The sequence below is a fragment of the Cherax quadricarinatus genome, chromosome 39 (genome assembly GCF_038502225.1).
Source record: "Cherax quadricarinatus isolate ZL_2023a chromosome 39, ASM3850222v1, whole genome shotgun sequence".
Taxonomy (NCBI): domain Eukaryota; kingdom Metazoa; phylum Arthropoda; class Malacostraca; order Decapoda; family Parastacidae; genus Cherax; species Cherax quadricarinatus.
In genome coordinates, this window is record NC_091330.1 from 12,388,613 (window position 1) to 12,455,288 (window position 66,676).

The 66,676-nt window shown below is 38.4% G+C and overlaps 2 protein-coding genes across 5 annotated transcripts; both read right to left on the reverse strand.

The window, feature by feature from the left end:
• Window positions 1-7,707: 7,707 nt before the first annotated feature.
• On the reverse strand, window positions 7,708-55,863 carry LOC128696349 (uncharacterized). 4 transcript variants are annotated; one of them, XR_011392922.1, is made up of 14 exons: window positions 55,764-55,863; window positions 50,058-51,419; window positions 46,080-46,215; window positions 37,439-37,651; window positions 36,736-36,825; window positions 34,769-34,897; window positions 33,166-33,363; window positions 32,323-32,445; window positions 26,042-26,145; window positions 25,099-25,258; window positions 18,407-18,561; window positions 13,767-14,346; window positions 10,305-10,471; window positions 9,257-9,375 (listed from the first exon to the last, which is right to left on the reverse strand). XR_011392922.1 is itself a non-coding variant. In XM_070092379.1 (13 exons), the coding sequence occupies exons 2-13, from the start codon at window positions 51,263-51,265 to the stop codon at window positions 9,238-9,240; spliced, it is 3,234 nt and encodes a 1,077-aa protein (XP_069948480.1). In that variant the 5' UTR covers window positions 51,266-51,419; window positions 55,764-55,863; the 3' UTR covers window positions 7,708-9,237. The 4 variants fall into 4 exon arrangements, 3 of the variants coding, with proteins under 3 accessions (XP_069948480.1, XP_069948482.1, XP_069948483.1); XM_070092379.1 differs by lacking the exon at window positions 10,305-10,471 and having other exon boundaries at window positions 7,708-9,375; XM_070092381.1 differs by lacking the exons at window positions 10,305-10,471; window positions 55,764-55,863 and adding an exon at window positions 55,728-55,761 and having other exon boundaries at window positions 7,708-9,375.
• Window positions 55,864-57,315: 1,452 nt separating this feature from the next.
• Window positions 57,316-58,116, reverse strand: LOC128696351 (histone H1-delta). Its single transcript, XM_053787576.2, has one exon. It carries the CDS (start codon window positions 58,038-58,040, stop codon window positions 57,498-57,500), a length of 543 nt encoding a protein of 180 aa, XP_053643551.1. The 5' UTR covers window positions 58,041-58,116; the 3' UTR covers window positions 57,316-57,497.
• Window positions 58,117-66,676: the final 8,560 nt, after the last annotated feature.

Sequence of the window (66,676 nt, forward strand, 5' to 3'; positions counted from 1 at the left end):
TTTGACAATGGAGGAAGCTTAACTGTCCCCTGAAGCTCAGTTCTCGGGGAGAAAATTATTATTCTGATATTCTAAAGCAAGTGTTTCTAATCTTTTGTTTCTCATCGGGAAAAAATATTATTTTTACCTTAGGGCAAATACCTCTCATCGTTGTAGCGAAGAACTCTTTATTGCTGTTTCCTCTCTCGTTCCTGAGGGCAATTGTCATCAAGGATTTGTTAAGTTATACCATGAATTAAGGAAAGATTCTAGACTTCACCTTACGAAACAAAGCAAATGCGATAGTAATTATGTACTAGGTAGGTTATAGTGGAAAAATGAACATCATATTAGAAGACTGGGGAACTTATGTGCCTCTTAAAGGTACTTTTTTTTCACGCACCGGCGGTCTCCCACCTAGGTAGGGTGACCCGAAGAAAGACTCTAATTAACCATTACTCATACAATAGCTGTCTTGCCGAAAGTGTGCAGGCATCATAAAGGATACTTCTCAATAACAAATATATATTGGATAAAAGGACTCATATGCAACTAATCTTGACATTTTATAGTGGCAACGTTTCGGTCTCCAGGAGCTTTGTCAAGCTGTTAGTAATGGCTTGAAAAAGTTGCCGCAATAAAATACCACATTAGTTGCTCAATTTTCCTTTTACCTAACACAATGTTGGCAATTCTGCCATTATTACTAACTAATATATAAGTTACATTCAGGTCTTGTCACCCACAACCTTCTCAGTCTCGTTTTCGATAAAAAAAAAGAGAGGGGGGACATATTATTATTATTATTATAATCAAGGGGGAAGCGCTAAACCCGGAGGATTATACAGCGCCTGGGGGGTTGTGTGGAAGGCATTCAGGCTTAATTCGGGGAACTGGAGCACAGATCCAATTCCCTAAATCAAGAGCCCCTCACCAACATCAAGGAACCTTCCTTGAGGGGGGGGGGCATAAAGTGAAGCCTGGCCAGCTTTTCTGGATATGACCCGAGGAGAGTAAACAACAATTTACTCTGGGTGTAATATCTGGTGAAGACTCGCTACACCAATATAAGAAGCATGGCTGTCACCAGAGAAACATTGCTGTAATAACAGCTTTCCTCCAATTGCTTCTCCGCATCTTTCTTCATCTTGGCTTTTGTTGTGTGTTGAGGGGGGTGTAGCACTCTCTTGGTTCGTTCTTGATAATGAGGCAAGTCTGAATAATGGCTTTACAAGCTGCTGCCGGAGATATTATAAGTCTGAATGGAGTAAATGTAATTAAAGTGATCAACGCGCCTCATAACCAGTGGTATGAGGCGAGGAAGCAGCCGCCACAACTACCCTCACCATTACCACACAAACTGCTTCTTTCACTTGGCAGAATTATTTTATTTTCAGCACCATTTTAACCCCATACATGTTCTGAGTCAGAGATACATTACATTGCTATATTTTATGCGCTAAACCTATAAGGGGTCATACAGTCTTTGGGTAGGGATGTGATGAGAGTAAGGGATTAGTGGTTAGTGTGAGGGAAATCATCAGTTATATCCAGTACAATTCTCAGCCTATACCAGATATTGCAGTGCCTCTGTGTTCATGTTCAGTGGCTCAAGTAGCAATAGAGAGGTATGAAGTGCGTGAAACAGGCTCTCAAGAGCTTGAGTAGTAGTAATTATATAGATATGAATTCAGGGCGGGGTTTAAGATACAAAGGCTGTGCAGTGTCAAGAGAGGTAACGGAAAGAAAATACGAAGAGTGAGTCAGGAATCGCAGGTGATCTCTGAGAGTGAAAGGTAGAGATGGTGAGTTCTCAAGCAATCTGCTCCGATGCTTGACGTCTAGGGACTGTGGCACTGTAAGTACTGTGCTGTATGTGATTCTTAACATCTCTAGACATTTTCTTGTTCCATGTATGCTCTGAGTCTTAAGTAGCTGATTCATTGTGGTTTATTTATCATTATTTTATGATTTGTATGTTTAATCCAGTAGATTGCGTAGACGAGATATTATAAATAGAGGTACTATATTTGTTGGGATATATTATAAAATTGTCTAAAATGTAAGCATTAAATATACTGAACTCGTTGACGTTCCATCATCTTGAAATAATGGAAGATTTAGATGTGCTTCTAGTATGCTATAGATTGGCCGATTCTAAGACATTTTACTCTTATAATTTTTTGCTGGAACTCTTAGTTTTTTGTGAATTTTTTTGAGTCCCAACATATTTTATTCCAGTTTAGGAGCGACTGGGAACCACTCTATAAACCAAACCTAGAACTACACTACATCACATCTCACTTCCTCACTTCTTGATGGACAGGGTAAAAGCCGGCAAGTACAAATAGACACTTTTAAGAGAATCTTTATATACAACGCTTTGTCCAAGGCTGGACTTTATCAGTGTGCTTTTTGGGTACAACATTGTATTAAAGCATTCTTTGCTTCCAGTGTCTTCATTTCCTCCCTTCCCAGGGAGTTGTCTCTGATGAAGCCTGGTCACAGACCGGGCAGCTGGGGCATTGACCCCCGAAACCCTCTCCAAGTATACTCCAGATGGAGCACATGAGAGAGACTTGGCGGCATAATTTATTTTAATTATTTAATGCCTCACGATAGAACTAGAAATTATAAAAAAGTGAATGCCTTTCGGAGACTGGCAAAGGGATGCCATTTCTCTGGGTGAGACGAATTCATGTAACTAGGAATTCTTTTCTTTCAGTGCACCGGCCGTATCCCACCGAGGCAGGGTGACCCGAAAAGAAAAACAAAAGTTTCACTTTTTAACTTTAGTAATGTATACAGGAGAAGGGGTTGTATATAAATATAATTTTCCTGAAAGAAGGCTATACAGGCACGCCCCACTTTGCAGCGCTTCGCTTTACATTGTTTCGCTTTACACCATTTTGCTTTACACCGTTTCGCCAATACCGCAGTTTTTAATTATACCCATTCATCATTTATTCAGACTTCCTACAATAAATATATTCACCACTCATTATAAGCTAAGAATGAAAATACTCTAAGGTAAGTAATGTGTGTACCATATATGATTTTTTTTTTAGGCCTAGCTATATTGCTAACTTAACATGTTTACACTATCATATATTATCAGGCTTTTATATGCATTTGAAGGTGGAAAAAGGTTATGATTCACTTTACAGCGATTTTTCGCTCTACAGCAGTAGCCTGGAACTTAACCTACTGCATAAGCGGGCCATCCTGTATGCATCCACAACTTGCCCTTTTTTAATTATCATTGTTAGTTTCAATGGAATATGTTGACATCTTTTGAAGAATGTTTGAACTCTTCCAGCATGTCTAGAATATTTTACGCTATTTTTGCCCTCGGGATATGACTTGCAACACACTGCAGTTTCTCATTTTTGTATTGCAATATTTCCACGAGGTGACTAACAGCTACATACCTTTTTTGTTTATTATTGTGCCAAATATATCAATTTTATTTTTGGCTTAAATGAACTTACGATAGCTTGTTCTAAATCTTACCAGTGTTGTTAGGTCTTGATATTATATTCATAGGGTAGTGCTAAATTAGTAAAGGTCAAACAGCATCTGAGGAAAGATAGGTCATCAGATTTGATCCAAGAAAGGGAAGGATAACTAATTCCTTGGATCAAGATCCCCTCACCAGTATTAAAGCAACCCTTTGAAGTATCTTTGTCAGATTTGTAATGTATAATAGCAGTGAGGGGTGAATAATATCAAACCAAGTGTTAAACCCAGAAGGGTCATACAGTTTGTAGGTGTGAAGTTAATGAGGATTATTATTATAACTATTATTACATTAATTAGGGGAGAACTGAACCTAGAAGAGCATTATAGTGCCTGGGGAAATGGGAGACAGTCAGGTTCAGTCTGGGGGTAGGGACAAGTTCATTCTAAGGGAGGGGGGAGGCAGATTCAGTCTAAGGGTGGGGGGACAGGTTCATTTCCTTGCATGATGAGCCCCCTCGCCAACTTCGAGAAACCTCCCTAGTGGAAAAACTTAATGGAAATGATAGTTTTGGGGATCATGCAGCAAAGGTGCAATTTTAGTACATGTTAGTGGATGCCTCTAATAAGTTTGTACTTTGAGTTTCAAGTTGGGTTCCAGCTTCTGGTCCTGCAACTTATCAAACTTTGAGGTAGAGTTCAACTCTCAGGCCTGCTCGGCTACTCATCTCCCAAGCTGCTTTAGAGGCTTGACACTGCTGTTTAGTGGGTAGAGCTCTAGTTTCTGGGCTTGACACAAATGCTTACAGGGTTGAGGTCTGGTTGCTTGTCTTACAATTAACTGTTTGAAAAAGGTTCAGTTTCTGGTCCTGTTGAAAGCTTTGAGTTGTAGTTACTCAACTACCTAGTTACATTTGAGAGAGTTGAACTTTTGCTTGTGGTCCTATTGAAGGCATTAGGTTCCAGCTGCTCATGTAGCTGCCTGTGGCTTAGGTTTAAACTCCAGGTTCTGAGCCTGGAACATTTTTCTGTAATGAACTTTGCAGCTACTGGTTATTATTTTCATCATTATTTTAATATTCACTTCTGCTATTTAGCACTGATATTTATGAAATCTGCATTTATGCTTGCACTCATTTTTTAAGACCAGTTGTCTCCCACCAAGGTAAGGTGACCAGAACAAAAAATACATTCACTCATTCACTATTTTGCCAGAAGTGTGCTGACATCACAGCTCATATGGCTCTCCAAACTGCATCATCCTCACCCTTCTTTCAAAGTGTAGGCACTGTACTTCCCACCACCACCAGAATTCAAGTCTAGCTAATTGGTTTATTCCTGAATCCCTTTATAAATATTACCTTGCTCTTACACTAAGAGCATTTTTTTTCCAACAAGTCGACCGTTTCCCACCAAGGCAAGGTGGCCCAAAAAGAGAGAAAATCCCCAAATAGAAAACACTTTAATCATCATTCAACACTTTCACCTCACTCATACATAATCACTGTTTTTGCAGAGGTGCCCAGAATACAGTAGTTTAGAAGCATATAAAGATACACATATCCCTCCAAACTGCCAATATCCCAAAACCCCTCCTTTAAAGTGCAGGCATTGTACTTCCTATTTCCAGCACAGAAGTCCAGCTATATAAAAACCAGTTTCCCTGAATCCCTTCACTAAATATTACTCTGCTCACACTCCAACAGCTCATCAGGTCCCATATACCATTCGTCTCCATTCATTCCTATCTGCCACGCTCACGCACGCTTGCTGGAAGTCCAAGCCCCCTCCCTCCAATCTTTTCGAGGATGACCCCTACCCCACCTTCCTTCCACTACAGATTTCTACGCTCCCCATGTCATTCTACTTTGATCCATTCTCTCTAAATGACTCGACCACCTCAACAACCCCTCTTCAGCCCTCTGACTAATACTTTTATTAACTCCACACCTCCTAATTTCCACACTCCGAATTCTCTGCATAATATTTACACCACACATTGCCCTTAGACAGGACATCTCCAATCCCTCCTCACTGCAGCACTGACAACCCAAGCTTCACACCCATATAAGAGTGTTGGCACCACTATACTTTCATACATTCCTTTCTTTGCCTCCATAGATAACGTTTTTTGTCTCCACATAGGTAGGGGGTGTGTGGACCAGGTGTTTACAGTGAAACATATAAGTGAACAGTATTTAGATAAGGCTAAAGAGGTCTTTGTGGCATTTATGGATTTGGAAAAGGCGTATGACAGGGTGGATAGGGGGGCAATGTGGCAGATGTTGCAGGTGTATGGTGTAGGAGGTAGGTTACTGAAAGCAGTGAAGAGTTTTTACGAGGATAGTGAGGCTCAAGTTAGAGTATGTAGGAAAGAGGGAAATTATTTCCCAGTAAAAGTAGGCCTTAGACAAGGATGTGTGATGTCACCGTGGTTGTTTAATATATTTATAGATGGGGTTGTAAGAGAAGTAAGTGTGAGGGTCTTGGCAAGAGGCGTGGAGTTAAAAGATAAAGAATCACACAAAGTGGGAGTTGTCACAGTTGCTCTTTGCTGATGACACTGTGCTCTTGGGAGATTCTGAAGAGAAGTTGCAGAGATTGGTGGATGAATTTGGTAGGGTGTGCAAAAGAAGAAAATTAAAAGTGAATACAGGAAAGAGTAAGGTTATGAGGATAACAAAAAGATTAGGTGATGAAAGATATTGGCAGTTTGGAGGGATATGTTGTGTATCTTTATACGTATATGCTTCTAAACTGTTGTATTCTGAGCACCTCTGCAAAAACAGTGATAATGTGTGAGTGTGGTGAAAGTGTTAAAAGATGAAAGTATTTTCTTTTTGGGGATTTTCTTTCTTTTTTGGGTCACCCTGCCTCGGTGGGAGACGGCCGACTTGTTGAAAAAAAAAAATGAAAGATTGGATACCAGATTGGAGGGAGAGAGTATGGAGGAGGTGAATGTATTCAGATATTTGGGAGTGGACGTGTCAGCGGATGGGTCTATGAAAGATGAGGTGAATCATAGAATTGATGAGGGGAAAAGGGTGAGTGATGCACTTAGGAGTCTGTGGAGACAAAGAACTTTGCCCTTGGAGGCAAAGAGGGGAATGTATGAGAGTATAGTTTTACCAACGCTCTTATATGGGTGTGAAGCATGGGTGATGAATGTTGCAGCAAGGAGAAGGCTGGAGGCAGTGGAGATGTCATGTCTGAGGGCAATGTGTGATGTGAATATAATGCAGAGAATTCGTAGTTTGGAAGTTAGGAGGAGGTGCGGGATTACCAAAACTGTTGCCCAGAGGGCTGAGGAAGGGTTGTTGAGGTGGTTCGGACATGTAGAGAGGATGGAGCGAAACAGTGACTTCAAGAATGTATCAGTCTGTAGTGGAAGGAAGGCGGGGTAGGGGTCGGCTTAGGAAAGGTTGGAGGGAGGGGGTAAAGGAGGTTTTGTGTGCGAGGGGCTTGGACTTCCAGCAGGCATGCGTGAGCGTGTTTGATAGTGAATGGAGACAAATGGTTTTTAATACTTGACGTGCTGTTGGAGTGTGAGCAAAGTAACATTTATGAAGGGGTTCAGGGAAACCGGCAGGCCGGACTTGAGTCCTGGAGATGGGAAGTACAGTGCCTGCACTCTGAAGGAGGGGTGTTAATGTTGCAGTTTAAAAACTGTAGTGTAAAGCACCCTTCTGGCAAGACAGTGATGGAGTGAATGATGGTGAAAGTTTTTCTTTTTCGGGCCACCCTGCCTTGGTGGGAATCGGCCAGTGTGATAATAATAAAAAAAAATATACCTCAACGCACCACTCACTTTTTTTCCTTCATCAATTCTATGGTTAACCTCACGTCAACTCGTCAACTCCCAAATATCTGAAAACATTCACTTCTTCCATACTACTCCTCTCCAATTTGATATCCAATTTTTCTTTATCTAAATCATTTGATACCCTCATCACCTTACTCTTGTATTTTCACCTTCAACTTTCTACCTTTACACACACTCCCAAACTCGTCCACTAACCTTTGCAACTTTTCTTTAGAATCTCCCATAAGCACAGTATCATCAGCAAAAAGTAACTGTGTTAACTCCCATTTTGTATTTGATTCCCCATAATTTAATCCCACCCCTCTCCCCAACACCCTAGCATTTACTTCTTTACAACCCCATATGTTATTAAAATTACTTTTCTTCACTCCGATGTAACATGCAAGCACCTAAGAGCGATTAGTCTTTCATCTACTTCTTATTCAAAGGTTACAATAAAATATTAGTATTAATTGATAGAATTTTATTTAAAAAGTGTAAAAAAGAATATACAAAATACCTTATACAAATACAGTATACCTTAAAATCTAAATACAAGCTATATCATATTTTTTATGTATAAAAAATAGCTGAAAATCTCGGGATATTATAAAATCTAACGAATTTGTGATGTTAAAAACATTTCCTATTTTTAGAGGATGCAATTCAAGTACTCATTCTTGTGGAGTTAACTATATTTACCGGTGTTCAAGATGTGAAAGAACATATATCACTTTACTGCATAGCCCAAGCATCAAATGACCCTCCAAAATACCAATACAACTATTCTAATTAGGATTTACATTTTAGATCCATAAGTGTACTGCCAAGAATGCTTCTTTATTAATAAAATTTCACCAATTTTTCACAATTTTCTGTCCAGATCCAGCCGCTCATCCCCATTAAAGAAAAGTGATAATAAACAATAGCATATATACAATTACAAACAAAATGGGGCATAGCCATATTTCAGAGCCTAACCTGATAAGTAACAAAGGCAAAACTGGTATCAAACATAGAATGATAAAAAGTACATTTGATAAAGGAAACAGAAAATTAACTTGTAATATGCTTGAAACACAATTACAAAGAAATTCTCCCTAACCGTTAAGAAATTGACAACTATTAGATGCAAAATCCGAAGTAGAAAATTACAACTGCAACATGACTAGAAAGACAAATCTACAATCAGGTTATACAATGTGCTAGATTATATGTATGTAGATTAATGCCAACATCATGGTGAAAAATCATATGCTCAACTATTTCTGAAAACAATTAAAGAATAACTCGCAGAATGGTCAGGATTCAACCCCATGCAAGGTTTACTACTGTCTTGCAAAGGGTTACAAATATGTTGTTACAATTTCATGAGTTGATTAAAAGATAAAATTGATGCTTAAAAGCATAAAGTAACTGCAGTGAATACTTATCTACATATCAGTAAAATTATATGATAAATAAATATGTAATTTGAAAGGCAGACAAAAATCTTTTTCTATTTTTCACTTTCATGACGAGAAAAAGAGAAAGCAAAACTTAAAAAATATGACATTATTCCACTGAAAAATATGAAGGCAAATATCATTGGATAGCAAACATTCTTACATACAATCATCTCTCATAAACCTCCTCTATATAGTGCAATTTTTTTGTAAATGCAACTGGAAAAATGTACATCCAATACTGAATAGTTCATGGAGAGGCTGTCAATTTTTTATGGACTTTTTCAATCACATGAAAAACTGTACTAAATAGAAGAGCTTTATAAGAGCTGACTATTATAATATAAAATTTACAAGACCAATAGCTTCAGTGTAAAATTTAATTTGCAATCTCAATATTAACATTCGAAGTAAACAACTGTAGTAAATTCTAATCTTAAAAAAATACGAAAACACATCACAATGAAGAATGACAAATCTGAAGTGGCTAATATTATAAACAACCAGAACTTACTTTATAAATTTCATAGCAACGAGAAATAACAAGCTTCGTTAAGACTGGGAAACATATCGGGAAAGCAGCATAGACACTTCATTCAGCTTGTTTAAGGTAATGTTTGCTGGGTCTTGATCAAAGGAAGTGTCATGAGTGGGAGCTTCACTGCCTGATGCTTTAACAGTAGTTTTTCCCTGAAATTAAATATCCCAAAACAGTTTAAACCTCACTGTCTCCATGGAGATCTAAGAAATCTTTTTCTCATTATAGACAAAACATATTAGCCATTTCATTATTTACTAAAGTTGGATATTCATTTTTTTAGATTGGATATCTACAGTTAAACTTAGGAATCATATTACTGTCATCTGTAGGCACCTTTGTTCTGTAATAATTGGCCATGGTTCTACCCTTGGAGAACATAAATCAGAAGGAAAACAAATTATATGTATGGGACACAAGGGCAATTAGGGTAAAGGTCACACATGATTACAAAGAGAAATTATGATTGTGTAACAGATGGTTCTGACAAAAATGGCTATACACCAATATTAAAAATGGTACTTTTGAGAGAAGAGTCAGCTGAGTGAACATAGAACATTAAGAGACTGAAAATCAAGATGTGCTTTCAGGTACCTAGAATAATTAAGGTATGATTACAATGACTGGGTAAGCCACACATGAGATGACCATAGGAGTCCATTATGATTGTGGCATAGTTGAGAGACAAGCATGTATGATTAAAGTAAGACTTTTGGGGCCTACAGTCAATGTTCAAGTTGACATTCAAGTACTATGGTCAGTGTCTAGAGCAATTTTTTTAGCATATGAGTATCAGTGGTTACTTTGCAAGTGCTAGGCAGATGTAAATTTTAGTTTTGATAAATAAACACATTTATTTTATTTGTAGTAGGTTGGTAGACAGCAACCACCCAGGGAAGTACGTACTACCGTCCTGCCAGATGACTGTGAAACAGAAACCTGTAACTGTTTTGCATGATGGTAGGATTGCTGGTGTCTTTTTCTGTCTCATAAACATGCTAGATAACAGGGATATCTTGCTACTCCAACTTACACTTTGGTCACACTTCACAGACATGCACATGCATATATATATACATACATCTAGGTTTTTCTCCTTTTTCTACATAGCTCTTGTTCTTCTTTATTTCTTCTATTGTCCATGGGGAAGTGGAAAAGAATCTTTCCTCCGTAAGCCGTACGTGTCGTATGAGGCGACTAAAATGCCGGGAGCAATGGGCTAGTAACCCCTTCTCCTGTAGACATTTACTAAAAAAGAGAAGAAGAAAAACTTTATAAAACTGGGATGCTTGAATGTGCGTGGATGTAGTGCAGATGACAACAAACAGATGATTGCTGATGTTATGAATGAAAAGAAGTTGGATGTCCTGGCCCTAAGCGAAACAAAGCTGAAGGGGGTAGGGAAGTTTCGGTGGGGGGAAATAAATGGGATTAAATCTGGAGTATCTGAGAGAGTCAGAGCAAAGGAAGGGGTAGCAGTAATGTTGAATGATCAGTTATGGAAGGAGAAAAGAGAATATGAATGTGTAAATGCAAGAATTATGTGGATTAAAGTAAAGGTTGGATGCGAGAAGTGGGTCATAATAAGCGTGTATGCACCTGGAGAAGAGATGAATGCAGAGGAGAGAGAGAGATTTTGGGAGATGTTAAGTGAATGTATAGGAGCCTTTGAACCAAGTGAGAGTAATTGTGGTAGGGGACCTGAATGCTAAAGTAGGAGAAACTTTTAGAGAGGGTGTGGTAGGTAAGTTTGGGGTGTCAGGTGTAAATGATAATGGGAGCCCTTTGATTGAACTTTGTATAGAAAGGGGTTTAGTTATAGGTAATACATATTTTAAGAAAAAGAGGATAAATAAGTATACAAGATATGATGTAGGGCAAAATGACAGTAGTTTGTTGGATTATGTATTGGTAGATAAAAGACTGTTGAGTAGACTTCAGGATGTACATGTTTATAGAGGGGCCACAGATATATCAGATCACTTTCTAGTTGTAGCTACACTGAGAGTAAAAGGTAGATGGGATACAAGGAGAATAGAAGCATCAGGGAAGAGAGAGGTGAAGGTTTATAAACTAAAAGAGGAGGCGTTAGGGAAAGATATAAACAGCTATTGGAGGATAGATGGGCTAATGAGAGCATAGGCAATAGGGTCGAAGAGGTATGGGGTAGGTTTAAAAATGAAGTGTTAGAGTGTTCAGCAGAAGTTTGTGGTTACAGGAAAGTGGGTGCGGGAGGGAAGAGGAGCGATTGGTGGAATGATGATGTAAAGAGAGTAGTAAGAGAGAAAAAGTTAGCATATGAGAAGTTTTTACAAAGTAGAAGTGATGCAAGGAGGGAAGAGTATATGGAGAAAAAGAGAGAGGTTAAGAGAGTGGTGAAGCAATGTAAAAAGAGAGCAAATGAGAGAGTGGGTGAGATGTTATCAACAAATTTTGTTGAAAATAAGAAAAAGTTTTGGAGTGAGATTAACAAGTTAAGGAAGCCTAGAGAACAAATGGATTTGTCAGTTAAAAATAGGAGAGTTAGAGGTATTGGGAAGATGGAGGGAATATTTTGAGGAATTGTCAAATGTTGATGAAGATAGGGAAGCTGTGATTTCGTGTATAGGGCAAGGAGGAATAACATCTTGTAAGAGTGAGGAAGAGCCAGTTGTGAGTGTGGGGGAAGTTCGTGAGGCAGTAGGTAAAATGAAAGGGGGTAAGGCAGCCGGGATTGATGGGATAAAGATAGAAATGTTAAAAGCAGGTGGGGATATAGTTTTGGAGTGGTTGGTGCAATTATTTAATAAATGTATGGAAGAGGGTAAGGTACCTAGGGATTGGCAGAGAGCATGCATAGTTCCTTTGTATAAAGGCAAAGGGGACAAAAGAGAGTGCAAAAATTATAGGGGGATAAGTCTGTTGAGTATACCTGGTAAAGTGTATGGTAGAGTTATTATTGAAAGAATTAAAAGTAAGACTGAGAATAGGATAGCAGATAAACAAGGAGGCTTTAGGAAAGGTAGGGGGTGTGTGGACAAGGTGTTTACAGTGAAACATATAAGTGAACAGTATTTAGATAAGGCTAAAGAGGTCTTTGTGGCATTTATGGATTTGGAAAAGGTGTATGACAGGGTGGATAGGGGGCAATGTGGCAGATGTTGCAGGTGTATGGTGTAGGAGGTAGGTTACTGAAAGCAGTGAAGAGTTTTTACGAGGATAGTGAGGCTCAAGTTAGAGTAAATAGGAAAGAGGGAAATTATTTCCCAGTAAAAGTAGGCCTTAGACAGGGATGTGTGATGTCACCGTGGTTGTTTAATATATTTATAGATGGGGTTGTAAGAGAAGTAAATGCGAGGGTCTTGACAAGAGGCGTGGAGTTAAAAGATAAGGAATCACACATAAAGTGGGAGTTGTCACAGTTGCTCTTTGCTGATGACACTGTGCTCTTGGGAGATTCTGAAGAGAAGTTGCAGAGATTGGTGGATGAATTTGGTAGGGTGTGCAAAAGAAGAAAATTAAAAGTGAATACAGGAAAGAGTAAGGTTATGAGGATAACAAAAAGATTAGGTGATGAAAGATTGGATATCAGATTGGAGGGAGAGAGTATGGAGGAGGTGAATGTATTCAGATATTTGGGAGTGGACGTGTCAGCGGATGGGTCTATGAAGGATGAGGTGAATCATAGAATTGATGAGGGGAAAAGGGTGAGTGGTGCACTTAGGAGTCTGTGGAGACAAAGAACTTTGTCCTTGGAGGCAAAGAGGGGAATGTATGAGAGTATAGTTTTACCAACACTCTTATATAGGTGTGAAGCATGGGTGATGAATGTTGCAGCGAGGAGAAGGCTGGAGGCAGTGGAGATGTCATGTCTGAGGGCAATGTGTGGTGTGAATATAATGCAGAGAATTCGTAGTTTGGAAGTTAGGAGGAGGTGCGGGATTACCAAAACTGTTGTCCAGAGGGCTGAGGAAGGGTTGTTGAGGTGGTTCAGACATGTAGAAAGAATGGAGCGAAACAGAATGACTTCAAGAGTGTATCAGTCTGTAGTGGAAGGAAGGCGGGGTAGGGGTCAGCCTAGGAAAGGTTGGAGGGAGGGGGTAAAGGAGGTTTTGTGTGCGAGGGGCTTGGACTTCCAGCAGGCGTGCGTGAGCGTGTTTGATAAGAGTGAATGGAGACGAATGGTTTTTAATACTTGACGTGCTGTTGGAGTGTGAGCAAAGTAACATTTATGAAGGGGTTCAGGGAAACCGGCAGGCCGGACTTGAGTCCTGGAGATGGGAAGTACAGTGCCTGCACTCTGAAGGAGGGGTGTTAATGTTGCAGTTTAAAAACTGTAGTGTAAAGCACCCTTCTGGCAAGACAGTGATGGAGTGAATGATGGTGAAAGTTTTTCTTTTTCGGGCCACCCTGCCTTGGTGGGAATCGGCCAGTGTGATAATAATAATAATAAAAACAAAGACAAATAGTACAGTAGTTCTCTACATCAATTATTATTCACGAAAAGCACCAAATTTTACCCATATTTACTATTTCAAAAATTTGAACATAATGTAATAATTACCATTTTTAAGTCTTTAAGCATTTTTTCCATCTCCTGGTCTTGCAGTTCTCCATCTGTAAAATCACTAGCTTGGATAATTTCTGAAGCTTTAAAGATTTTCTTTGTGTATAATGGATGAATGGGCCTGTTTGAAATGTCTTGATGGCTTGTATTCCCATGTCTAGCTCTTGTTTCATCAGGTATAACCTTCCCTCTCGGGTTACTATTTTCAGCTGAAAACTGTTTCTTCTGACGTGTCTGACTCAATCCAACCATAGCCATTTCAGTGGGAAGATTATTTACTAGCTTAGATTTAGTTTGAAGATCTGGAAGCGATCTATATTCCCTGTCTGAATCGTTAATTAAAAAATTAATGTTACAATTACTTGGCCCAAGTAGCCCAGCTATATTTCCATTTCTTGGATTCCAAAGTTTGCCATTATTGCCAGTATCCAAGCTTGAGTTAGCAGTGAGAGTATGCAGAGACCCTCCATGTATGTGTCTTACTGTCTGTCTGCCCTCCTGAAACACACTTGCATCAGAATCACTGGAGGATGAGCTTCTGAGGCCAAGACGAGGCACATCTCTGGCACTCTTGCCACTGTAAAGAGAGGATGTGAATTATTCAAAATGACACGGCATCAATTCTTAACTTAAGCTCACCTCATTAAGATTGTGACGAAACATTTTTGAATAGAACTACAGATAACGTATCGTGCCCTATGCCTAAATAATGAAGTTTCATGTCTTCACAAAAAGTTTAAAAGAGGAATATGATAGGGTGGATAGAGGTTCAGTGTGGTCAATGTATAGAATAGATGGTAGATAGGTTACTAAAAGCAGTAAGGAGTTTTATAAAGAAAGTGAGCCTTAAGTTAGGGCATGTAGGGAAGAAGGGAATTATTTTCCAGTAAAGGTATCAGTAGTCCCTAGGTAGTAGGTTGGTAGACAGCAACTGCCCAGGGAGGTACTACCGTTCTGCCAAGCGAGTGTGAAACAAAAGCCTGTAATTGTTTTACATGATGGTAGGATTGCTGGTGTCTTTTGTCTGTCTCATAAACATGCAAGATTTCAGGTACGTTTTGCTACTTCTACTTACACTTAGGTCACACTACACATACATATACAAGCATATATATATATACACACCCCTCTGGGTTTTCTGCTATTTTCTTTCTAGTTCTTGTTCTTGTTTATTTCCTCTTATGTCCATGGGGAAGTGGAACAGAATTCTTCCTCCATAAGCCATGCATGTCGTAAGAGGCGACAGAAATGCCAGGAGCAAGGGGCTGGTAACCCCTTCTCCTGTATGTATTACTAAATTTGAAAGGAGAAACTTTCATTTTTCCTTTTGGGCCACCCCACCTCGGTGGGATACGGCCGGTGTGTTGAAAGAAGAATCAGTAGCCCTTAAGAGATGTCTGTATACAGTGGAACCTCGGCACTCGAACTTAAATGATTCCAGAAGGCTGTTTGAGTGCCTATCTGTTCGAGTACAGAATTAATTTTTTCCCAGCCAATTTTCTTTTTGGTTGGCTGTTATCACTAACCCTCTTAGGCCCCATGGTGATTTATTTATACAATATAAAAAAAAAAATACAAAGAAACACAAAATAGTTTACAGCAAAGTTCTGGCAGGTCGTGTTTCTTTGGTAGAGTGTAGAGAAAACAGTCGACTACTGAGCGATTTGTTTAACGAACTAAGCGTTCAAATACAGAGCTGTTCAATACCGAGGTTCCACTACTCATAGATGGGATCACAAAAAATGAATATGTACTATTGTTAGGTAAGACACATATGCAACAGTTAGGTATCTTTATTTCGAAACGTTTCGCCTACACAGTAGGCTTCTTCAGTCGAGTACAGAAAAGTTGATAGAAGCAGAAGATACTTGAAGACGATGTAATCAGTCCATCACCCTTAAAGTTAAGGGTGATGGACTGATTACATCGTCTTCAAGTATCTTCTGCTTCTATCAACTTTTCTGTACTCGACTGAAGAAGCCTACTGTGTAGGCGAAACGTTTCGAAATAAAGATACCTAACTGTTGCATATGTGTCTTACCTAACAATCTGTCGGTATTTTATACCATTTTAATGTTCATGTACTATTGTGTTGGAGAGAAATGCGAGATTGGAGTCTGATATGAAGTGGGAATTGTCACAATTACTTTTTTTTCAATGACAGCACTTTTGGGAGATTCAGAAGAGAGATAAGAATAAGATGCTTATTTCAGCATGATACATGTTTATACAAAGGAGTATAACAATTGGGTGTACATGCCGAAAGCCCCTTTACATGCAGAGCATTTCAGGCAAACTTAAGACTAACTTAAGATTAATAAGGCAATGACAGTATGAATAATTTTGTACATGTGGTCACTTAGGTGAGTGTAATTTAAAATTTAAGAGTTTACAGTGAATACAAGAGAACTGAATATTCTATTAGTTCTTGCTATATACTTGAAAATGCTAGTTGACTAAGTGGTTGTGGAGATCTCTGGCAGAATTCCATATTTTGGGCCCTTTAATTAACATTATTTATATTAGTATAGACTGTGAAAGTCAGTGCAGTAGTCTGAAAGAGTGAGGAAAAGAAGGAAATTAAAAGTAAGCCATAAAAAGAGCAAGGTGATGAGATTAACAAAAACTTTAGACAATAAAATATTGAATATCAGATTGGAGGGAGTATGGAGAAAGTGAGCATATTTAGATTTAGATATTTGGAAGCAGATATATCAGCAGACGGGTCTATGAAAGACAAAGTGAACCACAGAACATATGGGGGAAAAATAGTAGGTGTTGTGTAGAGGTGACGGTTGAAATTTACCTATAGAGGCAAAAAGGGCAATGTACCAGAGTATAGTGGTACCAACACTTTTTTGTGAGTGAGACACGTTTTTTTAAATGTTGCACTGAAGAAGCTGGAGGCAGTGGAGATGAGAGGGAGTTTACAAATCCAGGGTGGAAGGAAGGAGGGGTAGGGAATGTCCCAGGAAGGGGTAAAACAGGTTTTAACCCTTTCACTGTCGGTCCCGTAATATTACAGCTTGCAAGCCAGTGTTGGTCCCATAATATTACGCCAAAATTCTAGTGGCTTCAGATCTTGCAGGAGAAAGCTGTAGTCCTACATACGAGAGAATGGGTCTGAGTAGTCAGTATGCACAGTATAAAAAAATCCTGCAGCACCCAGTGCATAATGGAAAAAAAAAACTTTGTGTTTTTGGTTTAAAACACTGACTTTGCAGTGTATTTTTGTATGGTATTTATGGTTGTATTCTCATTTTCTTGGTCTCATTTGATAGAATGGAAGATATATTACAGAAATGGAGATATCAAATGGGTTACTGACTAAAAGTGTACCTTGAAATTGAGCTGAAAGTAGTGGAAATGTTCGATTTTTGCAGATGTTCAAGAGTAAACAAATCACATCACGTGTCTACACGTTAACTGATAGGTCTAATATCCTTTCACAAATGCACTGATTTTATTTATACCATTTTTACATAATGCAGTAGTCTGCATAACAGTAAATCTATTGTTTATGTGAATAAAAACTTCAAAATGGAAAGCAAGTGTAATATAAGAGGGGCCTGAAGACATGACTAAAGAACAGAGAAAACATTATTTTAGTCCTAGGAATGTATTGTTAATTCTGGACCCTATTTTGGAATTGGCTTTACTCGAATTGTGTATGAAATTGTCCAAATTACAATTTCTGATCACTTTATTGGGTACTTGAAATCAGTAAATGGGCGATTTCTTGTACTCAATAGACAGGACAAATGGAGTTCTAGCAAAATAGCTGAATTTCATCGACTGGAACAATGGAATTGGCCAAAAATAGGGCTCAAAGTGGGTGAAATCACCGATGCTTACACATCGTCGACACCGCTAACTTTATAAGAGAGTAATTCTGTAAGTTTTCCATCAAATTTTGTACTTTTGGTGTCATTACCATCGGGAAAAGATTCTCTATCATTTCATAAGATTTTTTTTCTTTTTTAATTCTTCCACACTGAGAGCAAGTTTGTGAGCAGGGAGTCTCAACAGTGAAAGGAATGAGTGGTAGAGGTATGTGAGAGGAAATTAAGAGTGAAATGAATGGAGACAAGGTTTGACATGCTGTTGGAGTGTGAAGAAAACATTAATCAAAAGATTCAGGGAAAAACCAGTTATTCAGACTTGGGTCTTGGGGGATGTGGTAAGTACAGTGCCTGTACTCTTAAGGAGGGGTGGGGATGTTGCTGTCTGGAGGGTAAAGAGAAAAAATTATATTTATCAAGAGATGAACTTTAGTGGAACATATCCTTAATTCTATTGTTCTCCAATGATCAAAAATTCCTACTCGATCCCAAATTATGAAGCAATTCAAGTGTATTATTCTTATCCATGAAGAAAGGTTAAACCTACCAGGGTCATACAGCACCTGGGGAATGGAAGGTAATCAGGTTTGATCCAAGGGAATGGTAGTTCCAACTCCTTGAATCTAAAGTGTTTCACCCTTTTCCCTTAGAGGGTACAAGTATACAGATATTCAAATAATCCAAATGCTACAACATTCCTTTATCAGAATAGCAGGATTGCAAACAAAGGTTTAATCTGCAAATAATGTCCACTTACCAGCAACATTCCTACTTCATAAGAACCAGTATACATACCTTGCAGGGCGACTGCTACTCTTAGAGGCAGACTTCCCACGTGAACTTGCACCTGAGGCAGGTCGACTTGATACCTTACATCTTAAGTTATTGCTCTGTTCTTCAAGATATTTAGTTTTTAGTCTGTTTGAGAGATCGTGTGTGCTGATGGCATCCTGAAACAATTGTCATGAGGTGATAGAGACAAGTCCAAAAAGTTTGTAGTTCTGGGTATACACAAGTTGTTTAATTAAGTTTATGCTCTCTACATTTTTTGTCAACAAGTGCCTTAAAATCATGTAATTCTCATATAGTGCAATTTTTTTATATATATATATATTTTAACACATGCCACAAGTAAGTTTTTTCTGAAACTTGATCTTTACTATTACTAAAAGTTGTTATTATTATTAACACATGCCGATTCCCACCAAGGCAGGATGGCCCGAAAAAGAAAAACTTTCATCATCATTCACTCTATCACTGTATTGCCAGAAGGGTGCTTTACACTACAGTTATAAAACTGCAACATTAACACCCCTCCTTCAGAGTGCAGACACTGTATTTCCCATCTCCAGGACTCAGGGTTTCCCTGAATCCCTTCATAAATGTTACTTTGCTCACACTCCAACAGCACGTCAAGTCTTAAAAACCATTTGTCTCAATTCACTATCAAATACACTCGCGCATGCTTGCTGGAAGTCCAAGCCCCTCGCACACAAAACCTCCTTTACCCCCTCCCTCCAACCCTTCCTAGGCCGACCCCTACCCCGCCTTTCCTCCACTACAGATTTATACACACTCGAAGTCATTCTGTTTTGTTCCATTCTCTCTACATGTCCGAACCACCTCAACCCCTCCTCAGCCCTCTGGATAATAGTTTTGGTAATCCCATACCTTCTCCTAATTTCCAAACTATGAATTCTCTGCATTATATTCACACCACACATAGCCCTCAGACATGACATCTTCACTGCCTCCAGTCTCCTCCTCATTGCAACATTTATCACCCATGCTTCACACCTATACAAGAGTGTTGGTACAACTATACTCTCACACATTCCCTTCTTTGCTTCCACAGACAAAGTTCTTTGTCTCCACAGACTCCGAAGTGCACCACTCACCCTTTTTCCCTCATCAATTCAATGGTTCACCTCATCCTTCATAGACCCATCTGCTGACATGTCCACTCCCAAATATCGGAATACATTCACCTCCTCCATACTCTCTCCCTCCAATCTGATACCCAATCTTTTGCCACCTAATCTTTTTATCCTCATCACCTTACTCTTTCCTATATTCACATTTAATTTTCTTCTTTTACATACCCTACCAAATTCATCCACCTACCTCTGCAACTTCTCTTCAGAATCTTCCAAAAAGCACAGTGTCATCAGCAAAGAGCAACTCTAGACAACTCCCACTTTGTGTTTGATTCTTTATCTTTTAACTCCACGCTTCTTGCCAAGACCCTCGCATTCACTTCTCTTACCCCATCTATAAATATACTGAATAACCATGGTGACATCACCCATCCTTGTCTAAGGCCTACTTTTACTGGGAAATAATCCCACTCTCCTACATACTCTAACCTGAGCCTCACTATCCTCATAAAAACTCTTCACTGCTTTCAGTAACCTACCTCCTATACCATACACCTGCAACATCTGCCATATTGCCCCCCTATCCACCTTTCCTGTAGGCAGCCACATTTTGATGGTGGAAGGGTTAAAATGTGTTAATGCCAAGAGCCATGGTGACTGGAGTTTCCAATGATAAGGAGCCATAGCTGCAAAGATTTAGAGCTGCCCCAAGCACTTGCTGTGTGCACACACAATATATTCCATTTCCCCTCACTTTAAAGCTGAGCCTTCCCTATGGATCTATGGCCAATTTGCAAGCAATATGCTTCTTTGGCAGGAGGTTAAAAATAAAATTGGGAGGTTTATTGATGACCTAAATGAATAAGTCTGAAGGCCACTTTTTTTTTTTCTAGGGTCAAGCAGGCCTTAGAGGGTGTTTACCTTTCAGTCCTGTGCCAGCCACTAGACCTTTTAACCCTTCAACTGTCCAAACGTAGATCTACATTTTCGTGCATAGCACTCCAACCTTGATTTTCTCCATAAGAAAGCACATAAAATAACGTAGATCTAAGTTTGGAGTGCTACGCAAGCGAAAGTAGATCTACATTTGGACAGTTTAACCCTTAAACGGTCCAAGCGTATATATACGTTCACCTGCGCAGCGCCCCAAATATTTTGAGAGAAAAAAAAAATTCTTTTTATAGGAAAAAGGAGCATGTGGTACCCAGGCATCCCCAATTTTTTTCATATGGTCCACAGTGAGTGCACACACCCATTCTCTCATGTCTAGACTCCTCAGGCCTATCGTGCCAATGTTGAATGAATGACAAATGAAACGTATATATACGTTTGGGGTGCTACGTGAGAGAACGTATGTATACATTTGGACCGTTTAAGGTTAAGGGTTAATGACTATTACAAGTGCAAGGCATAAACCAATCTATCATTGCAATGACTCTCAATAATGAAGTGCATATCTTAGAACACTAAAGACTGCACCCTTACATTTGGTTATTTCCAAGAAGCAAACAGGCAATAATGAAAAGTGCACATAAAATAATCCAAAATTTTTATTCTTTTATTTTACTTAAGTATTTTTGCATACTGAACTACAATGAGTCAACAGCTGAGAAATACATGTCCTTTCACTCTCTCTAAACCTTTTACTTCTACATGATTTGTAATAAAGTTGGTAGAATTACCGACAATATGTAATGTAAAAGGACACAAGTGCAACTAATGTGACATTTATTGTGGCAACGTTTCGCTCTCCAGGAGCTTTATCAAGCCATTACAAACAATACATGGACACAGAGGGTATATAAAGGCTCAGAGTGAGGTGCAATACTAGTGAGGTAACATTTCGATGTTCACTAGTGGTAGTAGTAGTAGTGGTGACAAAAGTAATACAATATGATAGAGCAATTAATTCGTACATGAGTAAAAGGATACAAAAGCTATTATTTGGGTAACATAAAAATAGGTTGGACAAATATAGACTGGAAAGATGCAGTTTGTTTCAGTGTTCACTCTCTGTAATGTGCTTTGTGTAGTATAACAGGAGAGACTATGTGATGGCAGGGTTTACTGTTTTCAGGAGGATTCTTGCTAAGACTTCGGAGATGGTGAAGCTGCCGTTGTTTTGTTTAACTGTATTCGAAACAGCGATCAGTGCTGATTCAAGGCACTTGCGTCTGCGGAAATTAGTTTCTTTGATCACTAATTGGGCGTCTCTGAATTTCATGAGATGATTGGTGGAATTTCGGTGTTGTACACAGGCGTTGTTCAAGTTATCGTTCCTACATGCGTAAATGTGTTCATTGAGGCGGGTGTCGAGGTTTCTTGCTGTTTCACCTACGTAAATCTTGTCACAGCCTCCACAGGGTATAGTGTAAACTCCTGCATTGACTGGTTCGTGGTGCTTGGATTTTGTCCTGGTTAGATCCTTAATGACAAGCTACCTTTCCTCGACGTCCTCATTCACAAAGTAGACAACAACCTAAGATTTCAAGTTTATCGGAAACCCACCAATAAAAATGATCTCACACACTTCTATTCCAGTCAAGATACCAAGACCAAAAGAGGCATCATCATCGGGTTTTTCCTAAGAGCATACCGAATTTGTAGTCCTAAGTTTCTTGACGAGGAATGTACATACATTCACCAAACATTCACTGAGTTACATTTTCCTTCTTTTTTCATCAAAGACTGCAAGAAAAGAGCTCTTCAGATCATTAATTCTCCATGCATCAACACCACTCCCAACAAAGTTATAATTCTTCCCAACAGCCAGGTTGCACTGAACGTCTCAAAAGTACTTTCACAAGCTAACACCAGAGTCGCCATCGCTTCTAGCACTTCAATAAAGGATCTAACCAGGACAAAATCCAGGCACCACGAACCAGTCAATGCAGGAGTTTACACTATACCCTGTGGAGGGTGTGACAAGATTTACGTAGGTGAAACAGCAAGAAACCTCGACACCCACCTCAATGAACACATTTACGCATGTAGGAACGATAACTTGAACAACGCCTGTGTACAACACCGAAATTCCACCAATCATCTCATGAAATTCAGAGACGCCCAATTAGTGATCAAAGAAACTAATTTCCACAGACGCAAGTGCCTTGAATCAGCACTGATCGCTGTTTCGAATACAGTTAAACAAAACAACGGCAGCTTCACCATCTCCGAAGTCTTAGCAAGAATCCTCCTGAAAACAGTAAACCCTGCCATCACATAGTCTCTCCTGTTATACTACACAAAGCACATTACAGAGAGTGAACACTGAAACAAACTGCATCTTTCCAGTCTATATTTGTCCAACCTATTTTTATGTTACCCAAGTAATAGCTTTTGTATCCTTTTACTCATGTACGAATTAATTGCTCTATCATATTGTATTACTTTTGTCACTACCACTACTACTACTACTACTACCACTAGTGAACATCGAAATGTTACCTCACTAGTATTGCACCTCACTCTGAGCCTTTATATACCCTCTGTGTCCATGTATTGTTTGTAATGGCTTGATAAAGCTCCTGGAGAGCGAAACGTTGCCACAATAAATGTCACATTAGTTGCACTTGTGTCCTTTTACTCTACATGATTTACAGTGGTATTACAATGGTAGACTAATGACAGTATGTAAATAAGACTAAATGTGGATTGTCATTTTACTGTGGAAATGCGTCATCCACCACACACACTTTATCAATTCACACAAGGAACAAGACATGGGCATGTATGCAGGTTGTAGAGAGGCTCTAAGGTGAAAGGAGTAGGTCATATAGTCACATGTGCACAGCTAACCAAGCAGATAAGGTTAGATAATAGAACAAGCCTTGTGAAAACTCTGAAGACTATAAATGATAATTAACTACATGACCTCATTTTTTCACCTCAGAATCTTTCTACAACCCATATAAATACCTACATCTTGCCCTCTTTTTTTTTTTTTTTTTTTTTTTTTCAACAAGTCGGCTGTCTCCCACCTCACTCATACATAATCACTGTCTTTGCAGAGGCGCTCAGATACGACAGTTTAGAAGTCCCTCCCAACTGTCAATATCCCAAACCCCTCCTTTAAAGTGCAGGCATTGTACCTCCCATTTCCAGGACTTGAGTCCAGCTAACCGGTTTCCCTAAATCCCTTCACTAAATATTACCCTGCTCACACTCCAACAGCTCATCAGGTCCCAAAAACCATTCTTCTCCATTCACTCCTATCTAACATGCTCATGCACGCTTGCTGGAAGTCCAAGCCCCTCACCCACAAAACCTCCTTTACCCCCCTCCCTCCAACCTTTTCGAGGATGACCCCTACCCCTCCTTCCTTCCCCTACAGATTTATACACTCTCCAAGTCATTCTACTTTGATCCATTCTCTCTAAATGACCAAACCACCTCAACAACCCCTCTTCAGCCCTCTGACTAATACTTTTAGTAACTCCACACCTTCTCCTAATTTCCACACTCTGAATTCTCTGCATAATATTTACACCACACATTGCCCTGAAGGAGGGGTGTTAATGTTGCAGTTTTAAAAACTGTAGTGTAAAGCACCCTTCTGGCAAGGCAGTGATGGAGTGAATGATGGTGAAAGTTTTTCTTTTTCGGGCCACCCAGCCTTGGTGGGAATTGGCCAGTGTGACAATAATAATAAAAAAAACATTGCCCTTAGACAGGACATCTCCACTGCCTCCAGCCGCCTCCTTGCTGCAGCACTGACAACCCAAGCTTCACATCCATATAAGCGTTGGTACCACAATACATGTGCTTTCATACTTTCCCTTCTTTTCCTCCATTGATAATGTTTTTTGTTTCCACAGATACCTCAATGCACCACTCACCTTTTTTCCTTCATCAATTTTATGGTTAACCTCATCCTTCATAAACCCCGGTGGACGAAACATCTTAATGAAATGCCATAACCAGCATTGTCTTATATGCATAAGAGTTAGTGACTCTCCTTTGTAAACTTCCTAAACCTCAGTTTCACACTGACCATATCTAGCCATCTTTTCCATGGCTGCTGCTCCACTATACACCTACCACATTTTTCTCAACTGCACTGAACATGTCACATGCAATGTTTTGATTTCCTTAACCCAAATATAGATTTTTAACATACTGCACCATTCTTTTTCCCAAGAGACGGGTGACCCAAAGAAGGAATCACACTTGTCATCACTCATTTCCTAGCAGTTTTTTCCAGAAATACACCAACATCACAATTCACATGATCCATTGAACTGCAGCATCCAAATCCATCCTTCCAAGTAAAAATCCTTTATTTTTCCACCTCCAGAACTAGTCTAGAAAACATGTTTCCTCTAAATACCCAAAGTAATTTATTTAACTTCTGTTATATTATACCTTATTGTATGTCTACTTTCACATGCAGTATATTAAATACTGTCTGACTCCAGAGGGTTATTTAAACTGTGATGTTTGCACACTTAGGGCAAGACAGCAATTTAACGAGAGTTTCCTTTTCTTTGGGGGGGGCACCCCCCTACCTTCAAGATAATTTTATTCCTTACCAATCAACAAACTACATAAATACTAAATTCTGAGTATAAAATAGGCAAGATGCAGATTTTAGTATCAAACTTATCATACCTCAGGTTGCACCCCCAGGATGGAGGATACAGCTGTGACAATACTCTGATGCTGAGCTTTAAGTCTCCCATTTTCTTCTTCAAGTATCTTTAACTGTTGCTGTAGCTCCACCATTTTCATCGTATGAGAGGAATTTAACTCCCTAACTTTCTTTTCATATCTGTAATAAATGTACTACTTATAAACTTAAATTTAATGTGTTTACTATCATTACATAATATTAAACTTCCCTTATGGCCTTTCTTACACAGTCCAAACTATCCTTCCATATCATCCCTCTTTCATTTAAGAACATAAGAACATAAGAAAGGAGGAACACTACAGGAGGCCTGCTGGCCCATACTAGGCAGGTCCTTTACAATTCATCCCACTAACAAAACATTTGCCCAACCCAATTTTCAATGCCACCCAAGAAATAAGCTCTGATGTGAAAGTCCCACTCAAATCCAACCCCTTCCACTCATGTACTTATCCAACCTAGATTTGAAACTACCCAAAGTCCCAGCCTCAATAACCCAACTAGGTAGACTGTTCCACTCATCAACTACCCTATTTCCAAACCAATACTTTCCTATGTCCTTTCTAAATCTAAACTTATCTAATTTAAATCCATTACTGCGGGTTCTCTCTTGGAGAGACATCCTCAAGACCCTATTAATATCCCCTTTATTAATACCTATCTTCCACTTATACACTTCGATCAGGTCTCCCCTCATTCTTCGTCTAACAAGTGAATGTAACTTAAGAGTCTTCAATGACCTAACTAAACAATCTCTTAAGTATCTACCCTTAAACAAATGATACAAGGAATCAGCTTAACAAAAAAATCTATATAAAAATGTATGGATACATTACTACATTTTTTAATATCATCAAAGCAAAGCTGATTCATTTCACCATTAAACCACAAGGGCAAAGAAGATACCTGTATATTACATCTCACCCTTTTTGCAGGCCTAGGCAAACACGATTGTGGCTACTCCGCTGAACATCTAGCTGCTCTTCAAGATTCTTTTTCATGTTCATCTCCAGCTTGTTTAACTGATCCTGTAATATACAGCATTATGTGATGAATATATAGTACCAATTGCTGACCTTGATCTTCCAGGCCACTATCCAGGGGTCCCAGCCAACCCACCCCATGTCGTCCTCCTTAGCTAGAGCTGGGGCCTCCCGTCATGGCTCCTAGGCTATCCACCCACCACCATCCCTCACTAATAACTCTCCTTTTCTTCCCCAGTGAGCCAACAGCTCATGTTCTAACACAATATAAATGATAAAGCTACAGTTCTTGATCACTCTTTTCCCTCCAAAATGTGAAACCTTCATTCATGTATGAAATGAATATTTACAAAGCATAAATGCATTTGGTAAAAAAAGCTGAGTGAGAAAAATGTGGAATTGGCAAAATTCAAGAACACATCCCTAGCTATTACAGGAGGGCCCCGCTTTACAGCTCTTCTCTTATGGCACTTCACTAATGTGGACATTTCAGATTACGTATACCCAAAAATTCATTTATACAGCTCCTGATTCGCTATTACGATGTCCATGCACCATCTGTTCACTCTATTTACATTCTACGTGAGCTCCAGGTCTTTTCCAGTTATGTCTGGAAACTTTCCAGTGTTTTAAAGTTATTGCATATTTTATATATACAGCCTCCCCTCACTTTGCAACGTACTCATTTACCAACGACTCAGACTTACAATGGGCTTTCTGACCAGTATACATGTACATACCTAAATAATGTATATTAGAGCTGATTTCTCCTATTCTGTTTATTACAATATACAGTAGTACTTGGAAAGTGTATAAATCTGTAGGGGAAGGAAGGCGGGGTAGGGGTCGTCCTAGAGAAGGTTGGAGGGAGGGGGTAAAGGTGGTTTTGTGGGCGAGGGGCTTGGACTTCAAGCAAGCATGTGTGAGCATGTTAGATAGGAGTGAACGGAGACAAATGGTTTTTGGGACCTGACAAGCTGTTGGAGTATTATTAGGGTAATATTTAGTGATGGGATTCAGGGAAACCAGTTATTTTTATATGGCCGGACTTGAGTAATGGAAATGGGAAGTACAATGCCTTCACTTTAAAGGATGGGTTTGGGATATTGGCAGTTTGGAGGGGTATGTTATATATCTTTATATGTGCTTCTAAACTGTTGTATCTGGGTGCCTCTGCAAAGACAGTGATTATGTGAGTGAGGTGAAAGTGATGAATGATGATGAAAGTTTGTTTTTATTTTTGGGGATTTTCTTTCTTTTTGGGTCACCCTGCCTCGGTGGGAGATGGCCGACTTGTTGGAAAAAAAAAAGTACATTATTGTATAAACATTTAAAAATATACTAAAAATGTTAAAAATAGTGCAAAGGTGACATTAAAACAATATCAAAAATGGATGACACAAACCCACTACCATTACAGCATGTTCCTTGCTTAGTGATGAATTCATTTACCAGTGTGGTCTTAGGAACGGAACTCCGTCATTAAGTGAGGAGAGGCTGTACTCTTTTTCGTGTTACAATGACGTCTAAGGGTAGTTGTCATAAAAAGTGTAGTAGTAAGGCTCTTACTTTAAGTGCAAAGTTAGAGATTATTAAACTCAGTGAGCAAGGTATATCTAGGGCTGAGATACTACTGTGTGCTGGTGTGCAGGTACATTAAAATCACTATTTAGCATTGTTGCAACGAATAGATATGTTAGTTAAAAATAGGAGAGGAGAGTTATTAAATGGAGAGTTAAAGGTATCAGGAAGATGGAGGGAATATTTTGAGAAATTGTTAAATGTTGATGAAGATAGGGAAGCTGTGATTTCGTGTATAGGGCAAGGAGGGATAACATCTTATAGGAGTGAGGAAGAACCAGTTGTGAGTGTGGAGGAAGTGCATGGGGCAGTGAGTAGAATGAAAGGGGGTAAAGCAGCCGAGATTGATGGGATAGAGATAGAAACGTTTAACCCTTTGACTGTTTTGGTCATATATATACGTCTTACGAGCCACCGTTTTTGACATATGTATACTCATAAATTCTAGCGACTTCAAATCAAGCAGGAGAAAGCTGGTAGGCCCACATGCGAGAGAATAAGTCTGTGTGCACCATATAAAAAAAATCCTGCAGCACGCATTGCATAACGAGGAAAAAAAAAAAACTCCGACCATTTTTTTTTAATTAAAATGCCGACTTTGTGGTCTATTTTTGTATAGTATTTATTGTTGTATTCTCGTTTTCTTGGTCTCATTTGATAGAATGGAAAACATATTATAGAAATAGAGGTGATTTTGATTGGTTTTACTATGAAAAGAACCTTGAAATGGAGCTCAAAGTAGGGGAAATGTTTGACTTTTGCCGTTGTTCAAAAGTAAACAAATGATGTCATTTTCCAATAAATGTCCAAGTAGCCATTCTAATATGCAGTCATAAATGGGTTGACATTATTTATACAATTATTACAATATTGCAGCAGTCTGCATAACAGTAAATCTTCTATTTTTTGTTTGAATAAAAATTCAAAATAGAAAGCAAGAGTAATATCAGAGGGGCCTGGAGACATGACTGATGAACAAAGAAAATGTCATTTTAGAGCCAGGAATGTCTGCATTGTTCATTCTGGACCCTATTTTGAAATTGTCATATTTTTAAATTTTCGTGAAATTGACCAAATTGCAAATTTCTGACCACATTATTGGGTAGTTGAAATCGGTAAATGGGCAGTTTATTGTACTCAGTCAATAGAAAAAAATGGAGTTCTAAAGAAATAGCTATGAGTTTGGTCGACTGGAACAATGGAATTAGCGAAAATTAGGGCTCAAAGTGGGCGAAATCGCCGATTCATAAATATCGCTGAGGTCGCTAACTTTGCGAGAGTGTAATTCTGTCAGTTTTCCATCAAATTTCGTTCTTTTGGTGTCATTACCATCGGGAAAAGATTCTCTGTCATTTCATAAATTTTTTTTTTTGGGGGGGGGGGGGGGAGATTTTGCAACACCAGGAGACACCTCAGGATTTGGGGTTGTGACAATCAAGGGGTTAAGGTAGGTGGGGATATAGTTTTGGAGTGGTTAGTGTTTTTATTTAATAAATGTATGGAAGAGGGTAAGGTACCTAGGGACTGGCAGAGAGCATGCATAGTTCCTTTGTATAAAGGCAAAGGAGAGAAAAGAGTATAAAAATTATAGGGGAATAAGTCTGTTGAAAGAGGGGAAGGTTCCTTGTAAAAATTATAGAGGAATAAGTTTACTGAGTATACCAGGAAAAGTGTACGGTAGGGTTATTATTGAAAGAATTAGAGGTAAGACAGAATGTAGGATTGCGGATGAGCAAAGAGGTTTTAGAGTGGGTAGATGTGTAGATCAAGTGTTTACATTGAAGCATATATGTGAACATTATTTAGATAAAGGTAGGGAAATTTTTATTGCATTTGTGGATTTAGAAAAGGCATATGATAGAGTGAATAGGGGAGCAATGTGGCAGATGTTGCAAGTATATGGAATAGGTGGTAAGTTACTAAATGTTGTAAAGAGTTTTTATGAGGATAGTGAGGCTCAGGTTAGGGTGTGTAGAAGAGAGGGAGACTACTTCCCAGTAAAAGTAAGTCTTAGACAGGGATGTGTAATGTCACAATGGTTGTTTAATATATTCATAGATGGGGTTGTAAAAGAAGTAAATGCTAGGGTGTTCGGGTGAGGGGTGGGATTAAATTATGGGGACTCAAATACAAAATGGGAATTGACACAGTTACTTTTTGCTGATGATACTGTGCTTATGGGAGATTCTAAAGAAAAATTACAAAGGTTAGTGGATGAGTTTGGGAGTGTGTGTAAAGGTAGAAAGTTGAAAGTGGGCATAGAAGAGAGTAAGGTGATGAGGGTATCAAATGATTTAGATAAAGAAAAATTGGATATCAAATTGGGGAGGAGGAGTATGGAAGTGAATGTTTTCAGATATTTGGGAGTTGACATGTCAGCGGATGGATTTATGAAGGATGAGGTTAATCATAGAATTGATGAAGGAAAAAAGGCGAGTGGTGCATTGAGGTATATGTGGAGACATAAAACATTATCTATGGAGGCAAAGAAGGAAATGTATGAAAGTACAGTGGTACCAACACTCTTACATGGGTGTGAAGCTTGGGTTGTAAATGCTGCAGCAAGGAGGCGGTTGGAGGCAGTGGAGATGTCCTGTCTAAGGGCAATGTGTGGTGTAAATATTATGCAGAAAATTCGGAGTGTGGAAATTAGGAGAAGGTGTGGAGTTAATAAAAGTATATTAGTCAGAGGGCTGTAGAGGGGTTGTTGAGGTGGTTTGGTCATTTAGAGAATGGATCAAAGTAGAATGACATAGAGAGCGTATAAATCTGAAGGGAAGGAAGGCGGGGTAGGGGTCGTCCTCAAAAAGGTTGGAGGGAGGGGGTAAAGGTGGTTTTGTGGGTAAGGGGCTTGGACTTCCAGCAAGCGTGCATGAGCGTGTTAGATAGGAGTGAATGGAGACCAATGGTATTTGGGACCTGACGAGCTGTTGGAGTGTGAGCAGGGTAATATTTAGTGAAAGGATTCAGGGAAACCGGTTATTTTTATATAGCCGGACTTGAGTCCTGGAAATGGGAAGTACAATGCCTGCACTGTAAAGGAGGGGGTTTGGGATATGGGCAGTTTGGAGGGCTATGTTGTGTATCTTTATATGTATATGCTTCTAAGCTGTTGTATTCTGAGCACCTCTGCAAAAACAAGGATTATGTGTGAGTAAGGTGAAAGTGCTGGATGATGATGAAAGTATTTTCTTTCTTGGGATTTTCTTTCTTTTTGGGTCACCCTGCTTCGGTGAGAGATGGCCAACTTGTTAATAAAAAATTCATAGTAAAACAAATTAACATAATTGTGAGGTGTGGTAGCCGGGCAGGTGTAAAGGAGTGTACGACAATAATTACTATAACACATTTTCTCTAATATCACCACCAGAGAAACTGTGTACAGTATTACTAGCGGGTAACTGTAGAAAAACATTCTTATGTCTTCACTTATAAATAGCATCATTCACTCTCAAAAAGGTGTGTTGCATAAGAATGGGAGTGTTGTTGTGTATTCTACAGCACCAACATGAAGACAACTTGTACACAGTGTAAAATGAATATGTATCAACCAGCAAGTAGACAGGTATTAATACTACACACTTGTCTGACCATCCACTCTCGGTTTGTTTACACTTCGTGAGCTCCAAGTCTCTCTCGTTTACTCGTTTTCTCTCATTTACGATGGTGTATGGGTAGCTGTGATAAAAAGAGGAGTTGTAAGCCTCTTACGTTAAATGCCAAGTTAGAAATGATTAAACTCAGTGAGTAAAGTATGTTGATGGCAATAAGCATCATAATAATAATAATTGCTCTGGGGGGCTTTAACTGTCATATGTTACATTTTTATAGGCATTTTCATTACTCCATTTATTACATTTTTCAAAATTATATAAGAAAAACTTTACATATATAACAAAATGTATACACAGTAAGACAAATTTACATAATTGTGAGGTGTGGTTGCCAGCAGGCTACCACACATGACTTACTACAATAAATACTACTCGCCTCTCAACCTACAATAAGACTACAAATATTTTAAGGTAAGTAATGAGTGTATTTTACTTTATTTTTTTTATGCCTAGTTCTTTTGCTAACTTAATATATGATAGTGTAAACATGTTAACAGGGATTTATATGCATTTAAAAGTGAAAAAAAGGGTGATCTGCCTTACAGCAGTAGCCTGGAACTTAAACTGCCATACAAGCAGGGCCCTCCTCTGTCTTATAACAGGTTCGCTTATGTGATTTCACTGTGTTCCTGGCCAATGGCAAATATCTATTGCATACCATATTAACTGAGGGACACCTGTACAGTACCACAGAAATAGGAGCTATTAATAAACACAGGAAAATAAAGTATATACTGCAAGCAAGTAGAAGTTTGAGAGATTTACCTGCCATCTTACATGTTCATGAGACAAAACAAAAATCATTTTCTCAGTTTATAAATTACTGCATTAAATCATGGGTAGGATACTGATTAGTTGCAGAATTCTTCAGCATTACTGTCCAATGAATTTAGGTGTTTATCTAATTTTCTTGCCTGGTTTTCCAACTGCTCCTTTAACTTTGAATGTAGATCAATGGAGGTATATTATCATTTCTTCTCATAAGAAAACAAAAATTGACATTAGCAACAATGAAAAGTAGAACTACCTGGAGATTCTGGGACTTCTTCCCCATCAAGTCCTCTAGCTGGGCCTGGTAGTGATGGTGAAGTTCATTCCTGGTGGCTGTCACCTGGGATGACAGATCCTTCACTTGTTCCTCTAAAGATGCCTGTAAATTTTGCACAAAATTAAATTATTTATTGGTCCATATGGAAACTGAATCAAGGGTATTCAAACTTGATTTAGTGTTTTCATAGGAATAAGTCAAATAACCAGCATTTAAGAAAAAACAGTTTATCTAAATCTGCCATACACATAAATCATTTTATTTACCATCAAGTGTGTTAATTCAAAGCAAGATTGATGAGTTTTGGAGCATTTGGTGTTTGGAAAAAGGACTGAACATTTATGCAGTGTGACAGTCATTAACCAAAAAAAAAAAAAGATAGGAATATGATTTTTCTATCACACAACACACATAACACCAACCTGAAAAAATGCTGTATCTTTTTTTAATCTGTACATATATAAACCATTTTTTTTTTTTTTTTCAACAAGTCGGCCGTCTCCCACCGTTATATAATTACTACTGTCATTTCCTTCATGGCCCCTGTACTTGCAACTTTCATGGTCATTTTCCAATTCCTTCAAAAGCATCCATGTGAAACTTATTTCAAATGTACTACATATATTTAATTATAATATTTGTATTAATTTCCTTCTTAAGCATCTTGAACCACTTCCATTTTTTAATGCATTTTGCAAAGGTAATTATAAAACAATTTTATCCAACATAATTAAAACAAAACAATGTCCTTGAGGTCATACACATTAATAACCTTTTATAATACAGTATATAACTAAGTAAAAGGGAAGTGATAACACTAACATTCTCCTTCAAGGTTTTTTCTCTCATTTCTTCTTCCTCTACCATTTTCTGTAAGAGCATCCTCTTCTGCTCTCGTAACATTCGAAGATCATCCTCCAAGTGAGCATTTGTTCTTACAAGTTTGTCATAGGCATCCTCTAATTCAATTGTCTTATTCTTGACGATCATTAGCTCGTCCTGTATTTTTGGAAGTTTCACCTGTTGCATAATAGTTAGTTAGCAACTCGCATAATAAGTACTAAATATCCTAATCTTAGGTTATTATACAGTAATTATAATCATAACTAAGCACTTAACCCACAAGGGTTCTTATACCTTAGGTTAATTATTTTGAAAGCAAATAAAAGAATGTGTAAATATAAAATGACACTTCACAAAGAATTTTTTCTTCAGAGAGCTCTTTACTTTAACTTGACGGCCATCTCCTGCCAAGGTAGGATTACCTAGAGAAAAAGAAAATACATTCACCAAAATTCTCAATTGCTGTCTTTCCAGAGGTATGATGACATGAAAATCAGACAGTAACATCCCCACCCCTCCTTCAGAGTGCAGGTATTGCCCTTCCCGTTTCTAGGACTCAAGTCCAGCTAACCGATTTCCCTAAATCCCTTTATAAAAGGTACCGTGCTCACCACTCCAACAGCACATCCATTAAAAATCACTTGTCTACATTCATTCCTATCTAACATGCTCATACAAGCCTGCTGGATGCTCAAGCCCCTAAAACTCAATCTCTTTTACTCTCTTCCTCCAACCATACTTGGGATAACCACTAATAAGCCTTACATCCAATTCTTCTCCCTCCTCTCTAAATACTCAAATTATCTCAACGATTCCTCCTCAGGCCTCTAAATTATACCATTGGTTACCCCACTCTGTTATCTAATTTCTATGCTCCAACTTCTATGCATAATATTCACATTATACATCTACACTGCCTCTAGCCTCCTTCCAGTGGCAACATTTTAAACTCGAGCCTTACACCCACGTAAAAGTGTTCGTATCACTATACTCTAGCAAATTTCTATTTTTCACTTCCATAGATAAACTTTTTTTTTTTTCCACAGATGCCTTGCCACACTGCCTATCTTTTTCCTTTTGTCTATTCTAAGATTCACTTCATCTTTCACAGACCCAAATGCCAACATGTTCACTCTCAAAACCCTGAATACATTCACTTCCTCCAAACTCCTTCACTTCAATCTGATATCTAATCTCTAACTGCCTGTACAATTTGTTACTCTCATTACTCTTCACTCCTCTAGATTCAGTTTTACTTTCCTTCTTTTGCATAACCCCCTAAATTCATAAACCAACCTTTGCAACTTCTCTTCAGAATCTTTCTAAAGAACTGTCACCAGCAAAAAACATCAACGATAACTCTCACTTTGCATCAGGTTCATTATCTTTTAATCCTACACTTCTTCCCAACATACTAGCATTAATTTTTTTACAACTCCATACATATATTGAACAGCCATGGGGACATTACACATCTCAAAGGACTATGTTTACTAAGAAATAGCTCCCAATTCTCCTACATAACCTAACTATAATAATAATGTCATTCACTAGACAGTAAGTTACAAAGTAAAAGTTGTACCTCTTCAAGTTCATGCAAGCATTTTTGTTTCTCTTGGAAGCAATGATTTAAACGAGAATTTTCTTCTGCTATTTCTGCAGTTTTTGTCCTGCTTGCAGTAAGCTCATCTTGAGTATCTTCCAACGTAATCTAACATAAAATAAAATAAGTAAATTATTAAATAAAAATTTTATTTGTACATATTAGTTTTTGAATCATATGAAGCTATTTTCATGAAGTATATATGTATGTGTAATATGGAAATATGAAAAAATTAAAGGAAATACGTATATTAAAAGAAAGCATGGGAGAATGTTACCTTGTTGATAAATTATACATAGATGAAGAGAACATTTTAAATCTAACAAGAATTTAAATCTAATCAGTGGACAATATAACAAATATTTAGTATCCAGTGTTAAGGTGCTAGTAATAGACACTGAAAGCTATGAGAAATTCAGTTGGTCATATAGAGGGGGATAAAACACTAGTTAATGATGGGGCCCAGTACTTGGACCTATTATGTGCCACTGTAATCTTCTTTAACTGTTATACACCCCTCAAATAAGGTTCCTTGATGTTGGTGAGGGGCTCTTGATTTAGGAAATTGGATCTGTGCTCCAGTTCCCCGAATTAAGCCTGAATGCCTTCCACATCCCCCCCAGGTGCTGTATAATCCTCCGGGTTTAGCGCTTCCCCTTGATTATAATAATAATAATAACTGTTATACAGGATGATTACAGGATACATAATACTATCAAATAACGAATATAGCATTAGCTGTTGTTTTATAGCTAGTGTTAGTGTCACATGGTTGTGCAAAGTTATTCATTATAACTTACTAACCCAAGATAGGCTTACCTACTCCACCACAAAAGAATGTACTGTAGCCTAAGCTTCATGAAGAGAGTTGGTGTTTCTATTCAAATGTATGGACAAAATATGCTGTGCTGGGATGGCCATATGAAATCTAGAGAATATGTTTTGTGTTAGCATAAATAGAATCATGAAAGAGTTACTAATGAAAGACATGGAAGGCAATATGTTTGTGATTAGTTAGATTGAAGTGTGCTATACTAATATGGTAATGTGGAATGCAGTACAGTGGTACCTCGGAGTACAAACTTAATTCATTCCAGAAGGCTGTTTGAGTGCCGATACCGAATGAATTTGTTCCCATAAGGAATAATGTAAATTAGATTAGTCCATTTCAGACCCCCAAAAATACACTTACAAAAGCACTTACAAAAATACACTTACATAATTGTTCTATTTGGTAGCTGTTCAAAACTTGAGGTACCACTGTATATACATTATTATATTCATGGGGAAGCACAGAACATGGGTAATGGGAGGTAGTAATCTGATTTGATCCAATGAACGGAAGAGAAGCTTCAATTTCTTAGATTAAAAGCTTTCATTGGCACGAAGGCACTCCTTTTGAAGGGGATCATGTGTAACAAATGGGTAATGGAAAAGTGGCAAAAGTAAATACAAATAAGTGTGATAAATAAGACATACGTGCAACAGTTAGGTATCTTCGAAACATTTTGCCTACACAGTAGGCTTCTTCAGTCGAGTACAGAAGAGTTAGCAGAAGCAGTAGAGATGTGAAGACGTAGTTTTGAGGTGGTCAGTCCCTCAGCCTGAATAAAAGTTTTGCTCCATAGTCTGGAACAGTGTAGGCAAAATGTTTCAGATCAAGATACCTAACTGTTGTATGTGTGTCTTACTTATCAACTTGTCAGTATTTTATACTATTTTCATATTTACAAATAAGTGTAAGTATGAAGGTAGGAGGAGACATTCACAAGGAAAACCTAATGTCAGTCTAAACTGCTTCAGTAGAACACTCCACAAAATCAACAACAGGCAAACCACAAGTAATACAGAGACTATATCACATGTACTTGAATAGTTTGTCATCCATACTGTCAGTGACAACATGTAGTAGCTCACTCATAAGAATTTAATATACTATACTGTACCTTCATCTTCTCGAAATCCATCACTGACTGTCTGAGTTTTTCAATATCATCCTCCATAGAGGCAACTTTATTTTTTAGCGATTCTCTCTCCTGAAAAGCAGTTTTTAGTTAATGCAAAAGCTAATAACTAGTCAGGTAATATTTGTGGCTTAGCGCTTCTTTTTGATTATAATAATAATAATAGTCAGGTAATATCCGTTAACCGAGAGGTTTGGCCTTTTCAAGAAAGATTTGTAAAGAAATTAGAAAATTACAAATGTTCAGAAAGTATTTCTCATAACATAACATTAACAAAATCTGAGACTATTATCGTACAACTGGTTCATTTAAAAATGTAACAGATATAGTGCATATTTAAACATAAAATGAAATGACTTCACCATTTCTAGTGCTACATGTTTTATTGTTTCAAACATGTACAATGTAGGTTACTTTATGTAGCAAATCAGAGAGACTATACGTATTTCGCTAATGCAACAGTATACATGTATTTATTAACACTGAAGAAAGTTATCTTATAAGCCTTTCAATATGTTTGCAGAAGCAATATTACAGTGAAACTGTGACTATAAATAGTCTGCTCCCAAAACAACTATTCTCATAAAGCAAAAAAATTTAATTTTTCCAGATAGTAGCACAAATTTTATACATAATTCCCGAGCAATGCTTACCTACATAATATGTAGTTGTACAAAGTACCTACCTGCTTCAAATGATTGCACTGAGTAGTAAGTTTTAGCATCTGTGTTTGCACTGCTTCCTGAGCTTCTATCCACTCTTTCTGAATGACACCTAGTTGGTTATCAGCCTCAAGGAGTCGGGTTTCCCTCTTTTCATACATACTTTGCCGAATGTAGACTTCATCGCTCATTTTTTTCAGTAATGCCTTTATTGTCATGACTTCTTCCTCAAGGTGCTGAAAGACAAATGACAAAGGAGTACCACAATATAAATTATGTAATTTTATGAAGATTGAATATACATGTCAAATATATCTGTTGCAATGTGCCTGTCTAGCTTCCAACCAGCATAAATACACATGTACCTCATGTCTTCATTATATTTCAACTCCTCCATAAATTTTATAGCTAAAATCATGCTTTGCAGAACTGTGGGCTTTTCCAAGTATGACACAATGTGTCTTAACTAATCTCTGTTACACAAATGTATCTGCCTGGTATTCTAAATACAGTACTGACTTAATAAAAAAAAATACATCAGCTACTGCCCACCAAGGAAGGTGACCCAGTGGAAACACATTCAGCATCACTCATTCAATAGCTATCTTCACAAATAACCCGCACATAGGAGACAAACTTATGACAATGTTATGGTCAGACTTGGACGATTAACTAGTTATACACAAGCATGAGGGGAAGGGAGCCAGAAAATATATGACAGGGTGATGCCAGTAGTAGTATAACAGGAGGAGGGAATAGTATTATAAAAGTACTAGTGGTGGTGGTAGTAGTAGTAGAAAAAGTAGTGCAACAGTGATAGAGGTGGCAATGAGAAGATGGTAGTGGTAGTGAAAAAAAGGGTCAGAGGGCAGAGATTTAACAGAGAGATAAGGGATGGAACCCATCTAGGTAGAAGACAGGAAAAGCAATGAAAATATAGGAAAGGAGAAGAGGTAATGAGAGATCCGTGTAATTATTTAATGGTCTAAGTTGGACTGAAACGTCATCATAAGTTTCAGTCTCCTTGTGTGGGATATTTGCGTACTGTTCCAGTCACAGTATTGTGGTTTTTCTTCAATAGCTATCTTTCCAGAAGTGCAAACACATCACGGTTTAAATAATACATTAGCTGCGCATGTTTAATGTTTTCCAAGCCCCAATTTTCACCAATACTGTGCATTTCTGTAAACACTGCTAGTTTTGCTGGGACTGTATACAGTCAGATCATAAAATTTGCAGGGGGTTCCTAATTTTTAATCTGATTATACGTACAATTTTTTACTGATGAACAACCCACAAATTAATGTTATTTGCAATTTTTCTTTTACTGTGTCCATTTTTTGGGTACTTGCCACACAATCTCTAAGTTGAAAACTAATACAGGATTTCATTCAAAATGTACTCAATGACTTTTCTACATTTAAATCTTTCTTCCTTCTTGTCATTCTTTCTTATGAATGTCAATAGTACTTGAAAGATAAGCAATTAGCCAACAAAGGCATATGTTCACAGCCATGTCTACATGTCTTTGATTTACATCAAAGTTAACCATACTAGAGCAATATTTTTAACCCCTTGACTGTAGCAACCCCAAATCCTGAGGTGTCTCCTGGTGTCGCAAAATTTAAAAAAAAAAAAAAAAAAAAAAAAGTTCTTTTTTTCTTATGAAATGATAATCTTTTCCCGATTGTAATGACACCAAAAAAACGAAATTTGATGGAAAACTGACGGAATTATGCTCTCATGAAGTTCGCGACCGCAGCGATATTTACGAATCGGTGATTTCGCCCACTTTGAGCCCTATTTTCGGCTAATTCCATTGTTCCAGTCAACAAAACTCATGGCTATTTCTTTAGAACTCCATTTTTTCTATCGATTGAGTACAAGAAACTGCCCATTAACCGATTTCAACTACCCAATAACGTGGTCAGAAATTTGCAATTTGGCCAATTTCATGAAAATTAAAAAATATGAAAATTTCAAAATAGGGTCCAGAATGAACAATGCAGACATTCCTTGCTCTAAAATAACATTTTCTTTGTTCATCAGTCATGTCTCCAGGCCCCTCTGATATTACCCTTGCTTTATATTTTGAATTTTTATTCAAACAAAAAATAGAAGATTTACTGTTATGCAGAGTACTGCAATATTGTAATAATTGTATAAATAATGTCATCCCATTCATGACTGCATATCAGAATGGCTACTTGGACACTTATTGGAAAATGACATCATTTGTTTACTTTTGAACATTGGCAAAAATCAAACATTTCCTCTACTTTGAGCTCCATTTCAAGGTTCTTTTCTTAGCAAAACCAATCAAAATCACCTCTATTTCTGTAATATGTTTTCCATTCTATCAAATAAGACCAAGAAAACGAGAATACAACCATAAATACTATACGAAAATTGACCACAAAGTCGGCATTTTAATTAAAAAAAACGGTCGGAGTTTTTTTTTTTCTCATTATGCACCGCGTGCTGCAGGATTTTTTTTATATGGTGCACACTGACCACACAGACCCATTCTCTCACATGTGGGCCTACCAGCTTTCTCCTGCTTGATTTGAAGCTGCTAGAATTTACGAGTATAAATACGTCACAAAACGGTGGCTCGTAAGATGTATATATACGACCAAAACAGTCAAAGGGTTAAGAGGCAATACAAAATAAGCCCTAATCTAAAATTAATTTCATATGGACTCTAGATTCACAAGGTCTCAAGGAACATTACCTCCCATAAGAGCTTGACAGGGTATGCCAGTTCTTGGTAAAGATAGCATCTTATTCAAAGTGAATAACTGAATGTGGCAGTGTATAATACAACAAAAATAATGAAGCATTAAGTTATTACTAGGGCTGTGGAATTGGAGTCAGAAGCAACTCTTGGGTTACTGGAGTCGGAGTTAGTTGGTAAAATGTACCGACTCCGACTCCTAACAAATTTAAATTGTATAGAATATAAATAATATAAGGTAAAATATACTATTTCACAAAAAATAATTTGATTAACTAATTTTTTTTCAGGATATGTATTATTTTTAGTTCATTTAATGTAATGTTTCATGTTATATTCACATAAATTTTATATTCAAACAATATTGAGTTTATTTCTTTTAAAATGGTCATTTGTTAAATTGTTTTAGGTGTTAATTGCTTTTTATATTTTTTTGCAGTTTTAACTTTGAATTCTTTTTAGCACAGTAGACCATCATTTAACATGGTACTCACATTCCTGAAAATGCCGTGTTACACAAAACCGTGTTAGATAAACTGAAGAACTTATGGAAAAAAAAGGGTTACATTCCTGGGAGCCCCCAAAAAGCCAAACAACTTTTTTTTAGACCTCCAGATCTTACAAAACTAAAAGGAATATGTAATTGTAGCTCATTGTCGTGATGCATTATGTTGTGTTTACTGCTTAAGACAATAAATGCAATAGAAATAATAGTATTTCTTACCTTAAATTGTGGGTGCTGGTGTTTGTCAATGATTGTAAAGAGAGTGGGGAGTTATGCTGTGGCCCTACAGGGCTGAGGTGGATGGTAGAGGTTCTGGTACTGAAGTCGATGGTTGTACTGGAGTGTGCATAAATTCTGTAATGGATTTCTGTTCTGTTTTACCCTGCAGTACATTATACAACTGACAGTAAGGCATCAGCTGCTCTCTTCAGTGAAAAAGTCTGACTTTAAGTCATTCAGTAAGTCAGTCAAGTCAGTAAGTTATTCAGTCAAGTCAGTAAATCAGATTTAACAAATGGCAATGAAAATAAGAAAATATGTATGTAAATAAACACAGCGAGCTTCCCTAGTACAGTGGACCCTCGACCAACGTTGGCATCGTCTAACGTTAAATCCGACTAGCGATACATTTTAACGCAAAAATTTTGCCTCGACTAGCGCTAAAAAACCCGACCAATGCTATTCGTTCCGTTCGAGACGCGTCCACTTTGGCCTGAGCGCGCCTCACTTGTCCCGTGGGTGCCAGTGTTTACAAGCCAGCTAGCCACCATGGTCCCATCCAAACATACAATCGGAACATTTCATATTATCACAGCATTTGTAGTGATTGCACCTGCAAAATAAGTCACCATGGGCCCCAAGAAAGCTTCTAGTGCCAACCCTGACACAGCTACTGCAAGCCGTGTTGGCAACCTGTACACTGACAATGTTGTGAAACACTTTAGGAAAGTCATAAAGGAACGAGAGGTACAGGCCTCTATGGGCAGATATATTGTGCGACAGAGGTCAAGTGACTCTCAAGCTGCTCCTAGTGGCATTAAAAGAAGAAGGGAAGTAACCCCAGAAAAGGACTTGACACCTCAAGTCCTAATGGAAGGGGATTCCCCCTTCTAAACACTAAGACCATCAATACTTTCCCCTCCTCCCATCCCATCAATCATCACCAGATCTTCAATAAAGGTAAGTGTCATGTAACTGTGCATGTCTTCTTCAGTTTGTATGTATTAAAATTAATATTTCATGTGGTAAAAATTTTTTTTTTCATACTTTGGGGTGTCCTGCACGGATTAATTTGATTTCCATTATTTCTTATGGGGAAAATTAACTTGATTAACGATAATTCTGACTAATGATGAGCTCTCAGGAATGGATTAATAGCGTTAGTCGAGGGTCCACTGTATTGTCATCCTACACGCGTATGAACCAAACTGAAGGCTGGGAGGGTGGTGGTGTGGGTGGCTGTGGGTGGTGGGGGATGATGGTAGGTCTCCCTCAGCCATCGACATACACCCACACCACCCTCCCAGCCTTCACTTCAGTTCATATGCGTGTAGGACAAAATACTCAGGAAGCTTGCTGTGTTTATATAAATATTTTCTTATTTTCATTGCCATTTGTTAAATCTGCCAAGCAATCATGGTACCTAGTAAGCATACAAGTGTTCCCACAAGTGACAACAAAAGGTTTAAGCATTCAAGTCTAGGAATTACCAAGAAACTCGAGATATTAGACAAGTTTAAGAGTGGCCTTAATGAAGCATCAGTTCTTACAATTAAAAAGAACGTACAATTAAAAAGAACTAGCTGACTTGACTGGCTGACTGACTTACTGACTGACCAACTTACTGACTGACTTGACTCAGTGGTAGTATAACCCACAGACCATCCCACCCAGAGGGCAACCGTGCACTCAAAGTTTTTTCCTCTCCCACAACCATGTTAAACTAATTTGACGAAGTGTTAAACAAAAATATGCCGCAATTCTTCAATTGTGCCATAACCAAAACATGCAAGACAAAACCGTGTTAAACGACGGTCTACTGTAATATCAAAGGATGTACAGTGGAACCTCGGTTTTCGTACGCCCCAGTTTTCGTTGGATTCGGTTTTCAACGCCTTTTTCCGTTGAAATTTTGTCCCAGTTTTCGTACATTACCTCGGTTTTCATAGAGCTGACAATAGTCTGTACCAAATACGTCTGCCTGCCCACCCACATCACTCGGCTACTCAAGCGTCGAGTGACCGAGTCTGCCTTTGTTTATTGTTGAGTGAGCATCACCCCGCGCATTCAGCTGAAATATTTTGTAATAAGCCACTGTTTTTTGTGCTTGTTTATTGAATGTGACTGCTAAGTAAGCCACCATGGGGCTAAAGAAAGTTCCGAGTGCCAGTCCTTTGATAAAGCAGGCGAGAAACACGATAGAATTCAAAAAAGAAGTCATAGATAAGTACGAAAGTGGCGTATGGGTGGCTAATCTTGCCAGGATGTACAGGAAATCTGCATCATTGATCAGTTCCATCCTGGCGAAGAAAAAAGAAATCAAGGAAGCTGATGTTGCTAAAGGAGTAAATGTGTTAACAAAACAGAGATCGCAAACAATAAAAGAAATTGAGAAGTTGGAAATAAATGGAATAAAATGGAAATATAAACACTCGGTAGATCATCAGATGCAGCATTCTCCACCTGACCCAGCATTCTGAACCTGACTATAAATACTTGCATACCTTCCACCTAGGTAGATCTGTTTGTGACTTGAAAAAGTCCACTGTGTGGGCGAAACGTTGTCAATAAAGGATCACATTATACTGCATATGTGTTTATATTTCCATGTTGAGAAGTTGTTGGTGTGGATCAACAAAAAACAGTTAGCGAGAGATAGTGTTTTGGAGTTGATAATTTGCAAAAAAGCAAGGCAATTGCATGCGGATCTTGTAAAGAAAATATGCCAACAAGAGTCTTCAATAACAGTAAAAGTGATGTTAAATGTTCATTTATCCATTTCATTAGTCATTTATATTTATTTCTCATTGTTTTCTGTAGGTAAAACTAGTGTTATTCTCTATAAAATGTATTTTTTGTTAGTATTTTTGGGTGTCTGGATTGGATTAATTGGATTTACATTACAGTGGACCCTTGGTTTTCACGAGTATCAGTTTTCATGAATCTTGGTTATCAGCAACATTTTTCATCAAAATATAGCCTTGATTTTCGTGATTTCACTTGGATTTCAGTGGTCATACAAAATGTGTCCCAGTGGCCCCGTGCACATAGCCTCCCATAGACACATTCTGAAGCAGTGTGGCATTGTTTCTCAGCGAGTGAACATTACCCTGCAAGGCAATACGAAACATTTCATAATAATACATTGTTCTTTGCACTTGTTTATTGTGTGTGGCTGCTAAATAAGCCACCATGGGCCCAAAGAAAGCTGCTAGTGCCAGCTCTTTGGTAAAGAGGGCGAGAAACACGATAGAATTCAGGAAAGAACACACAAGCCAGGGTACTTCCCCACACACACACACACCAGCCAGGGTACTTCCCCACACACACCAGCCAGGGTACTTCCCCACACACACACCAGCCAGGGTACTTCCCCACACACACACCAGCCAGGGTACTTCCCCACACACACACACCAGCCAGGGTACTTCCCCACACACACACACCAGCCAGGGTACTTCCCCACACACACACACCAGCCAGGGTACTTCCCCACACACACACACCAGCCAGGGTACTTCCCCACACACACACACCAGCCAGGGTACTTCCCCACACACACCTGACAACCCTATGCCTGTTGTAGAATCTATTGTAGCTTTGGGGAAGTCCATAGGGTTGGATGTGAGTGACCAGGATGTGGAAGAGTTGGTGGACGGCCACAGTGAAGAGCGAACCACTGAAGAGCTGCAAGACTTTCATCTGGAAAAGCAACAGACCACAGCTGAGGAAATTGCTTCAGAGGAGGAGGAAGAGAGAGGGAAGAAGGTGCCTTCTTCAGTGATTAAGGACATTTGTGCAAAGTGGAATGAGTTGCAAAGTTTTGTGGAGAAATGTCACCCTAAGAAAGCTGTTGCAAGTCTTGTCTGCAACATGTTCAGTGACAATGCCTTGTCCCATTTTAGGCAAATCTTAGAGACGCCAGAAACAGAGCTACCTGGAAAAAATTTTTGTGCGACAGGGGTCCAGCGACTCTCAAGCTGGTCCTAGTGCCAGTAAAAAACAAAGAAGGGAAGTAACGCCCGATAAGGACCTGGTACCTTAAGTCTTTATGGAAGGGGATTTCCCTTCCAAACAATAATCAGTCCTCCCACTCCCCTCCTCCCCACCTTCCATACACCAACAAGAGTCTTCAATAAAGGTAAGTGTGATGTTATTGTTTTATATTGATTTGTTATTCTTTTCTGTATGTAAATCTATATTTAATCTCTAAAAATTTTTTTTTTAATACTTTTGGGTGTCTAGAAGAGATTAATTGGATTTACATTATTACTTATGGGGAAAATGTTTTTTTTCGGCAGACTCTCTGGAACGGATTAATCACGAAAACCAAGGGTCCACTGCATTTCTTATAGGAAATATTGCTTGAGTTTTCATACAATTCGGTTTTCGTCAGACTTTCTGGGACGAATTAATCACGAAAACCGAGGTTCCACTGTACTTCAGATTTTTGACCTAGTAGAGAAAGATATTTCTGATTCAGATTTTCTTCTATTGTTTCTTTCTTTTACATCCTATTACCTTACACTTGATAGTCTTTTTATAAAAAATATAACCTGTTTACAGTTTTCAAGTTTTGTCCTTTGTTTAACTATAAGGTTACTGAATGTTTGTAATTTCTTTAATAAAGTAAAATAGCCAGAATAGCATAGCTATAGCTTTTAGACCCAAGCTTTAACAGGTCACTGAGCTTAGGGTTCTAAAAAATAGCCTGATTCATGTTGGCTGTGATGAAATGCCTTGTATGTTGCATGCTTGCAATTGATATAGGAAATATATAATTAGTATACTTATAATTTATGGGGGCTGGTGACCCCTTCTCCTGTATAAATTACTAAATTTAGAAAGAGAAACTTTCGTTTTTCTTTTTGGGCTGCCCTGTCTTGGTGGGATATGGCTGGTTTGTTGAAAGAAAGAATTTATAATTTATTCCCTATATCAATATATATCAATATCAATATATCAATATATCAATATATCACCCTGCCTCGGTGGGAGACGACCGACTTGTTGAAAAAAAAAAAAAAAAATCAATATATAATTAAAGGAGTCAGAGTTGCCATAAATAAAGGAGCCAGAGTTGAAGGTTTTATGTGCCAATTCCACAGCCCTGGTTATTACTATTTCAAGACTTGCAGTAAAGTGTTTTGATATAATTATTGGTAAGATTACTCTAAGTACAGCGAGTACAAAACTTGCACACCTTCTTCTCTATTTGATGAACCTGGAGCATATTTAAGAGCTGATGAATAAAAGCAAGTGAGCTCCTGCTGTCTGTTGGTGGACTGGCACCTACTTCCTCCCAGCCCATAAGTCTCCACCTCAAACCTGAAAGCTGCCTACAATCAAATGAATTAGAATTAGTACACTCATGTAACCATCCCTGTAACTCATCCTCCTAAGAAAACCTGTTATAGATTAATTTAAAACAAATGAAAAATCAATATCGTCGCTACATCCCAAAATTGGTTTTCTGATACAAGTCAAAAAACATCTTATCCACATTGACCCGACCACTGTTAATTTAATATAACATTCCGAGCCTCTGGCATGCTAGCAGACCTGAGTAGAAATGCAAACTGCTTTCAGGCTCTAGTTGCTTTTTTGCTGCTGACAGCCAAATATAAACATATTAATATAGTAAACAGCTTTGAAGTGCATGGTTTAACATAAAATATAAAGGTGCATTATTTGAAGTTTTTATAGTGACATGTGAGATTTATTTAAGGGAGAAAGGTATGTTGTTATATTGTGGCACTCACACTTAATGTACCCTCTTATGTAAGCTACTGTACTATCATAACTTTTATGCAGTATAGTGTCAAAATATTATAAAATAACACATTTTTTATTAGGTACAGTGTGCCTAAAAAGTGTTTCTTACCAGGAAGAGTGATTTTTAATGCAGTGCCTCTTGGTGCAACACTGTTTTTCCAAGAAAAACTTCTCTAAAGTAATGAAGGTACTGTACTGTATATGCAAAAAAAAGGTCCATATTACATTTTTTTTTTTCATCAGCTATCAGCCACTAAGGCAGGGTGAACCCAAAGAAAGGAAACACATTGATTATCATTCACTCAATCACTGTTTTGCCAGAAGCAAGCTGACACCACAGTTCGGGTAACCCTCCGAACTGCAACTTCCTCACCCCTTCTTCAGAATGCAGGCACTCCCTTTCCACCTCCAGGATTCAAGTTTGGCTAACTGGTTGCCCTGAGTTCCTTCATAAATGTTACCTACAGTATTACTGTATACTATTATTTTCATGGGGGAAGAGCTAAAACTGTACAGGTCATACAGCACCAAGGGAATGATAGATAATCAGGATTGACAGGAAAGGAAGGGCAGCTTCAATTTCTTGAGTCAAGATAGTCTACATTATAGAATATGGAGTTATAGCAATATTTCAGCAACATATATATTCCCCAGTGCATGATAAGTGCTTGGTATACAGTAATGTATTTCAATATGACAACAGTCACAAATGCAGTTAGAAAAGTTTAATATAATATTACTCTATCCAAGGGCAAGTGCTAACCCTATCTAGGTTATATTGTGCTTAAGGAATGGAGGTACAGTAATCAGGTTTGATCCAAGGAAGGGAAGCTTAATTTCAGCTCCTTGAATCAAGAGCCCTTCACCAACTTCAAGGAAGCCCCCAGTGAAGAAAGTTAAATATAGTGTAACCCTGAGTTTCGGCCGCCCTGAGTATCGGCCACTTCAAGTTTCAACTGCTTTTTTCGGCTAAATTTTGTCCCGAGTTTCGGCCTGTGCCTTGTGTTTTGGCCAGCGTACCAGACCTGTCTGCCTGCCCGTGCCTGCCCGCACAGGTGTCATGAGCCAGTCTAGCTTTGTTTCTCCTTGAGTAACCATTACCCTGCGAGCTCATCCAAACATCTCACAATGAATTCATTGTGTTTAGTGCTTGTTTATTGATTGTGACTGTGAAATAAGCCACCATGGGCCCAAAGAAACTTCCTAGTTGCACCCCTTTGATAAAGAAAGTGAGAAACACCATGGAAGTGAAGAAGGTGATATGAAGTACAAAAATACGAATGGCATACGTGAGGTGAGCTTGCCAGAATGTACAGCAAAAACAAATCAACAATCACTTCTATCCTGGCAAAGAGAAAAGAACTCAAGGAAGCTGATGTTGCAAAAGGTGTTGACATCTTAACCAAAAATAGATCTCAAACAGTCGAAGAGGTTGAGAAGTTGTTGGTGGTGTGGATCAACAATAAACAGATAGCGGGTGATAGTGTTTCGGAGTTGATCATTTGTGAAAAGGCAAGGCAGTTGCATGCCGATCTTGTAAAGAAAATGCCTGGAACCAGTGGTGATGTTAGTGAATTTAAGGCCAGCAGAGGCTGGTTTGACAGATTTAAGAAGCATAGTGGCATACACAGTGTGGTAAGGCATGGCGAGGCTGCCAGTTCTGACAAACGTGCTGCTGAAAACTTCATGAGTGAATTTAAGGGGTACGTAGAGACTGAAAAATTCAAACCTCAACAAATGTTCAATTGTGACAAAACAGGCCTCTTTTGGAAAAAAAAAGGCCAAAGAGGACTTACATTACTCTGGAGGAAAAGGCACTGCCAGGACACAAGCCTATGAAAGACAGGCTAACTCTTTTGTTCTGCGCTAACGCTAGTGGGGATTTTAAAGTGAAGCCTTTACTCGTGTATCACTCAGAAAATCCCAGTGTGCTCAAAAAATGTCACCAAAAGTAAATTGTGCGTGTTGTGGAAAGCTATTCATAAGGTATGGGTCAGGAGGCAAATTTTCAAAGAGTGGGTATTTGAAGTGTTTGGCCCCAGTGTGAAAATATACCTCCTGGAAAATAATTTGCCACTCAAGTGCCTCCTGGTAATGGACAGTGCTCCTGCTCATCCTCCAAACTTGGTAGACCTCTTGTCTAGGGACTTCAGTTTTATAACAGTGAAGTTCTTGCCTCCTAACACCACTCCTCTCTTCTAGCCCATGGACCAGCAGGTCATTTCTAACTTTAAAAAACTCTACACAGAAGCAGTGTTTGAAAAGTGCTTTGAAGTGACCTCGGACATTGAATTGACCCTAAGAGAGTTCTGGACGAATCACTTCAGTATCTACAACTGCATAAGCCTTATAGATAAAGCTTGGGAGGGAATGACTTCCAGGACTTTGAACTCTGCTTGGAGACAATTGTGGCCACAATGTGTCCTCCAGAGGGATTTTGAAGGGTTTGAGGCTGACCCTGACCCTGCCGACCCTCTGCCTGTTGTGAGAGGTATTGTGGCATTGGGCAAGTCCATGAGGTTAGTGGTTAGGATGGGGAAGAGTTGGTGGACAACCACAGGGAAGAGCTAACCACTGAAGAGCTGCAAGAGCTTCAGTTCGAACAGCAACAAACTGCAGCTGAGGAACTTGCTTCAGAGGAGGAGGAAGAGGGAGTGAAGGAGGTGCCTTCTTCAGAGATTAAAGAGATTTGTGCAATGTGGACTAGGGTGCAAGCTTTTGTAGAGAAATACTACCCTGACCAAGCTGAAACAAGTCATATCTGCAACATGTTCAGTGACAAAACCTTGTCCCATTTTTGGGAAATCTTAGAGATGCCAGAAACAGAGCACTCTTGACAGTTATTTTGTGTGACAGGGGTCCAGTGACTCTCAAGCTGGTCCAAGTGGCATTAAAAGACAACGAAGGGAAGTAACCCCAGATAAGGACTTGTTACCTAAGTCTTTATGGAAGGGGATTCCCCTTCCAGACAATAAGTCCTCCCTCTCTCCTCCTCCCTATCTTCCAGATGCCAGCAAGACTCTTCAATAAAGGTACGTAAATGTGATTTTAAATGTTTATTTAAATGTTTATGTATTGTATTACTCAATTAGTACTATGTATGTTTTAATTACTATACGTATGTTAAACTATAGTTATTCTTTAAAAAAATTATTTTTTGTGAATATTTTTGTGGGTCTGGAATGGATTAATTGTATTTATATTATTTCTTATGGGAAATACTGTATTGCTTCGACTTTAGGCCATTTCGAGTTTAGGCCTAGCTGCTGGAGCGGATTACGGCCGAAACTCGGGGTTCCACTGTACTGTAATGAGTAACAGGAATCATAAGAAAATATTATGGCTGTAATCCAAAGACTTCTAAAATTAAAAAATAATATTCAACAAAAACACCAAGTTTACTTACTTCAAAATTTTATGAGCCTGTGTATCGCACATTGAAGTCTCTTTGACTCTTACTTCTGGCTGACTTGATGTAGGTTTGTCATTCTTGACCACTTTACTGGGATTCACCTCTTCTACCCATAGGTGTTGAAAATTGACATGCTTTTCCGGATTCTTATCACAAACAGATTCTTCTACAAAGTCAGCAATCTTTGTGAATGAATTGGAGCTAAATAAATGTCCATCATAACTTGTTTCTTCTGATATTACTTCCAGGTTATTATGATTATTTTGAATACGAGTGTTTGCTCGAGGTCTCACAGGATCTTGTGGTTCATAGCTCGAGCCATTATTTGGTAAATATATTTGACTATTTATCATACTCAAAGCAGGAATATCAATTAATGAAGAGCTTTTGTATGTTTGCATATGAAATGGATCACATGTTAAAGGTACTGATGAACTATCAGATACAGACTCAGTAACATTTTGTGCCAAAATACCTTTATTTGAACTGTTTGATGATTTCCACCCTAGGCTAGGTCCTGGGTCTCTGTTGGGTGGCACAAAAATTGTTGGATTTGTATGAGAACTCAAGACGTTAGATGTGATAACAGAATTGTTACCAATTTCATCATCTAAAGACTTGAGTAGATCATTTAGCAAGTGTCTGTCACTCAGAAGATTACAATTTTTCTGCAGTGCAGACTTAACATCGTCAAGGGACAGAGTATTCATAGTCAAGGGTTCTTCTTCATTCTCAGCAACAGGCACAGTAGAATAAGAGGCCATAGGAGCCAACTTCAAAGAGGCATTATTAACTTTCAGAATAGCTGAATCAGCAGTGCTGACTGGAAGTTTGTCAGTTTGCATATAGTTACCATTCCTCTTTTCAGCATCTGATCTTTCATTATCAAAATTTCCAAGAGATTCATTTGATCTAGGCAGAACAGTCAGGATGCTTGGTTGTAAACTAGCACCGGCTGTTACTGCAGGTGTATCTCCATGTGCAGGACAATGCAACTCGTTCTTCATTTTACTTTGATTATTCGAACCAAGGACAGTTTCTTCATTTTCTGTCTCAGAATCTGTGATGTCTGTAGTTATACTTAAATCTGCTAACTTGTTTCCTGATGGAAGAGACATTATTCCACTGCTCTGTGATAAATCCAAATGATGGCCGGTAACTGATGATATATCGTCGTCATCACGAGTTTCATCACCGTTCATTTTACAAATGCAATATTTTGTGACTTTCAACAGAATTCAACTATGTCAATTTACAATATTAAAAGAATGGCAGAATAAATCATATGACAATTCAGGAACAAATACAATTCACATCTTGTTAGATGTGATCACTCTTTTTTTTCTTCACCAGTGCCTGAAAATATTACAATAAAATTTAGAAGCAAGCAGATAGGTGGGAGGAGGGTATAATTACATTTTTGTAGTTACAATAGTTTTGACTGGTGTCATGTTCATTACTTATACACATTAACTAAACTCCTGTGGTTGCAGTATACACCACTACTACTTTTAATTACTCTCCAGGAACCTACATCCCTTATTTAAATAAATCAATAATCCTTTCTATATCTTCATTTTGTCTTAATTTGTAATTGTGGCTGCTTGTTCTCCCTACTGATGGTTAAAAAAATCTTTATCTGGCCTTTCATATCCTTTTTGAAAAAAGTATGCAGTTATGTCTCTTCAATTCTCCTATTTTCTGCAAGGAAACGTTTCAAAGTTATTGGTATTTCTTTGTTAATCGTATTCTAAAAAATTGTGATATATTTAGGGGCCATTAAATTTTTATATTTTATCTGTTTCCTTAGGTGCAGATACTGTACTACTGTATAATATAACCATGTCCAGTATTATACTATTTTTTTTTTTTCAATATTTCCTCATACATGTATTTGAAAGCTGCAGATATTAAAATTTGCCACCAATGTCTAGGATTCTCTAACAATTGAATTTATTTGATCTGGCAATAATTATTGATAATTACCCAAAAAACCTTTCTCACATGTTTTTACAAATCTATCAGTTAACAGTCTTCATGAGGTCTATTCTTACATTCATCTATTCCATTAAATGGCACATCTTTCTTTCAACATACCAGCCATATCCCACCGAGGTGGGGTGGCCCAAAAGAAAAAACTGAAGTTTCTCCTTTTAAATTTAGTAATATATACAGGAGAAGGGGTTACTAGCCCCTTGCTCCCGGCATTTTAGTCGTCTCTTACGACACACATGGCTTACAGAGGAAGAATTCTGTTCCACTTCCCCATGGAGATAAGAGGAAATAAACAGGAACAAGAATTAAAAAGAAAATAGAAGAAAACCCAGAGGGGTGTGTATATATATGCTTGTACACGTATGTGTAGTGTGACCTAAATGTAAGTAGAAGTAGCAAGACGTACCTATAATTTTGCATATTTATGAGACAGACAAAAGACACCAGAAATCCTGCCATCATGTAAAACAATTACAGGCTTTCGTTTTAAACTCACTTGGCAGGATGGTAGTGCCTCCCTGGGCGGTTGCTGTCTACCAACCTACTACCTACATGTCAACATTAAATTTCCCTCCCCTGATGCTGTATCATCTTAATGCAGTGGTGGGGGTTTGAGTGATTTGTGTCTAAGGGTAGGGACATTTTCTTCGGAAGGGGTACTACTCTCCTGAGTCCTTACCTGATTAAAAACCCAGTGTCTCTTTCAGCATAAATTGTGAGAATCTTACCCCTTTTGTTTTAATTTATGAAGAGGGCCAGTGACAGAAGGAATTGTTGATAGCAACTGACAAAAAATAATGAATAAGGATTGAAGAATGTGGTAAATATTTTTGACCAGTTTCATTTTCTTTGTGATTGCAATTTATGTACTCTGAAAGTGAATAGGTCATGACAGTGTTTTGTTAATTATAATTTAAATTTGGTCCCTTGGTATCCTTGGTCCCTTGTTCTTCCTCTTATACATCAATGATCTACCTACTTTTTCACAACACCTTAAGCCTATTCTCTTTGCTGACAATACAACATATGTCATGTCCCACCCTAATCTTGCCTCACTTAGCACTATTGTTAACGAAGAACTAGAAAAAATATTGACCTGGATGATGCTAATAAACTTACACTTAATACTGACAAGACCTTCTACATTCTGTTTGGCAACAGAACAGGTGCTGCCCAGCTGAACATAACAATTGACAACACTCCTATTGCTAAGCATAATGAGGGCAAATTCCTGGGCCTGCACCTTGACAGCAACTTGAAATTCAACACCCATATCCAACAAATAACAAAAAAAGTACCCAAAACAGTTGGGATCCTCTCCAAAATATGTTACTATGTACCACAATCAACCCTGTTCACACTATACTGTTCACTCATCTAGCCCTACCTCAACTATACTATTTGTGCATGGGGATCAACAGCAGCAACTTACCTAAAGCCGATAATAACCCAACAGAAAGCCGCATTGAGAATTATCAGGCAATCCAATGCAAGACAGCACACACCCCCACTCTTCAAAGACCTAAACCTACTCACTGTACAGAACATTCACACCTACTACTGTGCAATCTACATTTACAGCACATAAACTCTAATTTTAACCCAGAACTAAACAATTTCTCGACAGTTGCAGCAGGACTCATAGACACAACACCAGACACAAAAATCTCTGAGACATTCCCGGCTAAATGTATACAAAAATTTGATGTGCATAAAAGGGCCTAGAATCTGGAACTCCCTGCCTGAAAACTCTAGAACTGCAGACTCAACCACCATTTTCAAAATTACCGTTGAAAAACATCTCATTTCCATAATACATCCCATCATCAGCTAACCAAATGAAAACCACCCAATTCTCTTTTTTGTATCATGAACACATCCAAAACAATATAGACTTATTGTTATCTGTAATTCCCCCATAATTTCCACCTACACCCACCCAAAGGGCTGTAAACATCCAATTCCTAATATGCTATTGCCTATTAAATTATGTTAGTCTTATTAAATCTTAAGTTAATATTAAGTTGGTCTAAGATACTCCTCCAGTATGGCTTCAATAGAAACAGTGTATCATGCCAAGACAAATTGATTCCCATTACTAAATCTGCTATTTGTACTAATATTAAATGATTTGACTACTTAACTATTTTAAACTTACTTATGTATGTACCTAACTGATAATGTTCCTTATTAAGTACCTAATAATATGTTCAAATGTACTGCTCAAATATGACCTATCTCAACATAGCATAAGAACTAGTATTAGTCTGCCCGAAGTGCCTAGGCATGATAGTAGCCATCTTTGTAATTTAAATCTTATAACATGTCAACCACACATTGCAAACTTTACAAGGAAATAAATATTTTTATTTGTGTTAAGATTAGATTTGTTTGGATTTTTAACCTAGAGGGTTAGCCACTCAGGATAACCCAGTAAAGGCATAGAGGACTGTGTGTCTTATTTCCATTGGGGTCTTTCAATCCTGTCCCCTAGGATGCGAGCCACATCAGTTGACTAACACCCAGGTATCTACTTACTGCTAGGTGAACAAGCACAGCAGGTGTAAGGAAACACACCCAACACTTCCACCCATGTGGGAATTGAACCATGGACACTCAATGTGTGAGGAGTGCTCTATAACCAAGTATTTCCAGTGCTTTGTAAATAAAAAAAAGCTCTGTCATCCATGTATCCTTCCATCTGCTCAATTTATCCAACACAAGACACAAAACTCTCTTTGACATCCCTTGTGTCCACCTCACTATGCAAAATGCAATGCATATAAAGGGCCCAAAGATCTAGAACTCAATGCCCAAACCAGCAAAAGGTCCCCTATCTGCCAATCTATTTAGAGCTATAATTAAAAAATCACCTCATCTCCCAAAATGAAATTATATCAACACTATGCTATACCAAACAAAACCAACTCATCCAACTACTTATGTTTCTTCACCATCTCTTACAGTACTTTTTCCTAGCCTGAAATCATAGAACCAGTTAAACTACTCAAGAAATCCCAATTAAAATCATTAAACCAGTTTTAGGTATTAATACAAACCTAAAATTGTACTATTGTAAATTGTACTAATTGTAATTATATTTTTAATAGTCTATCAGCATTAGGATTAGTCTGCCCGAAATGCTCATGCATGCTAGTGACTTTCTTTGTGCTTAAAGATAAAAAGATAAAAGATAAAGATTTTATTTCTTTAGTGGCATTGACGGCACACACGTTCAAGGCACATAAAAGTACAATATTTAGATTTTAATAAGTTTAATTAGGCACAGGTACACACACATACAATTATCATACATAGTGTAAATTACCTAGGATAACCCCCCAAAAAGTGAAGACAAAATGACTTATTTCCCATCGAGGTCCTTGTGATATCTTATTTACTAGAACACCCCAGTAAAATAATATAACTTAATCCCACTAAGGTTCGAACCACAAGCCAATGTGAAGTTAAAGGACTTGAGTGAAATACAACTACAGTGAATCTTGACAGTTATTTTTAACGAATATTAAGAGGATTATCATCATGACAGTTGAGCACAAAATTTTAATTCACTCCCAGACTCTCCCAACTCGCCACCATTTATCCACTATTCAGCCATATAAACTGCATTCTAGTTTTTAAAAACAAAATCAACAATTATTCAGGTACTAAGAGGTTGATATCCACAAGTAAAGAGTATATTACCACTCCAGAGGGATGGGGGGGAGGGGGAAGGTTGTATTTAAAGGCTATGACAATGTGAGCCGTGTTGGGCTTTGCCTCCCTTAGTTCAGGCTACACAGACTCTAACTTGGCCGTATAAAAAAATATGTTTATATATACATGGGGGATTATAGAAAAACAAGAGCTTATGATTTTGTTAATTAAAGGTAAAAACCACGCCCACTTGGTTAATAACAATAAAAAAAAGTCTGGCTCAGTACGACCGTTAAGCCGGCTTTCCCTAGAAGCTGTACATTATTATATTCTAAAACTTGCATAATTACAAGCGCCAAATCCGTATGGGTCATACAGCAGGTATGAAATGAGAGGTAGTCATGTTTGATCCAGGGGATTGGAAGGGTAGCTCCAATTCCTTCGATCAGGAACCCTTCACCAGCATCAGGGCCAACGTATAACATCCGCAGGGCAGAAATAAAAGAAACTGTAAATTATTATAGAATGAAAATAAAATAATGCAAAACATCCCCGGTTTTTTTAACATGCATAGAAAACATGCTTATAAGTTCCGTTTATGAATGTTAAAGTTTGTGTGGCGCCCCATAAACGGTTACTTCTTTGTCTACTGCAAAGAATGCAGTTATTTAATAGCATGTTTGTAGATAAATCTAGGTGCTGTGACCCCTGCGGGTTTAGAGCTGCTTTATGAATATAATTCGTAGGCAAATATATGATGCTTATTTGCGTTAAGCTTATGGTGCATATTTATATAAGCTTAAAATTATAATCATAATTAAAATATTTATTTTTAATGTTTTCTTTTAGTACTAGTAACATTTTTAAGTCGAGTACTCTTATAATAATATCCACATAAATATAGGATTAGACAACCCAAATGTAAACAAACTGGCGGCGGACATTTTAAACTGTTTCATTACTCATAAGGAATCACTAAACCAGTATGGGCTATTCAGCACCTAGGAAATGGAGATAACTAGCCTTGATCCATGGTAAGGTAGATTCCCTGGATCAGGAGCCCTTCAGTATCAAGGCACCCCCTTGAAGTAACTGCTAACACCATGCTTGACTCCGGTATAACTACGAAAAAGTCAGGACATTCAAATGGAGTAACTAAACCCATAAGAATTGTGCTGAATCTGGGAAACAGGCAGTTTGATCCAAGGTACCTTAGGTCGCGAGCTCGTCACCATGGAATTATTATAATCAAGGGGGAAGCGCTAAACCCGGAGGATTATACAGCGCCTGGGGGGGGATGTGGAAGGCATTCAGGCTTAATAATTCGGGGAACAGGAGCAGATCCAATTCCCTAAATCAAGAGCCCCTCACCAACGTCACCATGGAAGCATTTTTTAGTTTTTATTCTTCAGCAAATAAAGGCAAATTAATTTTTAATTAAAATCAAAGCGCTAAACCCACAAGGGCCATACAGCAATACACATTTTATAAAGTTCCTTTTCATTCGTAAGCATAGTAAAATATCTGGAATCGCTACTCAAAATCAGGGTATCGAGCACATGGGAAAATAGCAAATACAGGCATAAGTAATACACAAAAATGCTACAAAAAAACATTTAATAAGAAACATTATATACAAGAGATCTCCTACCCTTAACAAGGGTTTTTCAGGTACAAACTTAAATGTCACTTTAACCTTAGATATACTATACATTTACTCCAACGGAGTATTAATGATAAAATTCACCTTAAGATGACCTTAAATCTGAACACTTTAGGACACTACTTCTTCGTAGTCTTCTTAGCAACCTTCTTTGCTACGGGCTTCTTTGCTGTCTTCTTTGGAGTAGGCTTCTTAGTGGCCTTCTTAGCTGCTGGCTTCTTTGGTGTGGTGACTTTAGCGGCGGACTTCTTAGCGACCTTCTTAGCTGCAGGCTTCTTAGGGGTGGTGGCCTTCTTGGGTGCAGGCTTCTTGGCAACAGTTTTCTTAGCTGCGGGCTTCTTGGGAGTGGCACTGTCCTCAGGCTTATTGATTCTGAAGGAGCCAGAGGCACCAGCACCTTTGACTTGCTTGAGGGCGCCAGATGACACTCCACGCTTGAGGGCGTGCTTCAACTGGGTAGCAACAGCCTTCTCCTCGATTTTGTAGTTGGCAACAATGTACTTTAAAATAGCCTGGCGGGAAGATCCATTGCGCTCCTTCAGAGAGGCGATGGCGGCAGCAATCATAGCAGAGTACTTAGGGTGAGCAACAGCTTTCTTCGCCACTTTCTTGGAGGTTTTCTTAGCTGCAGCAGGGGTTGTAGTTGCTGCGGTGTCAGCCATGGTTCTAGAGTGCAGGAATAAGCTTTACAGGAGACGTGTATGAGGCCCTGCTTGTGCTGGAGAAGTGATGCTGCGCGGACTTTAAAATAAAATAAGTAACTAGTTTGCGGACGCAAAAGTAGCAGCCGGATCTCGCGCCCGTTTTCGGTGAGTTTCAGGAGTCCCGCAAAGACATCTGTGTTTGTTAAAATTACATTCTTAATACATTTGTCACCCTTATTGTCATTAAACCTTGTTCTAGACTTGCTCTTATGTAGGAGACTGATTTTTCTTTATGTTTATGTTGTAAAAACAGTCGTGCGATCATGTCTGCTAGAGTTATATGCCTATTTCTCACGGCAGTACCAGCGAAATACACCACATATCATTACTAAAAATTAAATAGCATACTTAATTAAGCCTTACAACATGCTTTTTCATTTTTAGATGAAAGACTAATAATTCTTCTTAAAGATGGTATAGTTTCTCAAAGTGTTAAGTAAAGTATTGTGTACCATTAAATTATAAAAGTTGACGGAACTAACACAAACTCCTGGCTCCTCGCCATGTCGAAATTACCTCGAGAATACAGTAATATTTTGCTATATTTCTCATCAAGACGAATATATAGATTTATTATGATTGAGCACAAGTATAGTATAAGAATATCTATTCTTATGACAAGTGGAAAAAAGTTATATATGCAGGAAAAGACTCTTTTTTTCAACAAATAAGTCTTGTCCCTATAGTTGCTTGGTCGGAGTTAGAGCTGCCTACCTCTGTTCTGAAAGCCACTGCAGGTGTAGAATTGTTCCTAAATAAAGCCTCTTATTTATAATATTAAAGAACAAACGAGTACTTGATATAGATAAATGTCTCGTATGAGTCCCCAAATGAACTTCAAACATATTATTATTTAGGAAGAGTACAACAGCAAAGCTTTACTCCTCCCAATTCTAAGCTCTGATGAGGGGTGGCACAGGTTGGGGATTGTTCATAACCATTTCTTCGCCTTTTCTTTACATAATCATAAGCTTCCTCCACTTATTTTTATTAGAAATTTTTAATATATATATATATATATATATATATATATATATATATATATATATATATATATATATATATATATATATATATATATATATATATATATATATATTACTGATAATTAGGAGCAATATATTGAAGAGGGCGCAATTGCAATTCCAGTTCCTGCTTAGAATAATAAAATTAATTCTTTCGATCCATGCGCATTAAAAGCATATAATAGTGTTAAAAAAATCATAATGTAAGCTGTAGATCTCGAAAGTAACTCAGTAACTCAGTGAAAAATCACACTATTTGGCTTTCTTAGTAAGTTTATTCAGGTATACACAAATACAGTTACACAGATTATCATACATAGCAGCACATGTGTAAAGTACTTAGGATAACCCCAAAAAAAGTTAAGAGTGACTTATTTCCATTGGAACGGTTATCGCAGCCTCCTCTGTAATAACTGCACGAATCATGTGCTTCGTGCAATTAAGAACATAAGAAAGAAGGAACACTGTAGCAGGCCTACTTGCCCATGCGAAGCAGGTCCAAGTCGCCCACCGGCCCAAGCCTGGTAGGGCAGGTCACATCTTCAGGAAGGAGCATGGCATCAGACCCATCAGCACAAGCTAGTCAGAACCAACTCGCACCCGCGCACACCCACTTATGTATTTATCTAACCTATTTTTAAAAGTACACAACGTCTTAGCTTCTATGATGGTACTCGGGAGTTTGTTCCACTCATCCACAACTCTGTTACCAAACCAGTGCTTTCCTATATCCTTCCTGAATCTGAATTTTCCCAACTTGAAACTATTGCTGCATTCTGTTAAAGCACTTTGCTTAACAATGACAGTACTGGTTTGGTATCAGAATTGTGGATGAGTGGAACAAACTCCCAAGTAGCCTCATTAAAGCAAAAACGTTGTGTAGTTTTAGAAATAGGTTAGACAAATACACGAGTGGGTGTGAGTTAGACATGACTGGCTTGGGCCAGTGGGTCTGATGCAGTGCTCCTTATATATATATATATATATATATATATATATATATATATATATATATATATATATATATATATTTTTTTTTTCCAACAAGTCGGCCGTCTCCCACCGAGGCAGGGTGACCCCAAAAAAGAAAGAAAATACCCAAAAAGAAAATACTTTCATCATCATTCAACACTTTCACCACACTCGCACATTATCACTGTTTTTGCAGAGGGGGGCCCGAGACTGTTCAACTGCCTCCCAGCACACATAAGGGGGATTACCAACAGACCCCTGGCAGTCTTCAAGCTGGCACTGGACAAGCACCTAAAGTCAGTTCCTGATCAGCCGGGCTGTGGCTCGTACGTTGGTTTGCGTGCAGCCAGCAGCAACAGCCTGGTTGATCAGGCGCTGATCCACCAGGAGGCCTGGTCACAGACCGGGCCGCGGGGGCATTGACCCCCGAAACTCTCTCCAGGTAAACTCCAGGTGCTCAGAATACAACAGTCTAGAAGCATACACACATAAAGATACACAACATATCCCTCCAAACTGCCAATATCCCAAACCCCTCCTTTAAAGTGCAGGCATTGTACTTCCCATTTCCAGGACTCAAGTCCGACTATATGAAAATAACCGGTTTCCCTGAATCCCTTCACTAAATATTACCCTGCTCACACTCCAACAGATCGTCAGGTCCCAAGTACCATTCGTCTCCATTCACTCCTATCTAACACGCTCATGCACGCTTGCTGGAAGTCCAAGCCCCTTACCCACAAAACCTCCTTTACCCCCTCTCTCCAACTCTTTCGAGGAAGACCCCTACCCCGCCTTCCTTCCCCTATAGATTTATATGCTTTCCATGTCATTCTACTTTGATCCATTCTCTCTAAATGACCAAACCACCTCAACAACCCCTCTTCTGCCCTCTGACTAATACTTTTATTAACTCCACACCTTCTCCTAATTTCCACACTCCGAATTTTCTGCATAATATTTACACCACACATTGCCCTTAAACAGGACATCTCCACTGCCTCCAACCGTCTCCTCGCTGCTGCATTTACCACCCAAGCTTCACACCCATATAAGAGTGTTGGTACTACTATACTTTCATACATTCCCTTCTTTGCCTCCATAGATAACGTTTTTTGACTCCACATATACCTCAACGCACCACTCACCTTTTTTCCCTCATCAATTCTATGATTAACCTCATCCTTCATAAATCCATCCGCTGACACGTCAACTCCCAAGTATCTGAAAACATTCACTTCTTCCATACTCCTCCTCCCCAATTTGATATCCAATTTTTCTTTATCTAAATCATTTGACACCCTCATCACCTTACTCTTTTCTATGTTCACTTTCAACTTTCTACCTTTACACACATTCCCAAACTCATCCACTAACCTTTGCAATTTTTCTTTAGAATCTCCCATAAGCACAGTATCATCAGCAAAAAGTAACTGTGTCAATTCCCATTTTGAATTTGATTCCCCATAATTTAATCCCACCCCTCTCCCAAACACCCTAGCATTTACTTCCTTTACAACCCCATCTATAAATATATTAAACAACCATGGTGACATTACACATCCCTGTCTAAGACCTACTTTTACCGGGAAGTAGTCTCCCTCTCTTCTACACACCCTAACCTGAGCCTCACTATCCTCATAAAAACTCTTTACAGCATTTAATAACTTACCACCTATTCCATATACTTGCAACATCTGCCACATTGCTCCTCTATCCACTCTATCATATGCCTTTTCTAAATTCATAAATGCAATAAAAACTTCCCTATCTTTATCTAAATACTGTTCACATATATGCTTCAATGTAAACACCTGATCTACACATCCCCTACCCACTCTAAAACCTCCTTGCTCATCCGCAATCCTACATTCTGTCTTACCTCTAATTCTTTCAATTATAACCCTACCATACACTTTTCCTGGTATACTCAGTAAGCTTATTCCTCTATAATTTTTACAGTCTCTTTTGTCCCCTTTCCCTTTATATAAAGGGACTATACATGCTCTCTGCCAATCCCTAGGTACCTTCCCCTCTTTCATACATTTATTAAACAAAAGTACCAACCACTCCAACACTATATCCCCCCCTGCTTTTAACATTTCTGTCATGATCCCATCAGTTCCAGCTGCTTTACCCCCTTTCATTTTACGTAATGCCTCACGTACCTCCCCCACACTTACATTCTGCTCTTCTTCACTCCTAAAAGATGGTATACCTCCCTGACCAGTGCATGAAATTACTGCCTCTGTTTCTTCCTTAACATTTAAAAGTTCCTCAAAATATTCTCGCCATCTACCCAATACCTCCCTCTCCCCATCTACTAACTCCCCTACTCTGTTTTTAACTGACAAATCCATATTTTCCCTAGGCTTTCTTAACTTGTTTAACTCACTCCAAAATTTTTTCTTATTTTCATTAAAATTTCTTGACAGTGCCTCTCCCACTCTATCATCTGCTCTCCTTTTGTACTCTCTCACCACTCTCTTTACCTTTCTTTTACTCTCCATATACTCTGCTCTTCTTATAACACTTCTGCTTTGTAAAAACCTCTCATAAGCTACCTTTTTCTCTTTTATCACACCCTTTACTTCATCATTCCACCAATCACTCCTCTTTCCTCCTGCCCCCACCCTCCTATAACCACAAACTTCTGCCCCACATTCTAATACTGCATTTTTAAAACTATTCCAACCCTCTTCAACCCCCCCACTACTCATCTTTGCACTAGCCCACCTTTCTGCCAATAGTCGCTTATATCTCACCCGAACTTCCTCCTCCCTTAGTTTATACACTTTCACCTCCCTCTTACTTGTTGTTGCCACCTTCCTCTTTTCCCATCTACCTCTTACTCTAACTGTAGCTACAACTAAATAATGATCCGATATATCAGTTGCCCCTCTATAAACATGTACATCCTGGAGCCTACCCATCAACCTTTTATCCACCAATACATAATTAAACTACTTTCGTTACGTGCTACATCATACCTTGTATATTTATTTATCCTCTTTTTCATAAAATATGTATTACTTATTACCAAATTTCTTTCTACACATAGCTCAATTAAAGGCTCCCCATTTACATTTACCCCTGGCACCCCAAATTTACCTACTACTCCTTCCATAACATTTTTACCCACTTTAGCATTGAAATCCCCAACCACCATTACTCTCACACTTGATTCAAAACTCCCCACGCATTCACTCAACATTTCCCAAAAGCTCTCTCTCTCCTCTACACTTCTCTCTTCTCCAGGTGCATACACGCTTATTATAACCCACTTTTCACATCCAATCTTTATTTTACTCCACATAATCCTTGAATTAATACATTTATAGTCCCTCTTTTCCTGCCATAGCTTATCCTTCAACATTATTGCTACTCCTTCTTTAGCTCTAACTCTATTTGAAACCTCTGACCTAATCCCATTTATTCCTCTCCACTGAAACTCTCCCACCCCCTTCAGCTTTGTTTCACTTAAAGCCAGGACATCCAGCTTCTTCTCATTCATAACATCCACAATCATCTCTTTCTTATCATCTGCACAACATCCACGCACATTCAGACTTCCCACTTTGACAATTTTCTTCTTCTTATTCTTTTTAGTAATCTTTACAGGAAAAGGGGTTACTAGCCCATTGTTCCCGGCATTTTAGTTGACTCTTACAACACGCATGGCTTACGGAGGAAAGATTCTTATTCCACTTCCCCATGGATATAAAAGGAAAATTAATAAGACCAAGAACTATTAAGATAAAATCAAAGAAAACTCAGATGAGTGTGTATAAATAAATGTGTACATGTATGTGTAGTGTGACCTAAGTGTAAGTAGAAGTAGCAAGACATGCCTGTAATCTTGCATATTTATGAGACAGACAAAAGACATCAGCAATCTTACCATCATGTAAAACAATCACAGGCTTCGTGTGTGTGGATTAAAGTAAAGGTTGGATGCGAAAAGTGGGTCATAAAATGCATATATGCACCTGGAGAAGAGAGGAATGTAGAGGAGAGAGAGAGATTTTGGGAGATGTTAAGTGAATGTATAGGAGCCTTTGAACCAAGTGAGAGAGTAATTGTGGTAGGAGACCTGAATGCTAAAGTAGGAGAAACTTTTAGAGAGGGTGTGGTAGGTAAGTTTGGGGTGCCAGGTGTAAATGATAATGGGAGCACTTTGATTGAACTTTGTATAGAAAGGGGTTTAGTTATAGGTAATACATGTTTTAAGAAAAAGAGGATAAATAAGTATACAAGATATGATGTAGGGCGAAATGACAGTAGTTTGTTGGATTATGTATTGGTAGATAAAAGACTGTTGAGTAGACTTCAGGATGTACATGTTTATAGAGGGGCCACAGATATATCAGATCACTTTCTAGTTGTAGCTACACTGAGAGTAAAAGGTAGATGGGATACAAGGAGAATAGAAGCATCAGGGAAGAGAGAGGTGAAGGTTTATAAACTAAAAGAGGAGGCAGTTAGTGTAAGATATAAACAGCTATTGGAGGATAGATGGGCTAATGAGAGCATAGGTAATGGGGTCGAAGAGGTATGGGGTAGGTTTAAAAATGTAGTGTTAGAGTGTTCAGCAGAAGTTTGTGGTTACAGGAAAGTGGGTGCGGGAGGGAAGAGGAGCGATTGGTGGAATGATAAGATAAGATAAGATTTTCGTTCGGATTTTTAACCCTGGAGGGTTAGCCACCCAGGATAACCCAAGAAAGTCAGTGCGTCATCGAGGACTGTCTAACTTATTTCCATTGGGGTCCTTAATCTTGTCCCCCAGGATGCGACCCACACCAGTCGACTAACACCCAGGTACCTATTTGCTGCTAGGTGAACAAGACAACAGGTGTAAGGAAACGTGTCGAAATGTTTCCACCCGCCGGGAATCGAACTCGGGCCCTCCGTGTGTGAAGCGGGAGCTTTTAGCCACCAGGCTATGAGAAGTTTTTACAAAGTAGAAGTGATGCAAGGAGGGAAGAGTATATGGAGAAAAAGAGAGAGGTTAAGAGAGTGGTGAAGCAATGTAAAAAGAGAGCAAATGAGAGAGTGGGTGAGATGTTATCAACAAATTTTGTTGAAAATAAGAAAAAGTTTTGGAGTGAGATTAACAAGTTAAGGAAGCCTAGAGAACAAATGGATTTGTCAGTTAAAAATAGGAGAGGAGAGTTATTAAATGGAGAGTTAGAGGTATTGGGAAGATGGAGGGAATATTTTGAGGAATTGTTAAATGTTGATGAAGATAGGGAAGCTGTGATTTCGTGTATAGGGCAAGGAGGAATAACATCTTGTAGGAGTGAGGAAGAGCCAGTTGTGAGTGTGGGGGAAGTTCGTGAGGCAGTAGGTAAAATGAAAGGGGGTAAGGCAGCCGGGATTGATGGGATAAAGATAGAAATGTTAAAAGCAGGTGGGGATATAGTTTTGGAGTGGTTGGTGCAATTATTTAATAAATGTATGGAAGAAATTCGTAAGGCATCTACATACGAAAATGTTGTGCTAATGGGAGATTTCAACTATAGACAGATTGACTGGAGCAATTTGACAGGAAATTTAGAGTCGGGTGACTTTCTTGATTCGATCCAGGATTGTTTTTTAAAACAGTTTGTGACAGAGCCAACTAGGGGAAATAACCTCCTTGACTTGGTTCTTGCCAGTAGGGAAACACTAATTAATAATCTTGAGGTTAATGATGAGCTTGGGGAGAGTGATCACAAATCACTCAGTTTTAACATATTATGGAATTCCCCTAATAATGGCAATCAAGTCTCCGTCCCTGACTTTCGCTTGGCTGATTTCATAGGACTGAAAAATTACTTAGGTGGGCTGAACTGGAATGACCTGACTAAGGGTCAGGTAGGTGGTGATGGTTGCCGATATGATGCTTTCCAGGGCATAGTTCTAGCTGCTCAGTCAAATTATGTTCCAAATAGGGAAATCAGATCAAACAAAAATGATCCTAAATGGATGAACAATAGATTAAAATATCTGATTGGTCAAAAGAGAGGCATATATAGGCAAATCAAAAGAGGAGAGGGGCAATTAAGAAATCGATATATTCAGTTAAAGAGAGAAATAAAAAAGGGAATTAGAAAAGCAAAAAGAGATTATGAGGTTAAAGTTGCAAGAGAATCGAAGACTAACCCAAAAGGATTCTTTCAGGTATACAGAAGTAAGATCAGGGACAAGATAGGCCCACTCAAAAGTTCCTCGGGTCAGCTCACTGACAGTGATAAGGAAATGTGTAGAATTTTTAACACATACTTCCTCTCAGTTTTTACACAGGAGGATACCAGTGATATTCCAGTAATGATAAATTATGTAGAACAGGACGATAATAAACTGTGCACTATTAGGGTCACAAGTGACATGGTCCTTAGGCAAATAGATAAATTAAAACCTAACAAATCCCCAGGCCCTGATGAACTGTATGCAAGGGTTCTAAAGGAATGTAAAGAGGAGCTTAGCACACCTTTGGCTAATCTTTTCAACATATCACTACAAACTGGCATGGTGCCAGATAAGTGGAAAATGGCAAATGTGATACCTATTTTCAAAACAGGTGACAGGTCCTTAGCTTCGAACTATAGACCAATA

Bases quoted from the DNA above. Each gene is read 5' to 3' on its own strand.
- LOC128696349 (XM_070092379.1), bottom strand. From the start codon at position 51,265: ATGAACGGTGATGAAACTCGTGATGACGACGATATATCATCAGTTACC. The intron at 34,898-36,735 runs GTACAGTATAGT...ATTTTATGTTAG, and splicing joins TGGATTTCGAGAAGATGAAG to ATTACGTTGGAAGATACTCA. The intron at 14,347-18,406 runs GTATGTATACTG...CTCTCTTTACAG, and splicing joins AGTAGCAGTCGCCCTGCAAG to TGGCAAGAGTGCCAGAGATG.
- LOC128696351 (XM_053787576.2), bottom strand. From the start codon at position 58,040: ATGGCTGACACCGCAGCAACTACAACCCCTGCTGCAGCTAAGAAAACC.